At 36.4% G+C, this 72,089-nt stretch overlaps 1 protein-coding gene across 1 annotated transcript; it reads left to right on the forward strand.

The window, feature by feature from the left end:
* Nucleotides 1-20,648: 20,648 nt before the first annotated feature.
* LOC131054936 (spindle pole body component 110-like) lies at nt 20,649-47,400 on the forward strand. Its single transcript, XM_059211431.1, has 3 exons — nt 20,649-20,768; nt 43,674-43,730; nt 43,825-47,400. The coding sequence occupies exons 1-3, from the start codon at nt 20,649-20,651 to the stop codon at nt 47,398-47,400; spliced, it is 3,753 nt and encodes a 1,250-aa protein (XP_059067414.1).
* Nucleotides 47,401-72,089: the final 24,689 nt, after the last annotated feature.

The following is a 72,089-nucleotide window of genomic DNA, read 5'->3' on the forward strand; positions in this document are numbered from 1 at the left end:
TGTAGGATCATTGTGTGCCAAAACAAGCCCTTAAGTGGCAATGAAATTTTAAAAAAATCAGAGTTATGCAACTTGACATGAAAATTTGAATAAGTTTTGAACATTATTTTTAAAATATGTAAGAAGAGAATATATATAAAATTGAATGTAGTTTCTAAGCTACTAGTTGTTTTTTGGAAAAAAAAAACCCTATTTCATGAAAATTTCAAATTTCAATGCAGTGGTACTAAAATTTCAAGAAAAAAATAAGAAGTAGACGTATGTCTGACCACCCTAATCATAGTCAAATCTTAGTATTTTTTAAAAATATTTATAATATAAGTATTAGACTCATGTCTGGATGTGACACATATTTTTTTTCAATTTTTTATGAATTAAATAATTATTTATGATTTTTTTACTACAGCATTTCAGAAATTCGGAAACTCCTACGTCTGACCACCTTAACTTGGTCAGAACCTTATGAATTTTTTTTTTTAATTTTTTTTCCCTATAATAGATGAAGCATAGGATGTGACACATGTTTCTGTTTCAAAAAATGTTATAACGTTTGAAAGTTATGAGTGTTTTTCAATCAGTATATCAATTAGGACTATTGTCAGAATTCAATTAGAAAATAAATAATAATTAAATACTAAAGTCGAAATAAGACAAGCCTTATATTGTTGGAAAGCTAGGAATGTCCTTAAAAAACCCTTTTCGTTTTATCAATTTTGGCTACAAAAAAAGTCATCGGCCACTAGTGTAAAGTCTGGAAAATCAAGGAATACTGAAAAACACATTTTTTCAGTTGACTTTCCAGGCTTGTCACTTCCAAGCCTAATACCAAAGCATTCCCGAGCCGAAATTTGAAATTTGAAAATTTGAGTACAAAAATCGGATATTGGATAAAATCGGATATCAAATTTTATCCGATATCTGATTTTTGTACAAAAATCAGTGGTCCCCAAAGAATCCCTTTGCCACCATTTATGAAGTAAACTGCCACATGGCAGAAATCCGACATCTGATTAAATCAGATATTGGATTTTATTGGTCATATTTTAGAGAGAGAGATAAGGAGAGGGAGAGAGGGAGAAAGAGAGAGAGAGAGAGGAGGAGAGGGAGAGAGGGAGAGAGAGAGAGAGAGGAGGGGAGAGAGAGAGAGAGGGAGAGAGAGAGGGAGAGAGAGAGGGAGAGAGAGAGAGCATATGACCCCTAATGACACAATTTGGTGTCTTAAGGGGTCCTATGGTTTTGTTAGGGGTCATATGGTGTCTTGGGACACCATAAGACCCCTTAAGACACCAAATCATGTCGTTAGGGGTCATATTGTGTCTTACGACCCATAACTATGATCCCTAATGATAGCTATGTGATATGGTGTCCCATTAACCCTTATGACCTCTCAGGACACCATATGACCCCTAAAGACACCATATTGGGTCTCTTTGGGTCATATTGTGTCCTAAGGGGTCATATTGTGGTCTATGACCCCTTAGGACACCATATGACCCCTAATGACATGATTTGGTGTCTTAAGGGGTCTTATGGTGTCGTTAGGGGTCATATGGTGTCGTTAGAGGTCATATGGCGTCCGTAGGGGTCATATGGTGTCTTGGGACACCATAGGACCCCTTGGGAAACAATATGACCCCTTAGGACACAATATGACCCAAAGCGACCCAATATGGTGTCATTAGGGGTCATATGTTGTCCTAAGAGGTCATAAAGGTTCATGGGACACCATATGACCCCTATGGACACCATATGACCCCTACCGACACCATCAGACCCCTTAAGACACCAAATCATGTTGTTAGGGGTCATATGGTGTCTTGTGAAACCATAAGACCCCTTAAGATAGCAAATTCTATCATTACGGGTCATATTGTGTCCTACGACCCCGTAAGACACAATATGACCCCTAAAGACATGATTTGGTGTCTTAAGGGGTCCTATGGTGTCATATGGTGTCCCATGAACCCTTATGACCTCTTCGGACACCATATGACCCCTAGTGACACCATATTGGGTCGCTTTGGGTCATATTGTGTCCTAAGGGGTCATATTTTGTCTTAAGGGATCCTATGGTGTAAATATGACCCCTAACGATATGATTTGGTGTCTTAAGGGGTCATATGGTGTCTTGAGAGGTCATAAGAGTTCATGGGACACCATATCACATAACTATCATTAGGGGTCATAGTTATGGGTCGTAAGACATAATATGACCCCTAACGACATGATTTGGTGTCTTAAGGGGTCCTATGGTGTCCCAAGACACCATATGACCCCTAATGACACCATAAGTCCCCTTAAGACACCAAATTGTGTCATTAGGGGTCATATGCTCTCTCTCTCCTTCCTTCTCTCTCTCTCTCTCTCTCCCTCTCCTTCCTTCTCTCTCTCTCTCTCTCTCTCTCTCTCTCTCTCCCTCTCTCTCTCCCTCTCCTCCTCTCTCTCTCTCTCCTCCCTCTACCTCTCTCCCTCCCTCTCTCTCTCTCTCCCTCTCTCTCTCTCTCTCTCTCTCTCTCTCTCTCTCTCTCTCTCTCTCTCTCTCTCTCTCTCTCTCTCTCTCTCTCCTCTCCTTCCCTCTCTCTCTCTCTCTCTATCTCTCTCTCTCTCTAAAATATGACCAATAAAATCCGATATCCGATTTAATTGGATATCAGATTTCTACCATGTGGCAGTTTAGTTCATAAATGGTGGCAACGAGAATTTTTTTTGGGGACCACTTATTTTTGTACAAAAATCGGATATTGGATAAAATTTGATATCCGATTTTAGTACTAAAAACCAAGAAAAAAAGGGTTTGTGGGCCATTCTGTAGATTCCAATGGCTGATAGTCTGGGTCCTATGTTTTCTGTCGAGGATCATGGGGTTTTAGACAGCTAGAGAAAAATTTGTGCTTTTGGGAGATTCTTAAAGTGAAAACTTACATTTTCAATCAGGAAGGAGCATATGAGTGGAGGGAAATGGGGAGTAGTATTCATCGGAAGTCTAAATGCAAAAGAAAACATTCAAATGACCAAGTTGAAGTGTATAGAGAAAGAGATAGAGAATGTCATAGGAGGAGAAGACAAGGTATGTTAAATATTGCTAATGTTACTTCAAGTGAAGAGGAAATTGAAATTGAAAATGAAAATGTAAATTTTGAAAGTGAAAATATTGAAAATTTTGAAAATGTTGAAAGTGATAATGAAAATGCTCAACATGTGGAAAATTTTGACATAGGAGGTGAAAATGTGGAAAAATTTAACATTGAAGGTGGAATTGCCTCACCAAGTGAACCATATGTAACACCTAATTACTTTAGAAATGAAGACCCTCTCATGAATGAAAGAAAAATTCCAAATCCAAGACCTTCAAGAACCCCAAAATGGTTGTTTGAAATCGATGAGAATATTATTCGGAATCTTTAAGGCAAGAGGTCAACAAGAACCGTTTGGTTGTGGGCTACAAAACTTTTCAACCAAAATTTTAGCAATAAGACATGGATCGAGCAATGCCAACTCTTTGTTCAATCGCTAAAGATGATAATGACGAGACCATTGCTAAACTAAATTGAAGATTTTTATGAACAAGAAGATAGAGAGAAATTATATTATTGCAAAAAATCTATTCGACGCTCTCAATTCTATTGGAAAGAATACCAAAGAAAGAGATAAGAGAGCCGCCTGAAGAGTGATTACAACCTCCTTAGTAAGCCATCAATTGAGGAAGGCTCATCAAATGAGACAAACTTGTGTTGATTTTAACATAAACTGTAAAACTTTGGACAGAGCACTTGCACGAAGACAAAGACTTGACGATCCACTTCAACAAGATACATGGACATTTGGTGGGAGGCTTCCAGGTGTTGATAGAAAGTTGACTGACAATGTGAAGGAAGAGATTCAAAAATTTTGGCACTCTAATTATAGAGTGTCACCCAATGTAAAGGACGTTTTCAAATTAAGAATTGGCAACCAAGACCGCACACCACATCCCAAACATTTCTTGGAATCAAGCCAAACAATGTTGTACAAATTTTTTTGTGAATTACATCCAACTTTGCAAATATCACAAAGGGCCTTTTTATCTTTGAAACCATTTTATTGTGTTCCTCTTAAGATTCACAATACCCATTATTGCAAGTACCATGTGGAGTTTTCAATGTACCATGAACTTTTATGTCATATTTTTCTACGATGCATACTAATGAGATGTTGCAGGAGAGTGGTGCAGTGCTATTTCCGAGATCATCAAGAGACTTGCAAGATCTATTTTTATGCTTGTTTCATGTTTTCATGAGGGCAGCGAACATGAGTTTGGAAATAATTATGTTGAGAAAAAAAGATACGAGATAGTGAAATATAATTTGAAGAGTGGAGGTGAAGGTTCTAGATGCGAATTAGTCTCAAGAGAAGTGAGTATTGCTGATTTTATTTTGGATTTTAAGGAAAATATTTTCTACAAGTATGCAAGGCACACCCATAGCTCTTAGTGGTTGGATCAACAGTTTGGGATGTGTAAGAACTCTTTCCCGATTGGCACTATTGTATCGGTGGTTGATTTTGTAGAGAACTATACATTGCAACCACAAAATGAGGTACAGTCTCAATACTACAATTCAGTCCATATTGCTATTTTTGTTCACATTACATATAGACATGCTCTTGATAGTATAGAAGAGGATAGGAAGATAATCAGGGAGTATCATTTTTATATGAGTGATGATAGATCACACTCCTCCGAGTATGTGCAACATTCTTTCGAGAATTTTTTTGAGTTCTTGAATGAGAAAGCTATTGCAATTGACCGACATATAATATGGCTAGATATCTGTACGGGTCAATTCAAGAATGCCCATATGTTTTATTGGTTGAGTAGAATGCATGTGGAGAGGCGTATACCTCATATTTGGTGTTTTTTTTAGGCAGGGCATGGGAAGGGAGAGCATGATGGAGAAGGTGCATGTTTGAAGAGAGATCTAGTTAAAGAGAAATTGAGGATTTCAAGTGTAAATTTCTCTGATGCATGTTCTATTGTTGATTGGTGTATTTTAGCATTGTCACATGGAGGTACTCTTGATTCAACAGTGAGCAGATTCTTTTGGTTGGTTGAGGAGGGAACAGTGGGAGATAGATTGGATTGTCAAACAATTAAAGATTCTTCAAAGATGCATTCATTTCTCAGCTTAGATGCAAGTACATGGACCATTTGGACATGAGTGTTGGATTTTTTTTGTCAGAGTTGTCTTCGGTGTGATTGGGAGCAGTGCGAGTCAAGTGAGTGGGTTGATACGTGGGTTCCCCACTATCTAACTCCTTTATCTCAAACAATATCCTTGTCAAACAATAACATGGAAAGTTCACTTGAGTATGATCGTCTATCAGATCTTGTACAACTAGGACATGTTTTTGTAGTTGTTAAACTGTAAGGGAATGAGGAGAGATCAGAATATTGGTTGGTAGGATGTGTACAGGGAAAACAAAAGCTAACACAACCAGTGACAGATGATGATGGGTTCACATATCCTACAGGTTCAGTTGTTGTTGTGGGAACTTGGTTGCGAACATACATGATTAGAAAGAATGACATACCTGCATTTGAAGACTATGAGAGACACAAAACCATTATAATGTATTCACACCTTATTATAGCTACAAATGTCAAGTTGTTGAAGCTTCAAGCAAAACCGAAGACCAAAGAGTTATGGACAGTGACTACTGCTGATCATGAAGCAATACTGGATACTCTTAAATAAAGATATGACCCTTCAGGAACACTTGAGTAGTAGGTCTTTAATGGTGCCTTATTTTTTTATCATGCATTTCATTTCAAACAATGATCATTAAACCTTAATGTTCAAGTTTGTTACGTGTATATTAAGGATGTGTTCAAAATGTAGGTCTATTGATGAACATTTTTTTTGGGCAATATAGTTTTTGCATGCACATAGTGAGTACACTCGATATAATTGGAAGGGATGTATTTTTGCAACACCACTTATGTTCATCCATGCAATTTATGTGTAGACTAACAATTCTTAAAAATACAGGTTCATGCTAGCTCATTCATCATTGACAAGGCCCTCTCTTGGTGATGGTACATATTCATTTGTTCATTAATGAGATTAAATTGTGGGTCTTGTTGTGTTTATTATCATGAAGATGATTCAAATGCATGTGGCCAGGACACATCTGCAGTGGATCAAATTGTCATGAGAGATGATCTATTGAATCAAACATTTGACATTGACTAGTCAAGGTGGTCATCGAACTTTCACTCAGGTAACCTTGTCTATTTTTATTCATTAATGGTTTATAAAATAAAGTCACTTAGATTTTGGCAATTGAATAACATTCTTTCATTTTCAAACGCTGACATCAGATGCACCTAATATTCTCTCCACAATGGAGCATGGTGTTCTCTAGCAGTAGCATCTTTGATGCTTTTGATAGTAGTATGAGTCAGATTAGTAAATTTCTATTTTGATGCTTCCCACAAGGATTTGCAACTTCACATTGTGAGTGTGCCCCTGTTACAAATGAATTGTACTTTAATTGACATAGATGGTCTATGATGGCTTTTTTTGTAAGACTATATGGTTTTATAACATATATTATACTTTAATCGACATATAACAATATCCAAGTGGTGGCTAGCATGAGCTTGAATATGGTAAGTTGTAGGCATCTTGAAGTTGAATATCATATGTTGTATACATCTTGAAGTTGAACTTTGATTAGACTTTGTCAGCATTTGATGAATCATAAATGTCATTTCACTATTAATCTTGTGAATGTGAGGTGTAGGAATAATAATTAATTGAGAACATCAATTCAAATACATAATATAGAGGATACTAATTCATTTATTGTAGTTTAGTGCAGAAATTTTTTTGTTTTTTTTAATAATGAAATAGGTACAACTGTATTTAGATAAAATGAAGCTTTTATCTCACATGAAGATGTCACATTGGCAAATTGGTCTATATTATAATACACAAGATGTAAGTAAAATCAAAACGCTCTCATCAAATCCTTCCAAATTCTATGTTAACTTGTGACTCATTACTATGTGCTGGGAGAGGGTAGAGTGTGTGGCTTCAGGGTACAGTTTTGGACTTGAACCATACTGCATAAATATCAAGGCTTCAACTTGATTGTCATTAAAGGTTTCTGATTGTTTACAAAATATCCTTTCATATCCCTTCATGAATGTCACATGCGTAGGGTATGACCCTGAGCGTTCGATTGAGTGGGCGGGGGGGAATAGGAGCATGCGTAGGGTAATAATGCCTAACTGGACATGTCAGAGCCAATGGTTCATCATCACGATGACCAGAAAGAGAAATCGGCCACGCGACAACATTCCATTGAGTGAGACTAACGATTTGTTCACCAACCAAAAAATTGCTGCCCTAATAAAACCGTAGGGAAACTTGAAAAACTGAGATAGGATTTTGTAGGGACCCCTCTCATGGCCTTGTAGGTTCAAATGGATTGTTTGTAGGTGCCACAGATTCCAAGTTAGGGCCCATCAAAGTTTGATAATTTTGAGCACTTAGGGAGCTCAAGGGATGACGCCGGTAGGGTATGACCCCGAGCGTTTGATCGAGTGGGGGGGCAAAATAGGAGCATGCGTAGGGTAATAATTCCTAAATGGACATGTTGGAACCAACGATTCATCATCGCGATGAGCAAAATGAGAAATCGGCCACGCGACAACATTCCATTGAGTGACACTGATGATTTTTTCGCCAATGAAAAATTGCTGCCCTAATAAAACCATAGGGCAACATGAAAAACCAAGATAGGCTTTTGTAGGGACCCCTCTCATGGCCTCGTAGGTTTAAACGAAATGTTCATAGGTGCCACGGATCCTGAGTTATGGCCCGTCAAAGTTTGACAATTTTGAGCACTTAGGGCGCTCAAGGGACGACATTGGTAGGGTATGACCCTGAGCGTTTGATCGAGTGGGGGGGAAAAATAGGAGCATGCGTAGGGTAATAATGCCTAACTGGACATGTCATAGCCAACGGTTCATCATCGCGACGAGCAGAATGAGAAATCGACCACATGACAACATTCCATTGAGTGAGACTAACGATTTTTTTGCCAACCGAAAAATTGCTTCCCTAATAAAACCGTAGGGCAACTTGAAAAACTAAGATAGGCTTTTGTAGGGACCCCTCTCATGGCCCCATAGGTTTAAATAGAATGTTCATAGGTGCCATAGATTCTAAGTTAGGACCCGTCAAAGTTTGACAATTTTGAGCACTTAGGGTGCTCAAGGGATGACGTCGATAGGGTATGACCCCAAGTGTTCGATCAAGTGGGGGGCCAAAATAGGAGCATGTGTAGGGTAATAATGCCTAAATGGACATGTCGGAGCTGATGGTTCATCATCGCGATGAGCAGAACGAGAAGTCGGCCACGCGACAACATTCCATTGAGTGAGACTGACGATTTTTTCGCCAACCGAAAAATTGCTGCCCTAATAAAACTCCGAGCGTTCGACCGAGGTGGGGGGAAAAATAGGACCATGCATAGGGTAATAATGAATTGTATCAAGTATTGTTCATTAAATGAATTGTATTGTATTGTTCATTAAATGAATTGTATTGTTCTTGAAATGTATTGTTCATTGAATGAATTGTATTGTATTGTTGATTAAATGAATTGTATTGCTCATAAATTGTATTGTTCATTAAATGAATTGTATTGTATTGTTCATTAAATGAATTGTATTGTTCATTAAATAGCCATTATTAACCATTGTTAATTATTGGAATGAAGATTAAATATTTCCATGATAACACCATGCATAGATGAGCAACAATATATATGATCGAATATCAACTTCTGTATATATAAAAATGTCAAATGATTACAAATGTATGTCCATACACAAATATGGCATAAATGCCAACTGAAACAAAATGTATGTCTAAATACGTGAAAGTATGTCCATATACAAAATATACATGCCAACTAGACATGTAAGCATCCCAAAACTATCTATAACATCCTAAGTTGCTGATGGATCATCAAAATCGATCCTCTTCACCACACTGCTCAGCTCTGAAGGATCCTGCACAAGAAAAACAAACCATGATTAATATTAGTTATATTATATAATTCACATTTGAAAAGTTAACATAAAAATGAACTATAATTGAACTATTCATGTTTACCTCATCTCCATGTTTTCTCTTCAGCTTTGTAGGACTCTTGATGTATGTCTTCGGTAGAGGAGGTATGTTTTGAATATTTTCATACACAACGTACATATGTTCAGAAACATGACATTGATACAAGTTAGCATATAATTGTCACTGATAATAACAAATTATATCTACTAATCAAAAAATAAAATAAACACACATCTACTCGAGGCATCTCTTCTTCTTCTTCGGGTATATTGGGTGTAGTCGTCAAGGATGTGAAGCAAAGAATTCTCTGTATATATACACAACAAATATATGAAACTATCAATCTATGTCTAGACATGTATAATCACTATAAGTTATTTAAACTATTCATTCAATCATATTTGCATTCAATTACCTTTCCCTTGTCTCCAACTGCACTACCAGATCCTAAATCACATTGCCCTGCACTCATGCTGCTTGTGCCCTACAAGAGTAAAATAAGATATACATGGAAGTTACTACATAATCTAATTAATACCAATATAAATGATGAGCATGTATGTACAATAAAATACAAACGACTAGGTACAATAATATATGTACCGTCAAGCTATCAAGGCCAAATGAAATGGCCGACAAGGTGACCTCCTAAATTTGTCTCAACTCATCCTCAGTCATCAACTGTTAAATAGACCATGTAAATAAAAATTAGTACTTAATATTATCTAATTTATAAATATAACATGAATTGTGAAAATACAAATTTTACCACTACATCATCAATGTATGATGATGGTGCCTCCTCACCTCTAGCATGTGAGGACTCCCCAAGGTATCCTCCAGTCTGTGTAATAACATCTGGTGCATCATGCATCTCATGCACCTCATAATCTACACTGTCCACAGGATGATCGACGGGCTTTCCTACTGGACCCAAGCATACGCGCCCACACATGACACAACGATGGGGCACGCATATGTCTGGAGCCGAGGATGACGCTTCAACGCCACCGGATGCACCGCTACCATCAAGAGTAGGCTGAGCTACTGACACAGCCTGAGAAACCAAAAGGCTACTCAAAGAGTGAATAGCCGATATGGTCCATGAAGCAGCCTCATGAATGATATCAGGATGCTGCAATGGAGGTGGGGGATCAACAGGAGGAGGGGGGACATACGGTTCCTGGGCTACTCTGACTGCCCCAAGTCTATTTTGGGGCATACCTAAACCTACACCCTGGAAAGGTTGGATGTCAAAGTAGTTCACATGTTTGTGTAAAACAAACTCAGCATACAATTTTTTTATAAAATAGAAGGGGATATCAAGATTGTTGTTGGGTGGTTTGTCGAAAACCATCCACCAACGATCCCAAAAGTTTTTCACAATCCCATCATTTGCGCACCATTTAAAAGAAATTTTTGTTTTTTGGGGATCTACGGGCTGACTAGTATGGGAATTGACAAACAGTGAGGCGATTTCGGCTTTGGATATCTCAAGATCCTTGATATCCTTATATGACAAGCCATCTACATATTTTTCCCTTATAGAATCTCGCCACAAAAGGGCGGCATTGTGCTCCTCAGTCATGGTTTCCATACTTTTTATGATCGACGTGAGAGGATCAAACATTGGGTTTAGACGAGGGATCCTACGATATACTTTTGCAATCCCCCTCAATTCATTCAAATTTTGTGCAATCAAATCCTGAATTGAGGGGGGGTTTGGGAAATGAGGGTTTGGTAGTTGCAGTTGTGGTTCGTCAGTGTTTTCATTGTTATCCCCCATTTTTAACCTAATTGAATGTAAACAATTATATTTAGTTAACAAACTTAAACAATTAGGTATTTGATTTAAAAAATCCTAGTTTCCATAAAAAAAAACATATTTTCAATGAAAAATCAAATAAACATTAACAAAAAATACCAAAAATGAATGAAAATGATTCAAAACGATAAAATTCTTACCTCTGAATCTATCTTTTAGCAATTTTTTGTCAAAAAACCAGATATCAAATGGAGCGGATATTGGATTGTGATGAAATCGCACGACCCGTGAGTTAAAAATGACTCACGGGCTACCACTGTCAAAATATTAAAGTCTCAGAAAATTGGATATCCGATAACCTATTTTTATACTTAAATTATTTTTAAATAACATATATAATATAATAATATATTATATAATATATTATTATATTATATAATACGTATTGTATTATATTATATATATTATAATATAATATAATATAATATAATATTATAATACAATATAATATTAAAATAATATATTATATTATATTATATTATATAGAATATATTATTATAATATTATATTATATTATAATCTAATACTATATTATAATATAATATAACATTATATTATAATATAATATAACATTATATTATAATATAATATAACATTATATTATATTATAATATAATATTATATTATATTATAATATTATATTATATTATAATATATTATAATATTATAATAATATATTATAATATAATATAATATAATAATATATTATATTATATTATATTAATATATTATATTATATTATAAATAATATAATATTACATTATATTATATATAATATAATATTACATTATTATGATATATATAATATTATATTATATTATATTATATACAATATAATATTACATTATTATGTTATATATAATATATATAATATTATTATATTATATATAATATAATGTAATATTATATATATTATTATATAATATAATAATAGATTATATATTACATAATATGTAACATATAATATATTTTTTAAATTAAAATTACAAATAAAAATCAGATATCCAATTTTATCGGATATCCTATTTGCATAGGTAATTACCAGGTCAAGGTGTACTAACACCCAGGCCAAGAAAAAACTCAACACGGATTTTCGCGTTTTTAGGTGAGTGAAGAAGGCTATTTTTTTCACATCGCCACTTTTTGGGCCCCTTGATCTTGCACTAATCCATGAACTTTTATGTCATATTCCTTCTACGATGCATACTAATGAGATGTTGTAGGAGTGTGGTGCAATGCTATTTCTGAGATCATCATGAGACTTGCAAGATCTATTTTATGCCCTAGAGATGATGGTTGCTATTTTTATAGAAATGATTGTTTGAATGAGAAGTGCTCAGAATGTGGTGGGTTGTCAAAGTCTGTTTCATGTTTTCATGAGGGCAGCGAACACGAGCTTGGAAAGGATTATGTTGAGAAAAAAATATATGAGACAGTGAAATATACTTTGAAGAGTGGAGGTGAAGGTTCTAGATGCGAATTAGTCTCAAGAGAAGTGAGTATTGCTGATTTTATTTTGGATTTTAAGGAAAATATTTTCTACAAGTATGCAAGGCACACCCATAGCTCTTAGTGGTTGGATCAACAGTTCGGGATGTGTAAGAACTCTTTCCCGATTGGCACTATTGTATCGGTGGTTGATTTTGTAGAGAACTATACATTGCAACCATAGAATGAGGTACAGTCTCAATACTACAATTCAGTCCAGATTGCTATTTTTGTTCACATTACATATAGACATGCTCTTGATAGTATAGAAGAGGATAGGAAGATAATCAGGGAGTATCATTTTTATATGAGTGATGATAGATCACACTCCTCCGAGTATGTGCAACATTCTTTCAAGATTTTTTTTGAGTTCTTGCATGAGAAAGATATTGCAATTGACTGACATATAATATGGCCAGATAACTGTACGTGTCAATTCAAGAATGCCCGTATGTTTTATTTGTTGAGTAGAATGCATGTAGAGAGGCGTATACCTCATATTTGGTTTTTTTTTGAGGCAAGGCATGGAAAGGGAGAGAATGATGGAGCAGGTGCATGTTTGAAGAGAGATATAGTTAAGGAGTAATTGAGGATTTCAGTTGCAAATTTCTATGATGCACGTTCTATTGTTGATTGGTGTAGTTCAACATTGTCACATGGAGGTACTCTTGATTCAATAGTGACTAGATTCTTTTGGTTGGTTGAGGAGGGAATGACAGTAGGGTATGACCCCGAGCATTCGATCAAGGGGGGGGGGGGGGAATAGGAGCATGCATAGGGTAATAATGCCTAACTCGACATGTTAGAGGTGATGGTTCATCATCACGATGAGCTGAATGAGAAATTGGCCACATGAACAAATTTGATTGAATGAGACTGACGATTTTTTCGCCAACCGAAAAAATTGCTTCCCTAATAAAACCATAGGGCAACATGAAAAACCGAGATAGGATTTTGTAGGGACCCCTATCGTGGCCCCGTAGGTTTAAATAGATCATTCACAGGTACATAGGATTCTGAGTTATGGCCCATCAAAGTTTGACAATTTTTAGCACTTAGGGCATTCAAGGGACGACGCCGATAGGGTATGACCCCGAGTGTTCGATCGAGTGGGAGGGCAAAATAAGAGCATGCATAGGGTAATAATGCCTAATTGGACATGTCGGAGCTGACGGTTGGTCATCGTGATGAGAAGAATGAGAAATTGGCCACGAGACAACATTCAATTGAGTGAGACTGATGATTTTTTCACCAACCAAAAAATTGCCGCCCTAATAAACCCTGAGTGTTCGACCGAGGTGCGGGGGAAAATAGGACCATGCATAGGGTAATAATGAATTATATCAAGTATTGTTCATTAAATGAATTATATTGTACTATTGATTAAATGAATTGTATTGTTCATGAATTGTATTATTCATTAAATTAATTGTATTGTTCATGAATTATATTGTTTATTAAATGAATTGCATTGTATTGTTCATTAAATGAATTATATTGTTCATTATACAAACAACACTTATGATGAAATGAAATGAATTGCATTGTTCATTAAATAACCATTGTTAAAAATTGTTAATTATTGGAATGAAGGTTAAATATTTCCATGATAACACCACGTATAGATGAGCAACAATTTATATGATCGAATATCAACTTCTATATATATAAAAATGTCAAATGATTACAAATGTATGTCCATACACAAATATGGCATAAACGCCAACTGAAATAAAATGTATGTCTAAATACGTGAATGTATGTCTATATACAAAATATACATGCCAACTAAACATGTAAGCATCCCAAAACTATATATAACATCCTAAGCTGCTGATGGATCATCAAAATTGATCCTCTTCGCCGCACTGCTTGGCTCTAAAGGATCCTGTGCAAGAAAAACAAACCACGATTAATATTAGTTTTATTATATAATTCACATTCGAAAAGAACATAAAAATGAACTATATTCAACTATTCATGTTTACCTCATCTCCATGTTTTCTCTTCGGCTTTGCAGGAATCTTGATGTATGTCTTCGGTAGAGGAGGTATGTTTTGAATATTTTCGTACACAACCTACATATGTTTAGAAACATGACATTGATACAAGTTAGCATATAATTATCACTGATAATAACAAATTATATCTACTAATCAAAAAATAAAATAAACATACATCTACTTGAGCCATCTCTTCTTCTTCTTCAGGTATACTGGGTGTAGTCATCAAGGATGTGAAGCCAAGAATTATCTGTATATATACACAACAAGTATATGAAACTATCAATCTATGTCTAGACATTTATAATCACTATAAGTTATTTAAAGTATTCATTGAATTATATTTGCATTTAATTACCTTTCCCTTGTCTCCAACTGCACTACTAAATCCTAAATCACACTGCCTCCCACTCGTGCTGCTTGTGCCCTACAAGAGTAAAATAAGATATACATGCAAGTTACTACATAATCTAATTAATACCAATATAAATGATTAGCATGTATGTACAATAAAATACAAATGACTAGGTGCAATAATATATGTACCGTAAAGCTATCAAGGCCAAATGAAATGGCCGACAAGGTGACCTCCTGAATCCATCTCAACTCCTCCTCGAACATCAACTGTTAAATAGACCATGTAAATAAAAATTAGTACTTAATATTATCTAGATTATAAATATTCATTTAAAATATAACATGAACTATGAAAATACTAATCTTACCACTACATCATCAATGTATGATGACGGTGCCTCCTTGCCTCTAGCATCCAAGGAGTCCCCAGGGTATCCTCTAGTCTATGTAGTAATATCTGGTGCATCATGCATCTCATGCACCTCATAATCTGCACTGTCCGTAGGAGGATCAACGGGCAGTCCAACTGGACCCAAGCATATGTGCCCACACATGACACAACTATGGGGCACACATATGTGTGGAGTTGAGGATGACATGTCAGCGCCACCAGATGCACCACTACCATCATGAGTACGCTAAACTACTGACCCAACCTGAGAAACCAAAAGGCTACTCAAAGAGTGAATAGTCGATATGGTCCATGAAGCCGCCTCACAAATGATATCAGGATGCTGCACTGCAGGTGGGGGATCAACAGGAGGAGGGGGGACATATGGGCCCAGGACTACTATGTCTGCCCCAGGTCTATTTTGGGGCATACCTAAACCTACACCCTGGAAAGGTTGGATGTCAAAGTAGTTAACATGTTTACATAAAACAAACTCAGCCTACAATTTTTTTATGAAATAGAAGAGGACATCAAGATTGTTGTTGGGTGGTTTGTCGAAAACCATCCACCAACGATCCCAAAATTTTTTCACAATACCATCATTTGTGCACCATTTAATAGAAATTTTTTTGGGGGGGGGATATATAGGTTGACCAGTGTGGGGATTCACAAACAATGAGGCGATAGTGGCTCTTGATATCTTGAGATCCTTGATATCCTTATACGACAAGCCATCTGCATATTTTTCCCTCATAGAATCTTGCCACAAAAGGGCAGCATTGTGCTCCTCAGTCATGGTTTCCATACTCTTTATGATCGACGTGAGAGGATCAAACATTGGGTTTAGACAAGGGATCCTACGATATACTTCTGCAATCCCCCTCAATTCATTCAAATTTTGTGCAGTCAAATCCTGAATTGAGGGGGGGTTTGGCAAAGGAGGGTTTGGTTGTTGCAGTTGTGGTTGATCAATGTTTTCACTGTTATCCCCCATTTTTAACCTAATTGAATGTAAACAATTAAATTTAGTTAACAAATTTAAACAATTAGGTATTTGATTTTAAAAAACCTAGTTTTCAATGAAAAAAACCATATTTTCAATGAAAAATCAAATAAACATTAACAAAAAATTTAAATAATGAATGAAAATGATTGAAAACAATAAAATTCTTACCTTTCAATCTATTTTTTAGCAATTTTTTGCCAAAACACTAGATATCGGGTGTACCAGATATCAAATTTTTATAAAATTGCCCAACCCGTGAGTTAAAAATGACTCACGGGCTGTCACTGTTGAAATATATTTGTTTCAGAAAATCGGATATCTGATTTTTATACTTCAATTATTTTAAAATAACATATATAATATGATAATATATTATTATATTATATAATACGTATTGTATTATATATTATATAATATATAATATAATATAATAATATATTATATAATATGTATTATATAATATATATAATATAATAATATATTATATAATACGTATTATATAATATATTATTATATTATAATATAATATATAATATAATATATTATTATATTATATAATTATATATATATATATATATATATATATATATATAATTATATAATTATATAATATATTATTACATTATATATTATATAATATAATAATATATTATATATTATATAATATGTAATATATAATATATATTTTAATTTAAAATTACAAATAAAAATTGGATATCCGATTTGCATAGGTAATTACCATGCCAAGGTGTACTGACACCCAGGCCAAGCAAAATAGTCAACACAGATTTTTGCATTTTTAGGCGAGTGAAAAAGGATATTTTTTCCCATCACCACTTTTTGGCCCCCCATGATCCTGCACTAACCCATGTGCTAATTTCCCTAAAAGCAGCGCATACACGCTACCTTCTCTCGACTCAGGAACAACAAACCTAAGCATGTACGCAGTCATTTCAAATTTTAGAACCGCTTACGCACTACTTATTTTTCCATGTTTTTTCTGGTGGTGTCCACTTTCTTTACCACCAGTTTTGTGCACATACCTAGCTATACAAGATAACTCTCATATAAGAATGTGAGGAACAAAACCCCATGTAAGGAAAAAGTCCCCCCCCATATGAGAGAAGAAGAGAAGCTAGGAAGGCCCCCCTTAATGTAGAATCAACACCAATGATAAAAGCTCGATGATGTATGAATAAACTACTCCATGAACGTTGAACAACATTCCTTCCCTTAGGAAGAAACAAAACCAAAGGTGTATGCATGAAGTCTCCCCAATCATGAAGTGAAGATGTATGAAAAGAACTCATGATGAATGAAGTCTCTGAAAATTGCTCAAGTGTCCCCATGTTGATACTAAAAGATACCCCTCCGAATGTGGTAAACTGCTCCTCACTACTGAAAAAGGTACTCCAAGATCTAGTTGAGATGAATGTAGAACATATCCCAAAGACTCATATGTCTTCTCTAAACATAAGGATACCACCTCCAACCGATGTACATAAGTATCCACAATCATGTCAACCTCGAAAGAATGATCATGTAGACAATGAACAAGAGGGTCAGAATGTTCCCTCGCAACAATCGAAGTAGGATAATCTTTATCAAATAGAAGATGAATATCATTATTGATGTCTCCCAAATCTACAATGTAGGATTCCACAAACAAACTTGCAATGTCTATCAAGTACTCATCCCATGAACTTGAAGCTGGAAGACATGAAATAACCTGTTGCACTGAATCACAAGAAGGCAAAATTGTCGCACTATCCACATCATCAGGTGCAATAGCTGATGTGGTATCAATAGGAAGAAATGAAATGCAAGGCTCAAGAACGGGGTCACATCTGAGAATCCCCAAGTTCAAGTACCCAAATTTCTCCTCAAAATCTGAATCATCACAAGAAGTATGATCATCATGTGTAGAATCATCATATGTGAAATCATCATCATCAACAAAATATGAAAATGAGTATAACTGAGATGCATGATCAACTACCCCAGTTGCAATGATAGCTCTAGTCTCCAAGTCTCTAATGAAAACTGACTCAGGTGTGAACTCCACAATTCTCTTAGTTGTGCCATGTGTGATTTGATAGATGGAGAGGAGATTGTTTGTCAAATGGGATACACACAACACATCATTGAAGGATTTATCCCCAATGGCAATAGATCCTTTCCCAATCACATCCATGTATGTATGATTTCTCATCAAAATCTGTGGCATGGTGCAAGGCTCAAATGTAGAGAACATAGACTATGAAGATGCCACGTGATGAGAAGCTCCTGAATCTAGAAGCCATCTCCTTGAATCATGACTTGTAGTAGCAAAAAGAGCTTTTCCTTTTCTTGTCCCAAAAGAGTGAGTCTTCCCACTTGTAGAAGCCATGAATTATTTCCCTTTTCCTTTTGATTGTGAGGAAGTGGAAGTTGATGGATCATCCTTCTTGTACACACTAAGCAAATCAATGTTATGATTTTTGAGGATGTGTGTTAGCTCATAAATCTTCTTAGAATGGCAACGACACTCCTCATGACCAAATTTTTTACAGTAGGCACAAGTAGGTCTCTCCCTTCTTGGTGAATTGTCCCTCTTGGAAGAGGATGAATCTCCTTTTTGTGGAGAAGGTGATGCCTTGTCCTTAGGCTTTGATTTCAATTTCTTCTTGTTTGAGTTGTCCTTTCCTTGATTTCCTTTGTTCCCTTGATTTTCCATTAATGCTTGAGACTTAGAAGTCTTAACAATGCCCATGGTTATCAACTTAGTTTGTTCCATCATCAATATTTCAGCGAAAGAATAAAATGTTGGCATTGTGTAGCTTGAACCCATTGTCATCCTATGGGTTTGGAAACTAGAAACAAATGCTGCATATTCTAGTGAAAGTTTTCCCATCAAATTAAAGAGCAATTGAGTATCCTTCTTATCAATGCCATAATCCTTGAGTTGTGGCCACAACTCTTTTTCCTTAGTGACATAATCTTGTATAGTATCAAAGTTCTTGGGATCCAACATGGTGAGATCACTATCAATCTGATATCCCCTAATCTCATCAACTTGACCATACAAGTCCTAAAACTTTTGTCAAGCATCCTTGGTTAGAGTACATTTCTCAATATGAAAAATGAGATCCTTTGATACAACCTTTCTTAAGGTATCGATTTCCATGATATTTTTAGTGTGCCAATCCAAGTGACCAACAGGATCAGCCTTAGGATCAACGGGAGCAACAATAGTTTCATCAATATAATGAGTTACTCATTTTTTCATAAGTTTACTCCATGCATCAGTTTTCCAAGAAGCATAATTATGAGGAGTTAAGAGAGGAAACTTAGGAGAGCCCATAGAAGAAAAATGAAGGAAAACAAAAGCACAAAAGCACAAGAGATACCCCCCAAATTCAATCAATCAAAGTACCCCCCCCAAATGATGATTTTGGCACTTTATATGTAGTGCATGTACAATAGGCTTGCAAACAATGGCAAGCTGTACTTCTGATTTTGTTTTATAACTACCCCAATAGGCTGAGAACTATAATGCAAAAGACAAACAAGATAGATCCATGCAATACAAGTGCCAAATTGACCAAAAAAGACCATATACTGAAAGTAAATATTCTATGCAAAATCACTGCAAACTGATAGCATATTATGAGAGTATACAAAAAATTATTCATTTAAAAAAAAAACAGGACCTGAAAAGGAGTTTGTATGAGCCCAAATAGAGTCCTAGAAGGTGTAGAAATGGGGATTGGACAGGTACAGTAACCAAAAACTGCAATTTCTAAAAATTTTGTCCATCAAAATCATAATATAATGCCACCACAAGAAATTACACAAAATTCTGGACCATTTCAAAAAATATTGCACCAAAAAACCATTTGAAGTTGATCTGCATAATCAAAACGCTCAACAGAGGGGGCTTGCCAATTTTTCAAAAAAATGATAACGTCAACGATTCACAAGATTAAATTCTACAACCATTTGACCATCACGAAAACCTTACTTCTCTGCTGACTGGGCATCCGTACTGTACAGACTGCCAACGTGGTGCAATCAACAAATGAGACATGGTGTATGATAGATGACGTATCTATACAGTCATACTGAGGTGACATTGACGTGTGCTAGTCATTTGGCAGCCAAATGGGCTATTGATGTGGTAGGGTACCCATGTGGCATCTGATGTGGAAGCCTGTGTGGCATTGTTTGAGTTGTCAACATGGTTGCACGCATGGCGGTCTGGCTAGCGGAGGGGCCCACGTCGAAGGCTGATGTGGTGGATGATGTGGGGTTTGCCAGAGGGAAGCATTGTCGGTTGGTGGGGACAACTCCAACAGGGAGCAGGAAGGGCCAATATGGTAGAAGTGACCAGGTTAATGGTGGCGGTAGAGGTGGCAGCATTGTTGGAACAGTCTTTGGCAGCGTCGCCCAGAACGGTCGCCGGCAAGGATAGATGACGAGGGAGGGGCTGCGGGTCGGTCAGAAGGAAGGTCGATCAGACAGAATGTCGAGGTCGGAGCTTGGGTCACGGATGGAGAAGGAGATCATCGTTGGAGGAAAGGATTGTATAGTGGTGGGGGGTTGAAACCCTAAAACAATAAATTTGTAAGTGCCCAAATTGGGAAAAATTTTTCCTTCAACCCCAAAATTTGATTTTCACCAAAATAGGCCAAATTTATACTCAAAATTCATGGAATCGGCCACCCGGATGAAATAGCAAGGTCGGATCTGGTCTAGCACACCTCCAAAAGATGTTGCTCCTTAGATATGCCTCTTGATGTTGTAATAATGTCTCTCAAAGATGAATCAATGACACTCGAATGGCTCTAATACCATGTGAAATTTTGCCAAGATCAAGAGCTCGATGAAAAGTACAAAATAGAGAGACAAGATATGGGACAAGAATAAACTATTTTCTTATCAATAGAAAGATGATCAAAAGATCCATAATTGTTACATACAATGTAGATAGGCCTCCATATATAGGCAAGGCTATATGGATATGTGAGTACACAAATATGACATGTGGCTCAATAAGAAATAAGGGCAGATAGGAAATAGGTGTGGTAGGTGGAGAAACAATAAAATATTTCACGTGAGGTGGATCACACACTAAAGGTGGAATTATCACTCCTAAATAAGTGGATATGATAGATTAGTAACAAGGACAAACTATGACCCAGAGCGACCCAATATGGTGGCATTAGGGGTCATATGGTGTCCTAAGGGGTCATATGATATCTTAAAAGGAACATATGACACAATATGACCCATACCAACCAAATATGGTGTTTTAAGGGGTCATATGGTGTCCTAAGGGGTTTTAGGACACTATAGGACCCCTTATGATAGCATATGGTGTTGTTAGGGGTCATATGGTGTTCTAAGGGGTCGTAGGACATAATATGACCCTTTAGGATACCATAGGGCCCAAAACGACCCAATATGGTGTCCTAAGGGGTCATAAGAGTTAATGGGACACCATATGACCCCTAAGCACAATATAAAACCCCTTATGACACCATATAGTGTCGTTAGGTGTCATATGGTGTCCTAGGACACCACATGACCCCTTAAGACACCAAATTGTGTCAATATGGGTCATATGGTGTCCTAATAGGTCGTAGGACACAATATGACCCCTTAGGACACAATATGGCCCAAAGCAACCCAATATGGTCTCATTAGGGATCATATAGTCTCCTAAGGGGTCATAAGGGTTCATGGGACACCATATGACCCCTTAAGACACCAAATTGTGTCGTTCTGGGTCATATGGTGTCCTAAGGGGTCCTAGGACACAATATGACCCCTTAGGACATAATATGACCCAAAGCGACCTAATATGGTGTGATTATGGGTCCTATGGTGTCCTAAGGGGTCATATGATGTCTTAAAGGGGTTATATGACACAATATGACACATTAGGACATAAGATGACCCATAACGACCAAATATGGTGCCTTAAGGGGTCATATGGTGTCCCAAGGGGTCGTAGGACACCATAGGATGCATTATGACACCATATGGTGCCGTTAGGGGTCATATGGTGTCTTAAGAGTCATAGGATATAATATGACCCGTTAGGAAACAATAGGACCCAAAGCGGCCGAATATGGTGTCATAACGGGTAGTATGGTGTTTAAGGGGTCATAAGGGTTCATGGGACACCATATGACCCCTAAGGACAACATAAGACCCCTTATGACACCATATGGTGTCGTTAGGGGTCATATGGTGTCCATAGGAGTCATATGGTGTCCTGAGATACCATATCACCCCTTAAAACACCAAATTGTGTCGCCATGGGTCATATGGTGTGCTAAGGGGTCGTAGGACACAATATGACCCCTTATGATACAATATGGCCCAAAGAGAACCAATATGGTGTCATTAGGAGTCATATGGTGTCTTAAGGGGTCATATGATGTCTTAAAGGACCCATTAGGACACAATATGACCTATAACAACCAAATATAATGTGTTAAGGGGTCATATGGTGTCCTAAGGGGTCGTACGATACCATAGGACACCTTATGACACCATATGGTGTTGTTAGGGGTCACATGGTGTCCTAAGTCGTAGGACATAATTGGATCCCTTAAGACACCATAGGGCCCAAAGCGACTCAATATGGTGTCATAACGGGTCATATGGTATCCTAAGGGGTGATAAGGGTTCATGGGACACCATATGACCCCTAAGGATAACATAAGACCCCTTATGGTGTCGTTAGTGGTCATATGGTGTCCATAAGGGTTATATGGTGTCCTAGGACACCATATGACATCTTCAGACACCACATTGTGTCAGTATGGATCATATGGTGTCCTAATGGGTCATGGGACACAATCTGACCCCTTAGGACACAATATAACACAAAGCAACCCAATATGGTATCATTAGGGCTCATATGGTGTCTTAAGGGGTCATTAGGGTTCATGGGGCACCATATGAATCCTACGGACAACATACGACCCCTTATGACACCATATGGTGTCATTAGGGGGTTAGTGTAGGATCAAGGGGGGCCAAAAAGTGGCGATGTGAAAAAAATAGCCTTCCTCACTCGCCTAAAAATGCGAAAATCCATGTTGACTTTTTGCTTGGCCTAGGTGTCAGTACGCCTTGGCCTGGTAATTACCTATGCAAATCGGATATTGGATAAAATCGGATATCCGATTTTTATTTGTAATTTTAGTTTAAAAAATATATTATATGTTACGTATTATATAATACGTATTATATTATATAATATAATATTATATTATATTATATATTATATAATATTGTATTATATTATATATAATATTGTGTTATATTATATATTATATAATATAATAATATATTATATATAATGTAATATAGTATTATATTATATATAATATAATACAATATTATATAATATATAATATAATATAATATAATATAATATAATATTATATTATATTATATTATAATATATATAATATAATACAATACGTATTATATAATATAATAATATATTATATAATATATTATTATATTATATATGTTATTTAAAAATAATTTAAGTGTTGAAATCAGATATCTGATTTTCTGAGACTTTTATATTTAGACAGCGACAGTCCCATGAGTCATTTATAACTCACGGGTCACGCGAATTTGTCAAAATCCGATATCCGCTCCGTCCGATATCCGGTTTTTTGACAAAAAATTGCTAAAAAATAGATTTAGAGGTAAGAATTTTGTCGTTTTGAATCATTTTCATTCATTTTTTGTATTTTTTGTGAATGTTTATTTGATTTTTCATTGAAAAAATGGTTTCTTTCCATGAAAAATAGGTTTTTTTAAAATCAAATACCTAATTGTTTAAATTTGTTAACTAAATTTAATTGTTTACATTCAATTAGGTTAAAAATGGGAGATAACAATGAAAACACTAACCAACCACAACTGCAACAACCAAACCCTCATTTGCCAAACCGCCCCTCAATTCAAGATTTGATTGCACAAAATTTGAATGAATTGAGGGGGATTGCAGAAGTCTATCGTAGGATCCCTCATCTAAACCCATTGTTTGATCCTCTCACGTCGATCGTAAAAAGTATGGAAAACATGACTAAGGAGCACGATGCCGCCCTTTTGTGGCGAGATTCTATGAAGGAAAAATATGCAAATGGCTTGTCAAATAAGGATATCAAGGATCTTGAGATATCCAAAGCCGAAATCGCCTCATTGTTTATCAATCCCCGTACTGGTCAACCTGTAGATCCCAAAAAAACAAAACTTTCTATCAAATGGTGCACAAATGATGGGATTGTGAAAAACATTTGGGATCGTTGGTGGATGGTTTCTGACAAACCACCCAGCAACAATCTTGATATCCCCTTCTATTTCATAAAAAAATTGTATGCTGAGTTTGTTTTACAGAAACATGTGAACTACTTTGACATCCAACCTTTCCAGGGTGTAGGTTTAGGTATGCCCCAAAATAGACATGGGGCAGTTAGAGTAGTCCAGGGCCCATATGTCCCCCCTCCTCCTGTTGATCCCCCACCTGCAGTTCAGCATCCTGATATCATTTGTGAGGCGGCTTCAAGGACCATATCGGCTATTCACTCTTTGAGTAGCCTTTTGGTTTCTCAGGCTGCGTCAGTAGCTCAGCCTACTTTTGATGGTAGCGGTGCATTGGGTGGTGCTAACACATCATCCTCAGCTCCACACATATGTGTGCCCCATAGTTGTGTCATGTGTGGGCACGTATGCTTGGGTCTAGTTGGACAGCCTGTTGATCCTGCTATGGACAGTGCAGATTATGAGGTGCATGAGATGCATGATGCACCCAAGGTTATTACACAGACTAGAGGATACCCTGGGGAGTCCTCACATGCTAGAGGCGAGGAGGCATCGTCATCATACATTGATGATGTATTGGTAAGATTTGTGTTTTCAGAGTTCATGTTATATTTTAATTAAATATTTATAAATTAGATAATATTAAGTACTAATTTTTATTTACATGGTCTATTTAACAGTTGATGACCGAGGATGAGTTGAGATAGATTTAGGAGGGCACCTTTTCAGCCATTTCATTTGGCCTCGATAGCTTGACGGTACATATATTATTGCACCTAGTCGTTTGTATTTTATTGTACATACATGCTCATCATTTATATTTGTATTAATTAGATTATGTAGTAACTTGCATGTATATCTTATTTTACTCTTGTAGGGCACAAGCAGCACGAGTGCGATGCAGTGTGATCTAGGATCTGGTAGTGCAATTGGAGAGAAGGGAAAGGTAATTGAATGCAAATATGATTGAATGAATAATTTAAATAACTTATAGTGATTATACATGTCTAGACATAGATTGATAGTTTCATATACTTGTTGTGTATATATACATAGAATCCTTGGCTTCACATCCTTGATGACTACACCCAGTATACCTAAAGAAGAAGAAGAGATGCCTCAAGTAGATATGTGTTTATTTTATTTTTTGATTAGTAGATATAATTTGTTATTATCAGTGACAATTATATGCTAACTTGTATCAATGTCATGTTTCTAAACATATGTAGGTTGTTTATGAAAATATTCAAAACATACCTCCTCTACCGAAGACATACATCAAGAGTCCTGCAAAGCTAAAGAGAAAACATGGAGATGAGGTAAACATGAATAGTTCAATTAAATAGTTCATTTTTATGTTAACTTTTCGAATGTGAATTATATAATATAACTAATATTAATCGTGGTTTGTTTTTCTTGTGCAGGATCCTTCGGAGCTGAGCAGTGCGGCGAAGAGGATCGATTTTGATGATCCATCAGCAGCTTAGGATGTTATAGATAATTTTGGGATGCTTACATGTCTAGTTGGCATGTATATTTTGTATATGGACATACATTCACATATTTAGACATACATTTTGTTTCAATTGGTGTTTATGCCATATTTGTGTATGGACATACATTTGTAATCATTTGACATTTTTCTATATACAGAAGTTGATATTCGATCATATAAATTGTTGCTCATCTGTGTGTGGTGTTATCATGGAAATCTTTAATCTTCATTCCAATAATTAACAATGGTTAATAATGGCTATTTAATGAACAATACAGTTCATTTCATTTCATCGTAAGTGTTGTTTTTATAATGAACAATATAATTCATTTAATGAACAATACAATACAATTTATTTAATGAATAATACAATTAATTTAATCAACAATACAATAAAATTCATTCAATGAACAATAAAATTCATAAACAATACAATTCATTTAATGAACAATACCCTACGCATGCTCCTCTTTTGGCCCCCCACTCGATCGAACGCTCGGGTCATACCCTACCGGCGTCGTCCCTTGAGTGCCCGTGCTCAAAATTATCAAACTTTGACGGGCCCTAACTCAGAATCTATGGCACCTGTGAATGATCTATTTGAACCTACGGGGCCACAAGAGGGGTCCCTACAAAATCTTATCTCGGTATTTCAAGTTGCCCTAAGGTTTTATTAGGGCAGCAATTTTTCGGTTGGCAAAAAAATCGTCAGTCTCACTCAATGGAATGTTGTACCCTAGTCGATTTCTCGTTTAGCTCATCACGATGACGAACCGTCAGCTCTGACATGTCCATTTAGGCATAATTACCCTACACATGCTCCTCCTTTTCCCCCCCACTCGATTGAACGCTCAGGGTCATACCCTACTGGTGTCGTCCCTTGAACGCCCTAAGTGCTCAAAATTGTCAAACTTTGATGGGCCCTATCTCAGAAGATGTGGCACCTACGAATGATCCATTTGAACCTACGGGGCCATGAGAGGGGTCCCTACAAAATCCTATCTTGGTATTTCAAGTTGCCCTACGGTTTTATTAGGGCAGCAATTTTTCGGTTGGCAAAAAAATCATCAGTCTCACTCAATGGAATGTTGTCGCCTGGTCTATTTCTCGTTCATCTTGTCGCGATGACAAACCATCAACTCTGACATGTCCAATTAGACATAATTACCCTATGCATGCTCCTATTTTGCCCCCCCACTCGATTGAACGCTCGGGGTCATACCCTACCGGTGTCATCCCTTGAGCGCCCTAAGTGCTCAAAATTGTCAAACTTTGACGAGCCCTAACTTGGAATTTGTGGCACCTACGAATGATCCATTTGAACCTACGGGGCCATGAGAGGGGTCCCTAAAAAATCCTATCTCGGTATTTCAAGTTGCCCTATGGTTTTATTAGGGCAGCAATTTTTTGGTTGGTGAAAAAATCATCAGTCTCACTCAATGGAATGTTGTCGCCTGGTCGATTTCTCGTTCAACTCATCACGATGATGAACCGTCAGCTCCGACATGTCCATTTAGGCATAATTACCCTACGCATGCTCCTCTTTTGCCCCCCCACTTGATTGAACGCTCGGGGTCATACCCTACTGGTGTCATCCCTTGAGCGCCCTAAGTGCTCAAAATTGTCAAACTTTGACGGGCCCTAACTCGGAATCTGTGGCACCTGCGAATGATCCATTTGAACCTACGGGGCCACAAGAGGGGTCCCTAAAAAATCCTATCTCGGTATTTCATGTTGCCCTACGGTTTTATTTGGGCAGTAGTTTTTTGGTTGGCGAAAAAATCGTCAGTCTCACTCAATGGAATGTTGTCGCTTGGTTGATTTCTCGTTCAGCTTATCGCGATGACAAATCGTCAGCTCCGACATGTCCAGTTAGGCATAATTACTCTACGCATGCTCCTATTTTGCCCCCCCACTTGATCGAATGCTCGGGGTCATACCCTACCGACGTCGTCCCTTGAGCACCCTAAGCGCTCAAAATTGTCAAACTTTGATAGGCCCTAACTTGGAATTTGTGGCACCTATGAATGATCCATTTGAACCTACGGTGCCACGAGAGGGGTCCCTACAAAATCCTATCTCGGTATTTCAATTTTCCCTACAGTTTTGTTAGGGCAGCAATTTTTCAGTTGGCGAAAAAATTGTCAGTCTCACTCAATGGAATGTTGTCGCCTGGTTGATTTCTCGTTTAGCTCATCGTGATGACAAAACATTGGCTCCAACATGTCCATTTAGGCATAATTACCCTATGCATGCTCCTCTTTTGCCCCCCCACTTGATCGAACACTCAGGGTCATACCCTACCGGCATCGTCCCTTGAGTGCCCTAAGTGCTCAAAATTGTCAAACTTTGATGGGCCCTAACTTAGAATCTGTGGCACCTGCAAATGATCCATTTGAACCTACGGGGCCATGAGAGGGGTCCCTACAAAAGCCTATCTCGGTATTTCAAGTTGCCCTACGCTTTTATTAGGGCAGCAATTTTTCGGTTGGCAAACAAATCGTCAGTCTCACTCAATGGAATGTTGTCGCTTGGTTGATTTCTCGTTCAGCTCATCACGATGACAAATCATCAGCTCTGACATGTCCATTTAGGCATAATTACCCTACGCATGCTCCTCTTTTTCCCCCCCACTCGATCGAACGCTCGGGGTCATACCCTATCGGTGTCGTCCCTTGAGCGCCCTAAGTGCTCAAAATTGTCAAACTTTGACGGGCCCTAACTTAGAATCTATGGCACCTATGAATGATCTGTTTGAACCTATGGGGCCACGAGAGGGGTCCCTACAAAAGCCTATCTAGGTATTTCAAGTTGCCCTATGGTTTTATTAGGGCAGCAATTTTTTGGTTGGCAAAAAAATCATCAGTCTCACTCAATGGAATGTTGTCGCTTGGTCGATTTCTCATTCAGCTCATTGCGATGATGAACCGTCAGCTCCGACATGTCCAGTTAGGCATTATTACCCTATGTATGCTCCTGCTTTGCCCCCCCCCCACTCAATCCGACGCTCAGGGTCATACCCTACGCATGTGACATCCATGAAGGGATATGAAGGGATATTTTGTAAACAATCAGAAACCTTTAATGATAATCAAGTTGAAGCCTTGAGATTTATGCAATATGGTTCAAGTCCAAAACTGTACCCTGAGAGCATTTTGATTTTACTTATGTCTTGTGTATTATAATAAAGACCAATTTGCCAACGTGACATCTTCATATGAGAGAAAAGCTTCATTTTATCTCAATATAGTTGTACCTGTTTCATTATTAGAAAAAATAAATATACAAAGATCTGTTATTAGTATCCTCTAGATTATGGATTTGAATTGATGTTCTCAATTAGTTATTATCTGTTCAACTTTTCTTCATAAGGCACAACCATCTAGTGGTTATCATATGAGGACAACCATCCATGACTTTCAAAGTAATTGATATTTATTCCTACACCTCACACTGACAAGATTAATAATAAAATGACATTTATGATTCATCAAATGCTGACAAAGTCTAATCAAAGTTCAACTTCAAGATGTATACAACATATCATATTCAACTTCAAGATGCATACAACTTACCATATTCAATCTCATGCCAACCACCACTTGGATATTGTTATATGTCGATTAAAGTACAATATATGTAATAAAACCATATAGTCTTACAAAAAAGCCATCATAGACCATCTATGTCGATTAAAGTACAATTCATTTGTAACAGGGGCACACTCACAATCTGAAGTTGCAAAGCCCTATGGGAAGCATCAAATTAGAAATTTATTAATCTGACTCATACTACTGTCAAAAGCATCAAAGATGCTACTACTAGAGAACACCATGCTCCATTGTAGAGAGAATATTATGTGCATTTGATGTCAGCATCTAAAAATGAAACAATGTTATTCAATTGCCAAAATCTAACTGACTTTATTTTATAAACCATTAATGAATAAAAATAGACAAGGTTACCTGAGTGAAAGTTCGATGACCACTTTGACTAGTAGGTGTTGATGTTGAAGGCCCAACATTAACCTATTTACCTGACTATCAATGTCAAATGTTTGATTCAATAGATCATCTGTCATGATAATTTGATCCACTACAGATGTGTCCTGGCCACATGCATTTGAATCATCTTCATGATAATAAATACAACAAGACCCACAATTTAATCTAATTAATGCACAAAGGAATATGTACCATCACCAAGAGAGGGCCTCGTCAACGACGAATGATCTAGCATGAACCTGTATTTTTAAGAATTGTTAGTCTACACATAAAATGCTTGGATGAACATAACGGATTTATGATAATCACTTCAACTAAAATGCATGATAATAAATGAAAAGGTGGGATCATATACCATAAAAATACGTCCCTTCGAATTATATCAACAGAACCCACTATGTTGACGCAAAAATCGTAATGTGATACTGTTTTATATCATTAAAAAATACCTTCATGAACAAAAAGGTTATGCGATAATTATATCATAAAAAATTATCAAATAGTGTAACAAAAATTGTAAAGCCCGTCAAATGCATGATAATAAGTCATGTTGCAAAAATACGTCCCTTCCAATTATATCGAGTGTACTTGCTATGTGCATGCAAAAACCGTGTTGCCAAAAAAAAAACGTTCATCAATAGACCTGCATTTTGAACACATCCTTAATATACACGTAACAAACTTGAACATTAAGGTTTAATGATCATTGTTTGAAATGAAATGCATGATAAAAAAATAAGGCACCATTAAAGACCTAGTACTCAAGTGTGCCTGAAGGGTCATCTCTTTCTTTAAGAGTATCTAGTATTGCTTCATGATCAGTAGTAGTCACTGTCCATAGCTCTATGGACTTCGATTTTGCTTGATGCTTCAACAACTTGACATTTGTAGCTATAATAAGGTGTGAATACATTATAATGGTTTTGTGTCTCTCATAGTCTTCAAATGCAGGTATGCCATTCTTTCTAATCATGTATGTTCGCAACCAAGTTCCCACAACAACAACTGAACCTGTAGGATATGTGAACCCATCATCATCTATCACTGGTTGTGTTATCTTTTGTTTTCCTTGTACACATCGTGCCAACCAATATTCTGATCTCTCTTCATTCCCTTGCAGTGCAACAACTGCAAAAACATGTCCTGGTTGTAAAAGATCTGATAGATGATCATCCTCAAGTGAACTTTCCATGTCATCATTTGACAAGGATATTGTTTGAGATAAAGGAGTTAGATAGTGGGGAACCCACGTATCAACCCACTCACTTGACTCGCACTGATCCCAATCACACCGAAGACAACTCTGACAAAAACAAGCCAACGCTCGTGTCCAAATGGTCCATGTACTTGCATCTGAGCTGAGAAATGAATGCATCTTTGAAGAATCTTTAATTGTTTGACAATCCAATCTATCTCCCACTGTTCCCTCCTCAACCAACCAAAAGAATCTGCTCACTGCTGAATCAAGAGTACCTCCATGTGACAATGCTGAACTACACCAATCAACAATAGAATGTGCATCAGAGAAATTTGCACATGAAATCCTCAATTGCTCCTTAACTAGAGCTCTCTTCAAACATGCACCTGCTCCATCATGCTCTCCCTTCCCATGCCCCGCCTCAAAAAAACACCAAATATGAGGTATACACCTCTCCACATGCTTTCTACTCAACCAATAAAACATACGCGCATTCTTGAATTGACCCATACAATTATCTGACCATATTATATGTCGGTCAATTGCAATATCTTTCTCATGCAAGAACTCAAAAAAATTCTTGAAAGAATGTTGCACATACTCGGAGGAGTGTGATCTATCATCGCTCATATAAAAATGATACACCTTGATTATCTTCCTGTCCTCTTCTGTACTATCAGGAGCATGTCTATATGTAATGTGAACAAAAATAGCAATCTGGACTGAATTGTAGTACTGAGACTGTACCTCGTTTTGTGGTTGCAATGTATAGTTCTCTGCAAAATCAACCACCGATACAATAGTGCCAATCGGGAAAGAGTTCTTACACATCCTGAATAGTTGATCCAACCACTGAGACCTATGGGTGTGCCTTGCATACTTGTAGAGAATATTTTCCTTAAAATCCAAAATAAAATCAGCAATACTCACTTCTCTTGAGACTAATTCGCATCTAGAACCTTCACCTCCACTGTTCAAATTATATTTCACTGTCTCATATCTTTTTTACTCAACATAATTATTTCCAAACTCGTGTTCACTGCCGTCATGAAAACATGACACAAACTTTGACAACCCACCGCATTCTGAGCACTTCTCATTCAAACAATCATTTCTATAGAAATAGCAGCCGTCATCTCTAGGGCATAAAAATAGATCTTGCAAGTCTCTTGATGATCTCGGAAATAGCATTGAACCACACTCCTGCAACATCTCATTAGTATGCATCGTAGAACGAATATGACATAAAAGTTCATGGTACATTGAAAACTCCACATGGTACTTGCAACAACAGGTATTGCGAATCTTAAGAGGAACACAATAAAATGGTTTCAAAAATTCAAAGGCCCTTTGTGATATTTGCAAAGTTGGATGTAATTCACAAAATTTTTTGTACAACATTGTTTGGCTTGATTCCAAGAAATGTTTGGGATGAGGTGTGTGGTCTCGGTTGCCGATTCTTAATTTCAAAATGTCCTTTACATTGGGTGACACTCTAGAATTAGAGTGCCAAAATTGTTGAATCTCTTCCTTCACATTTTCAGTCAACTTTCTATCAACACATGGAAGCCTCCCACCAAATGCCCATGTATCTTGTTGAAGTGGATCATCAAGTCTTTGTCTTCGTGCAAGTGCTCTATCCAAAGTTTTACGGTTTATGTTAAAATCAACACAAGCTTGTCTCATTTGATGAGCCTTCCTCAATTGAAGGCTTACTAAGGAGGTTGTAATCACTCTTCGAGTGGCTCTCTTATCTCTTTCTTTGGTATTCTTTCCAATAGAATTGAGAGCATCAAATAGATTTTTCGCAATAATAGAATTTATCTCCGTTTTCTTGTTCATACCAATCTTGAATTTGTTTAGCAATGGTCTCATCTTTATCATCTTTAGCAATTGAACAAAGAGTTGGCATTGCTTGGTCAATGTCTTATTGCTAAAATTTTGGTTGAAAATTTTTGTAGCCCACAACCGAACGGTTCTTGTTGACCTCTTGCCTTCAAGATTTGCAATAATGTTCTCATCGATTTCAAATAACCATTTTGGGGTTCTTGAAGGTCTTGGATTTGGAATTTGTCTTTCATCCATGAGAGGGTCTTCATTTCTAAAGAAATTAGGTGTTACATATGGTTCACTTGGTGAGGCAATTCCACCTTCAATGTTAAAGTTTTCCACATTTTGACCTCCTATGTAAAAATTTTCCAGATGTTGAGCATTTTCATTATCACTTTCAACATTTTCAAAATTTTCAATATTTTCACTTTCAAAATCTACATTTTCATTTTCAATAACTTGTGGCACATTTTCAATTTCAATTTCCTCTTCAGTTGAAGTAACATTAGCAATATTTAACATACCTTGTCTTCTCCTCCTATGACATTCTCTATCTCTTTCTCTATACACTTCAACTTGGTCATTTGAAAGTTTTCTTTTGCATTTAGACTTCCGACGACTACTACTCCCCATTTCCCTCCTCACATATGCTCCTTCGTGATTGACAATGTAAGTTTTCACTTTAAGAATCTCCCAAAAGCACTAATTTGTCTCTAGCTGTCTGCAACCCCGTGATCATTGATAGAAAACATAGGACCCGGACTGTCGACCCTTGGAATCAATAGAATGGCCCACAAACCCTTTTTTTTTTGGTTTTTAGTACCAAAATCGGATATCCGATAAAATCCGATATCCGATTTTATCGGATATCCGAATTTAGTACAAAAATATGTGGTCCCCCAAAAAAATTCCCATTGCCGCCATTTATGAACTAAACTGCCACATGGCAGAAATCCGATATCTGATTAAATCGGGTATCGGATTTTATTGGTCATATTTTAGAGAGAGAGAGAGAGGAGGAAAGGGAGAGAGAGAGAGAGAGAGAGAGAGAGAGAGAGAGAGAGAGAGGAGGAGAGGGAGAGAGGGAGAGAGAGAGAGAGAGAGAGAGAGAGGAGGAGAGGGCGAGAGGGAGAGAGAGAGAGATAGAGATAGATAGAGAGAGAGAGAGAGGAGGAGAGGGATAGAGGAAGAGGGAGAGAGAGAGAGAGAGAGAGAGAGAGAGAGAGAGAGAGGAGAGAGAGAGAGAGAGAGAGAGAGAGAGGGAGAGAGAGAGACAGGGACAAAGAGAGGAGGAGAGGGAGAGAGGGAGAGAGAGAGAGAGAGAGAGAGAGAGAGAGAGAGAGAGAGAGGGAGGAGAGGGAGAGAGGGAGAGAGAGAGAGAGGAGGAGGAGGAGGAGGAGAGGGAGAGAGAGAGAGAGAGAGAGAGAGAGAGAGAGAAGAGAGAGGGAGAGGGAGAGAGGGAGAGAGAGAGACCCTTTAAGACACCAAATCACGTTGTTAGGGGTCATATTGTGTCCTAAGAGGTCATAAGGGTTCATGGGACACCATATGACCCCTATGGACACCAATATGGTGTCATTAGGGGTCATATGGTGTCCATAGGGCTCATATGGTGTCTTGGGACACCATAGGACCCCTTAAGACACAATATGACCCCTAACGACACAATATGACCCAATGCGACCCAATATGGTGTCATTAGGGGTCATATGGTGTCTTAAGGGGTCCTATGGTGTCCCAAGACACCATATGACCCCTATGGACACCATATGACCCCTAACGACACCATAGGACCCCTTAAGACACCAAATCATGTCGTTAGGGATCATATTGTGTCATACAGGGTTGTAGGACACAATATGACCCCTAATGACATGATTTGGTGTCTTAAGGGGTCCTATGGTGTCGTTAGGGGTCATATGGTGTCCATAGGGGTCATATGGTGTCTTGGGACACCATAGGACCCCTTAAGACACCATATGACCCCTAATGGCACCATATTGGGTCACTTTGGGTCATATTGTGTCGTTAGGGGTCATATTGTGTCTTAAGGGGTCCTATGGTGTCGTTAGGGGTCATATGGTGTCCATAGGGGTCATATGGTGTCTTGGGACACCATAGGACCCCTTAAGACACAATATGACCCCTAACGACATAATATGACCCAAAGCGACCCCAATATGGTGTCATTAGGGGTCATATGGTGTCCATAGGGGTCCTATGGTGTCCCAAGACACTATATGACCCCTATGGACATCATATGACCCCTAACGACACCATAGTACCCCTTAAGACACCAAATCATGTCCTTAGGGGTCATATTGTGTCCTATGACCCTGTACGACACAATATGAGCCCTAATGTTATGATTTGGTGTCTTAAGGGGTCCTATGGTGTCGTTAGGGATCATATGGTGTCTTGTGACACCATAAGACACCTTAAGACACCAAATTGTGTCGTTAGGGGTCATATTGTTTCCTATGACCCTATAAGACACAATATGACCCCTAACGACATGATTTGGTGTCTTAAGGGGTCCTATGGTGTCATTAGGGGTCCTATGGTGTCCATAGGGGTCATATGGTGTCTTGGGACACCATAGGACCCCTTAGGACACAATATGACCCCTAATGACATGATTTGGTGTCTTAAGGGGTCCGATGGTGTCGTTAGGGGTCATATTGTGTCCATAGGGGTCATATGGTGTCCCATGAACCCTTATGACCTCTTAGGACACCATATGACCCCTAATGACACCATATTGGGTTGCTTTGGGTCATATTGTGTCCTAAGGGGTCATATGGTGTCCAAGACACCGTATGACCCCTACAGACACCATATGACCCCTAACAACACCATAGGACCCCTTAAGACACCAAATCACATCGTTAGGGGTCATATGGTGTCCTAAGGGGTCATGGACCACAAAATGACCCCTTAGGACATAATATGACCCAGAGCGACCCAATATGGTGTCATTAGGGGGTCATATGGTGTCCTGAGAGGTCATAAGGGTTCATGGGATATCATATCACATAACTATCATTAGGGGTCATAGTTATGGGTCGTAAGACACAATATGACCCCTAACAACATGATTTGGTGCCTTAAGGGGTCCTATGGTGTCCCAAGACACCATATGACCCTTGACAACACCATAGGTCCCCTTAAGACACCAAATTGTGTCGTTAGGGGTCATATGCTCTCTCTGTCTCTGTCTCCTTCCTTCTCTCTCTCTCTCTCTCTCTCTCTCTCCTTCTCTCTCTCTCTCTCCCACTCTCCTTCCTTCTCTCTCTCCTTCCTTCTCTCTCTCTCTCTCTCTCTCTCCCTCTCTCTCTCTCCCTCTCCTCCTCTCTCTCTCTCTCTCCCTCTCTCCCTCTCCTCCCTCTACCTCTCTCCCTCCCTCTCTCTCTCCTCCTCTCTCTCTCTCCCTCTCCCTCTCTTTGCCCTCTCTCTCTCTCTCTCCCTCTCTCCTTCTCCTTCTCCTTCTCTCTCTCTCTCTCACCATCCCTCTCCTCCTCTCTCTCTCTCTCTCTCCCTCTCCTTATCTCCCTCTTTAAAATATGACTAATAAAATCCGATATCCGATTTAATCGAATATCGGATTTCTGCCATGTGGCAGTTTACTTCACAAATGGCGGCAAAGGGAAATTCATCAGGGATCACAAATTTTTCTACAAAAATTGGATATCAGATAAAATCCGATGTCCGATTTTATCCGATATCCGATTTTTGTACTCAAATTTTCAAATTTCAAATTTCGGCTCGGGAATGCTTTGGTATTAGGCTTGGAAGTTACAAGCCTGTAAAGTCAACTGAAAAAACGTGTTTTTCAGTATTCCCTAGTTTTCTAAACTTTACACTGGTGGCTAACGACTTTTTTTGTAGCCAAAATTGATAAAACGAAAAGGGTTTTTTAAGGACATTCCCAGCTTTCCAACAATATAAGGCTTGTCTTATTTCGACTTTAGTAAATAATTATTATTTATTTTCTAAATGAAATATGACAATAGTCCTGATTGATATACTGATTGAAAAACACTCATAACTTTAAAATGGTATAACATTTTTTGAAACCGAAACATGCGTCACATCCTATGCTTCGTCTACTATAGGGAAAAATTAAAAAAAATTAAATTTCATAAGGTTTTGACCAGGTTAAGGTGGTCAGACGTAGGAGTTTCTGAATTTCTGAAAAGCTGTAGTAAAAAAATCATAAATAATTATTTAATTCATAAAAAATTAAAAAAAAATATGTGTCACATCCGGACATGAGTCTAATACTTTATTATAAATATTATAAAATAAATTTAAGATTTGATTGTGATTAGGGTGGTCAGACATACGTCTACTTCTTATTTTTTTCCTGAAATTTTAGTACCACTACATTGAAATTTGAAATTTTCATCAAATAGGATTTTTTTTTTCCAAAAAAAAACTAGTAGCTTAGAAACTACATTCAATTTTATATATATTCTCTTCTTACATATTTTAAAAATAATGTTCACAACTTATTCTAATTTTCATGTCAAGTTGCATAACTCTGATTTTTCTGAAATTTCATTGCCACTTAAGGGCCTGTTTTGGCACACCATGGTTCTGCACATACCTTAGGGGTTATATGGTGTTCATAGGGGTCATATGGTGTCCTAGGACAACATAGGAACCTTGAAGACACCAAATTGCGTCGTTGTGGGTCATATGGTGTCCTAAGGTGTCGTAGGACACAATATGACCCCTTAGGACACAATATGACCCAAAGCAACCCAATATGGTGTCATAAGGGGTCATATAGTGTCCTAAGGGGTCATATGATATCTTAAAGGGGTCATATGACACAATATGACCCATTAGGACATAATATGACCCATAATGACCAAATATGGTGTCTTAAGGGGTCATATGGTGTCCTAAGGGGTTGTAGGACACCATATGGTGTCATTAGGGGTCATATGGTGTCCTAAGGGGTTGTACGACATAATATGACCCCTTAGCACACAATAGGGCCCAAAGTGACCCAATATGGTGTCATAAAGGGTAGTATGGTGTCCTAAGGGGTCATAAGGGTTCATGGGACACCATATGACCCCTAAGGACAACATAAGACCCTTTATGACACCATATGGTGTTGTTAGGGGTCATATAGTGTCCATAGGGGTCATATGGTGTCCTGGGACACCATATCACCCCTTAAGACACCAAATTGTGTCGCTATGGGTCATATGGTGTCCTAAGGGGTCATCGGACACAATATGACCCAAAGAGATCCAATATGGTGTCATTAGGGGTCATATGGTGTCCTAAGGGGTCATATGATGTCTTAAAGGGGTCATATGACACAATATGACCCATAACAACCAAATATGGTGTGTTAAGGGGTCATATGGTGTCCTAAGGGGTCGTAGGACACCATAGGACCCCTTATGACACCATATGGTGTTGTTAGGGGTCATATGGTGTCCTAATGGGTAGTAGGACATAATATGATCCCTTAAGACACCATATGGCCTAAAGCAACTCAATATGGTGTCATAACAGGTTGTATGGTGTCCTAAGGGGTGATAAGGGTTCATGGGACACCATATGACCCCTAAGGACAATATAAGACCCCTTATGACACCATATCTTGTCGTTAGTTGTCATATGGTGTCCATAAGGGTGATATGGTGTCCTAGGACAACATATGACCTCTTAAGACACCAAATTGTGTTGGTATGAGTCATATGGTGTCCTAACGGGTCATAGGACATAATATGACACCCATAGGACACAATATGACCCAAAGCGACCCAATATGGTGCAATTAGGGGTCATATGGTGTCCTAAGGGGTCATTAGGGTTCATGGGACACCCTATGACTCTTAAGGACAACATACAACCCCTTATGACACCATATGGTGTCGTTAGGGGTCATATGGTGTCTATAGGGGTCATATGGTGTCCTAGGACACCATATGACCCTTTAAGACACCAAATTGTGTTGTTATGGGTTATATGGTGTCCTAGGACACCATATGAGCCCTTAAGACACCAAATTATGTTGTTACGGGTCATATGGTGTCCTAAGGGGCCGTAGGACACAATATGACCCCTTACGAAACAATCTGACCCCTTAGGACACAATATGACCCAAAGCGACCCAATATGGTGTCATAAGGGGTCATATGGTGTCCTAAGGTTTCATATGATGTCTTAAAGGGGTCATATGACACAATATGACCCATTAGGACATAATATGACCCATAATGACCAAATATGGTGTCTTAAGGGGTGATATGGTGTCCTAAGGGGTCATAGGACACGATAGGACCCCTTATGACACCATATAGTGTCATTAGGGGTCATATGGTGTCCTAAGGGGTCGTAGGACATAATATGACCCCTTAGCACATACTAGGGCCCAAAGCGACCCAATATGGTGTCATAATGGGTCGTATGGTGTCCTAAGGAGTGATAAGGGTTCATGGGACACCATTTGACCCCTAAGGACAACATAAGACCCGTTATGACACCATATGGTGTCGTTAGGGGTCATTTGATGTCCATAGGGGTTATATGGTGTCCTAGGACACCATATGACCCCTTAAGACACCAAATTGTTTCATTATGGGTTATATGGTGTTCTAATAGGTCGTAAGACATAATATGACCCCTTAAGATACAATATGACCCAAAGCGACCCAATATGATGTCATTAGGGGTCACATGGTATCTTAAGGGGTGATAAGGGTTCATGGGACACCATATGACCCCTAAGGACAACATATGACCCCTTATGACACCATATGGTGTTGTTAGGGGTCATATGGTGTCCTAGGACACCATATGACCCCTTCAAACACCAAACTTTGTCGTTATGCATCATATGGTGTCCTAAGGGGTCGTAGGACACAATATGATCCCTTAGGACACCATATGACCTAAAGGAAGCCAATATGGTGTCATTAGGGGTCATATGGTGTCTTAAGTGGTCATATGATGTCTTAAAGGGTTCATATGACACAATATGACCCACTAGGACACAATATGATCCATAACAACCAAATATGGTGTCTTAAGGGGTCATATGGGTTAATGGGACACCATATGACCCCTAAGGACAATGTACGACCCCTTATGACACCATATGGTGTTGTTAGGGGTCATATGGTGTCCATAGGTGTCATATGGGACACCATATGACCCCTTAAGACACCAAATTGTGTCGTTATGGGTCATATGGTGTCCTAAGGAGTCATAGAACACAATATAACCCAAATCTCTCTCTCCCTCTCCTCCTCCTCTCTGTCTCTGTCTCTCTGTCTCTATCTCTGTGTGTCTCTCTCTCTCTCTTTCTTGCCTAATCTCTCTTTCTCTCTCTCTCCTCCTCTCTCTCTCTCTCCCCTAATATCTCTCTCTCCTCTCTCTCTCTCCCTCTCCTCCTCTCTCTTTCTCTCTCTCTCTCATTCTCTCTCTCTATCTCTCTCTATAAAATATGACTAATAAAATCTGATATTGGATTTAATCAGATATCTGATTTCTGCCATTGCCATTAATGTGGTAGTTAAGTAAAAAAAGGGCAGCAATGGGAAAATTTTTGTGGATCACAACTTTATACATTAAAATCAGATATCCGATTTTTGTACATAAAAAAGAGCCTTGTGGGCCATTTTGTGGATTCCAACGGCCCACAGTCTGCATATTCAATTTTCTGTTGATGATCACGGGTGTTCAGACAGGTTGAGACAAATTTGTGCTTTTGGGAGATTCTTAAAGTCAAATCTTACATTGTCAATCATGTAGGAGCATCTATGTGGAGGGAAATGGGGAGTAGTCATCGGAAGTCAAAACGCAAAATAAAAATTTTAAATGACCAAATTGAAGTGTATAGAGAAAGAGATAGAGAATTTCATAGGAGGAGAAGACAAGGTATGTTATCAACGTGGCTTCACGCGTGGCAGTTTGGCTGGCAAAGGGGCTCGGGTTGATGACTCATGTGGCAGATGATGTGGGGTCCGCCAGAGGGAAGCGTTGTCGGTTGGTGGGGACAACTCTGGTAGGGATCACGATGGGTTGATGTGGTAGAAGTGACCGGGTTAACGGTGGCGGTAGAGGTGGTAGCATTGCCAGAACAGTCTTCGATAGCATCGCCCAGAACGGTTGCTGGTAGGGACGAACGACGATGGAGGGGATGTGGGCTGGTATGTAGGAAGGTAGAGCAAACAAAATGCAGGGGCTGGAGCTTAGGTCGTGGATGGAGAAGGAGATCGTCATTGGAGGCAAGGAACACGACACATGACACACGACGCGACACAAAGGAGATCGTTGGTGGAGGCCTGGGGATGGGGCCGACCAGAGTGTACAAGGCCTGCAACCTACAAAATCTATATGATTGTACGGTGGTGGGGGGTTGAAACACCAAAACAATAAATTTGTAAGTGCCCAAATTGGAAAAAAAATTTCCTTCAACCCTGAAATTTGATTTTCACCAAAATAGGCCGAATTTATACTCAAAATTCATGGAATCGGCCACCCGGACGTAATGGCAAGGTTGGATCTGGTCCAGGACACCTCCAAAAGATGCTACTCCTCAAATATGCCTCTTGACGTTGAAATAATGTCTCTCAAACATGAATCAATGACACTCTAATGGCTCTAATACCATGTGAGAAATTACCAAGATCAAGAGCTCGATGAAAAGTACAAAATAGAGAGACAAGATATGGGACAAGAATAAACTATTTTCTTACCAATAGAAAGATGATCAAAAGATCCATAGTTGTTACATAAAATGTAGATAGGCCTCCATATATAGGCAAGGCTATATGGATATGTGAGTACACAAATATGACATGTGGCTCAATAAGAAACAAGGGCAGATAGGAAATAGGTGTGGTAGGTGGAGAAACAATAAAATATTTCACGTGAGGTGGATCACCCACTAAAGGTGGAATTATCACTCCTAAAGAAGTGGATATGATAGATTAGTAACAAGATCAAAACCATAAAAGGTGAAAATTCTCCTACACTCACTATCCCAATTTGGTACAAACATCCAAGTGTCTCATACCCAAACTACTATGAAATGCATTTCTTAAGTAAACTTAAGTAAAGTGTAATAATATCCAAGATGAATAATTAATTATACCAACACTTATAACTGCTTATACCTCCCTTACAAATGCCTATATCAATATTTTGTGTAAACCAATATGATATATACCTTTAAATGTTTTGAGGATTCTATGTTTAAACTAAAATGGAGCGACTTCTCTTATTTTCCAATAAATATACTTGAAATCTCATGACACTCGTACAAATTTGGTAAATGACTCAAGGCTTCATAATAATACTGACAACAATTAGAAATCACCTTGTATTAGGGCCCTCCATTACACAATATAAAATGCATCCCATTTATTATTTATAAAAATGAATATAGAATATGATCTTATAACTTTGAGATATTAAAATAATCAAAATTTTGAAAAATATTGTGAATTAAATTTCATTTTCAAAAGACTTGAAATTTAATATGTTGGGGATGGAGTTTCTCATCTGCCCTAAAATTCACGCCTCTTCTCATACCTTGTCAGGTGTTTTCATCACTCAACACAATAATCACCCACTCTCTTCTGCATTATATTATGGCATTCAACTATTTTAAACAACGTTGCAACACATCTCCATGCCATCTATAAAATCTAATTTTTCAAACTGGCTTCTTGATGTTGTTACGTTAACTTTATCCTACTGCACGTATTCATCATACAATTGTGCAATTTTTAATAAAAACTATAATTTTTTAAATGTTGATAAATTTAAACCCACGCAAAAATTTATATATTTTTATAAATTGTGCCAGTTTGTATAAACCAACAATAATTGTATTTTCTTTCTCTCTAATATATTTCTCAAAACATATCTTCCTATCTACATTACTATTACAACTTATTTGATACAAATGCTTTTAAAGATTTTTCCATGACCATCTTCCCTCCCTAACTACCCCTAATTCTACCTAATTCATACCGCAAGCTAATAAAAGATGCCATAACATTATAGCCTCTTTCCTCTTGCCATTTCAAGATATGTTTCTTTCTATTATTGAGAAGCAGTTTTCTAATGTGCTATTCACAATTACAAACAAAAAATTAATTGCTTGTCTTATAATTTAAAATTGCTTTATAGAATTTTAAGTTTTATAATAGCTTGCGTGAACGAATCAGTTTTCAATCGAAGCGATGCAACCCTTCTCTAACGAGACCTGCAATTTCTCACTATATATCATCCTCAATTTCTTTGTTGAAAATCATCCATCGATCTAACTTTTTGGTGAAGCGATTATAATTTGCATACTTCCATTCTTTGCAGAACTCTTTTTGTCAAAGAAAGTTGGTGCACAGTATCACATTTAGGTATGTGTTTTAAAATTCCATCAATTGCGGCTTCATATATACAGTCAAAATTATAAAATTATATAGAGAACATTTTACTACATGTTAAATGTAACATATAAACAATTCCTTGACAACTGTTTAAAGTTTGCGCAATATCTAAAATTGATTGTCTACAAAGTTTATTAATTGATATCTTTTGTCTTGAAAATTACAAGTGCTCTGATTGGGTTTGTAGGAGTCGAGAAATATGACAAGAGGAAAGGGAATGAAGTCAAAGGGCAGTAACAAGCAGGTAAAATGAAAATCTCAACCTTTGAACAAATCAAGGAAGTTCAAATAGTAGTAACATGGTAACTAATCAAGGTGACTGTACAAAAAAATTGCAGGGCCTTAGTCAACAAACATCAATAAAAGCAAATGCAAAAGATGACAGGAAAGAGAGCAAAAGTGATGAGGTGACAAATTTGAAAAGCCTGAATGATAGAAAAGAAATAGATGGGTTGAAAGATAAATTGAGAATGTGTGATGATGCCAATAACAAATTGCAAGAAAGCAGTGATGTAATGAAGGAATTACAAGGGCTTAAAAGTGAGCTTGATCAAACAAAACAATTGAGTGAGAATCTTGGAAAATTGTGTGATCAATTAGGGAAGGAAAAAAATGAGCTGGAAAATAATTTGAAAAAATCAAATGATGTGATTAAGGGATTACAAGATAAAATGACTGAAGATAGAAGCTTGTGGGATGCTTCCAAGACAAAACTGGAAGCAACAATTGTGGAGGTACAAACTAAGCTTGACACTGTAGAGAAGGAAAGAAATGTATTGAGCCAGAAACATGAGGACTTGTACACTAGCTACAGAAATGACAAAAATGAGTGGAAAAAATGCAATGATGGTGCTATGAAATTAAAAACAAAGATGGCTGCAGATCAGGGATTGTGGGATTCATGTAGGGTGAATTTAGAAGGAAAAGTTGCAGAGCTGCAGATTGCAATTCTTGAAGAAAGAAAATATAGCCAGAAACAACAAGAATTGTCGACTAAATTGAGGCAAGAAAAAATTCAGATGGAAAATAAACTCAAAAAAATCAATGATACTAGTAAGAAATTGAATACAAAGATGAGTGAGGATAAGCGGTCATGGGATTCCTGTAAGGAGAAGTTGGAAAACCAGGTTTCAGAGCTACAAAATGAGCTTAATGAAGCGAAAGTATTCAGCCAAGGACATGAACAACTGTGCAGTAAGCTGAGACAAGAAAAAACTGATTTGCAAGAAAGAGTTTTACAGCTGGATGGTGATCTTAATGAAGCAAGAATTTTGATTAACAAACATGAAGAATTGCGCTCTGAATTACTGAAAGAAAATAATCAATTGGAAAGTAAGGTAAGAAAATACAGTGATGAGACTGAAGAATTGAAAGCAAAATTGTCTGAAGCTGGGTGCTTGTGGGAATCTTCTAAGACACAGTTGGAAGCCACTGTTACAGGGCTGCAAAATGAGCTCAATGAAACAAAAGTGTTGAGCCTGAAGGATGAAGAAGCATGCATTCAATTAAGGCATGAAAAAATAAAATTGGAAGAGGAGTTGAGAGAGTTGAATAATAGGAATGAGGAATTACATGAAAAAATGACTGAAAAAGGTTACCTTTGGGATACTTGTAAGGTGAATTTAGAAGGTACGATTGTAAAGCTGCAGAAAAAGCTTAATGAAACAAAGATTCTGGCCCACCATAATCAAGTCTTATGCAATGAAATAAGTAGAGAAAAAGCTGAGTTAGAAAATAATTTTAATCAATCCATTAATGAAACTCAACAATTAAAGGAAAAATTGGCTGAAGATAGGCACATGTGGGACGCTTCCAGGGGAGAATTTGAAGTTAGAATTGCAAAACTGCAAAATGATCTCAATGAAGCGAGAATGCTAAGTCAAATGTATGAAGATTTGCTCTCTCAATCAGGACAAGAAAAAAATGAGTTGGAAAAGACTCTTAGACGACTACAAAATGAAGTCGATGAAACAAAGATTTTGAGAGTAAAAGACCAAGAGCAGTGTAATGTGCTAAGGGAAGAAAACAATCGGTTAGGACATAAGTTGAAACAGTGCAATGAAAGGATTGCAAAATTAAATACAAAAATTAAAGAAGAGGAGCTATTGTGGGTTTGTAATAAGGAGGGTTTGGAAAGCAGACTCGCAGATGCGCAGTATGAGAAAGAGACATTGATCCAGGATTATAGAGCTCTGTGGGCCCATTTAAGAGATGAAAAATATGAGCTGGAAGACAAACTGAGAGAATGCAACGATAGGAATAAGGAATTGCATGCACAGATGAGAGAATATTGCCGCTTGTGGGAGGCTCGCAAGGCGAAATTTGAAGACTCTATTGCAGGGCTGCAAAATAATTTTAATCAATCCATTAATCAAACTAAACAATTAAAGGAAAAATTGGCTACTTGTAAGGGGGAATTTCAAGTTACAATCGTAAAACTGCAAAATGAGCTTAATGAAGTGACAATGTTAAGCCATAAACATGAGGATTGGTGCTCTCAATCAGAACATAAAAAATATGAGCTGGAAAAGGCTTTTATACGGCTACAAAATAAGCTTGATGAAACAAATATTTTGAGAGAAAAAGACCAAGAAGTATGTAATGTGCTAAGAGAAGAGAATAATCAGTTAGAAAATAAGTTGAAAGAATGCAATGATAGGATTGGGGATTTAAATAGAAAAATTGAAGAAAACGAGTGGTTATGGGTTAGTAGTAAGGCTGATTTGGAAAACAAAGTTGCAGATCTGCAGTCTGAGAAATGGATATTGAGCAAGGAATATAAACTTCTGTGGGCCCATTTAACAGATGAAAAGGATGAGTTGGAAAACAAATTGAGAGAATGCAACGATAGGAATAAGGAATTGCATGCGCAGATGAGAGAAGATACCCGCTTGTGGGAAACTTGTAAGGCAAATTTTGAAGGCTCTGTTGCAGGGCTGCAAAATAACCTTGATTTGATGACTAATGAAGGGAGAATTTTGAGCCAGGAATATGTAGAATTGTGCATTGAATGTGAGTTTTTGAAGGCACAGCTGGGAGATTATAATGATATACTAAGCTCTATGGAAGATGAAACATGTAGCCTAATGTCTCTCTCAGAGAGCAATGCAAAGACAGTGGAGGCCTTGCAAACTCAAGTGCAATTGATCACCCATGAACAAAAAAAATTGAGCAAGACAAATGAAGAACTGACTACAGAAAATGAATCTCTGAAATTGAAATTGGAAGAACTGACTACTGAAAATGAGAGGAACTCACTTAGATCTACGCCAGCAAGCAGGGAGGTGCCATTGATTCAAGAAAATGGTTTATTGAAACAAGTTCATGAGCTTCAAAACAGGTTTCCACTGATGAAAGATTATAGACGGGTTTCCACTGATGATAAGCTCGATTCGGCATCATGGGAGAGGCAATTACTCACATCTCTATCAGAAAACAGTGATAAAATTAAGGAAGATCTAGTTATCGAGAATAGAACAGTGAAACAGGAAGCCCTTCAACTTGATCGAGAAAACCAACTCTTACAAAAGGACATATCGATAAAACAGTCATTACTTCACACAAAAGATGGCAAAATTACAGAATTGAATGCAAAAATGAGTGATCTTAAGAATGCGATCCAAGTGTTGGAAGAGATTGGAAGAAAAAATACTGAAGTACTGGAAGAATATGGAGGTGTAAGGGAAGAGCAAGAGAAGGAAAAGGAAAGTGAGGAGAAAAGGGAGGAGTCTATGGGGAGGGTTTCACATCGGAACCAAACAGCCTTTATTGGTAATTTGATGTCTTGCATTCTTCTAGACATTGAGAAGTCTAATGTAGGGAGACGCTCTTCTACTGCCACAAAAAGTATCAGTCTTCCTTCTCATACACTACTTTGTGGATGTCCTTATGGTTGGTTCGGTGGGATAGTATAAGTAACGACCCATTTCCCCAGTTCTGTAAGAAATGTAATACTGTGGACGGGCAATGACTCCAATTATTCAATTCATCCATACGTTTTATCAATTCTTATTGAAGTATACTCGAACAATTCCTTCAATGCGATAAATTGTACTACTCTAAAATTCATTTTATAAATCATTTTTGAGATATCGTATTTATAATTGAGAATTCTGATTGATGTATGCTCCAACAGATGTTCTTATAGTGTGCAAGAAACATGAAACCACTTTCAGGCAACTTAAAGTTCTTGATCTAGTATAGAATTTAACATATGTTCATTTTACTTAGTCAACTCTATTTGATCTTACAATTTGTTAGAGCTCAAATTCTGTCTAACCTAATCTAGTTACAATTATCCATGACGAACTAAGTTAATTAAGAAAATATTAAAATTATATGGTAGAGTTTTGAATAATAAGATTGAATAATAAGACAATCTCTAATTCATTATTATTATAGTTATGGCATTGACAAACTAGTATGAGAGCTATCTTATCAGCATAATTAAATAGAATCAACTTGTATAATTGTTTGATATATTTCTAATATATTTTTTAAAATAATTAAATTAAAATCTATAAGTTTAATCAAAAGTCAAAACTACTAGCTTGTAATGTTTCAAGGTGCCTCCAAATAAAGTAGATATTGTGGATCTTTTGATGAAGGCAAACAGGTTGCAAATTTGTTGGTTTATGTACATGTATACAATCTTAAAGTGAGGTTAAATTTTTGTATAGTTAATCTTTTAATATTTGGTAGGATCTAATATTGAATAATTTGACGTATCATATATTTCTTGAACACTTTCTACTTTTCTTACCTTCCTTTATTTTTGAATCTTTAATTTTGCAACAATTTAATTTCGACCATCCATCCAAATCAATTCATCGCATAATTAATACCATTTAACTATCATGATTGGAAAGTCAAAGTGCAACTTGTGCTAAAGAATAAAGTGTTGTATAGGGTAACGACGAGCATGGAGAAAGAATCTACTAGTGGGGAAGCTAAAGAAGAGTGGTTTAACAAATGTGATTAATCCATTAGATTCATGTATCTTATTGTGTCTCCTAAACTCCTTTTTTATGTAGAATCCTTGGTTACACCCAATGAAGTACATATTGTGCAATAAAGAAATTCTTTGAGAAAGAATGAAATAAAACATTATGAGTTAGAGAATAAGATCATAGGCTCAATCTCTAGTTCATTTGACACCATAGAGGAATCCTTCATCATCTTTAAATATCCAAGATTACAATTAAAAGGATATGGAATAGAGAAAAGGGGGGGATTAGTTCACTCTTTCTATACTCTCAAAACTAGTTCCTAACTATATTGTGTTTGTGTTTGTCTTGTACTTCATCAAAAAGGCTCTTGGGAAAGTTTAGAAGTTGCATTATCTAGATAAACTAATTTTCAACTCAAATAGAGAGAAGTATAAGTTAATTAAGATACCCACACTAGTAATTGAAAATTGCAAGCACTTATTGTTGGGTGTGAGAAATAACAAGTTTTGAATAATAGAGAATTGTTTTTAAAAGGATGAGTGGAGCAAGAAGGGGTAGAACTAATAATCTTACAAGCAAAATAGAAACTTATATGGCCAAAGGAAACCAAAGGAAGAAAAATTTAAGTGTTTCCATTTTAAGAAACTTGGGAATGATAAGCACAAATATATCTGGAAGCATATTTAACACCTCAAGCATCTTCTTTTGAAGAATGTTATAGGGGTCCCTAAATATACCAAAGAATCATCACCAACTTAAGAGTATACCAAGAGAAAAGAAATAAGTAAATATATAACTTATAGAAAGGATCTTTTTTCTATTAAATCATCATCAAATTAATCTTTGGATCATTGAATTAGGTTCCTATTAACATGAGATATTAGAACAGATAATAAATTAAAAATAATTTTAAAAATCTAAAATGAAATGACTTGCATATTCCATCAAAACAATACATAAAAAGGGTTGTACAAAATATGATATTGTATAGCCTTGTAGGCCAAAATCGATCACTGAGAGCGTGATTTCATCAATCTGGGATATTTGGTCCCATGTCAGTACCTACAAACCAAAAATTGGACCAAGCATTAAAGATAGTTAGTATTTCTTGTATTTTTTTGAATTCAAAGTGTACTATTCTATTTTAACATGTTATAAAAATTATACCCTAGGCATCGAAGTTACAGCTGTAGTAACTGGGGGAGGAGTATGGGATACTCCTACTGCATCTTGAAATGCATATTATTTGTCTCAATTTAAATTGATGTATAAATAAAAATTAATTTATGTAATTACAAATTATAAGTGACTGATAAATAAAATTCTATGTATTCAAATCAACACACAGGTCTGTCGCTCATGGGCAAACACCATGTCCATCAACTCATTTGTCAGCGCGAAATCCTTAGCCATGTAGGCCTGACATCTACTCCCACAAATCGTGCATAGATGAGATGTGGATCCATCTACACCAACTGCATCATCTATCCCCAAGTATATCCTTGATCGAGTGACACACATATGTTGGATGGGCTCTTTGTCGCCGCTAGGAGCAACTAATGGCTCACCATCCAATACAATAGGGCATTCTAACAACATCCCATGCTGGATGATGGCACTAGTAAACATTGTGGCCGCCTGAAGATTTTGTAGCTCCATAGACTCTTTCACCTCTACTGGGACAACCTTTCTTTAAATATCCAAGATTACAATTAAAAGGATATGGAATAGAGAAAAGGGGGGGATTAGTTCACTCTTTCTATACTCTCAAAACTAGGTCCTAACTATATTATGTTTGTGTTTGTCTTGTACTTCATCAAAAAGGCTCTTGGGAAAGTTTAGAATTTGCATTATCTAGATAAACTAAATTTCAACTCAAATAGAGAGAAGGATAAGTTAATTAAGATACCCACATTGGTAATTGAAAATTGCAAGCACTTATTGTTGAGTGCGAGAAATAACAAGTTTCGAATAATAGAGAATATTTTTTAAAAGGATGAGTGGAGCAATAAGGGGTAGAACTAATAATCTTACAACCAAAATAGAAACTTATATGGCCAAAGGAAACCAAAGGAAGAAAAATTTAGTGTTTCCATTTTAAGAAACTTGGGAATGATAAGCACAAATATATCTAGAATCATATTTAACACCTCAAACATCTTCTTTAGAAGAATGTTATAGGGGTCCCTAAATATACCAAAGAATCATAATCAACTTAAGAGTATACCAAGAGAAAAGAAATAAGTAAATATATAACTTAGAGAAAGGATATTTTTTCTATTAAATCATCATCAAATTCATCTTTGGATCATTGAATTAGGTTCTTAACACTAGATGGGATTTTTACATGTTGACTTTTCTTTCTTACAACTATGTAGGATGAACATTTCCAATTTGGTAATGAAAATCTAATATTAGCTATAGGAAGAGGGTGTTAAAGATTAAGGTACAATATTTTAAAAAAAATCAAGTGTACTATCTCTTTCAACTAATGAAAAAGTTTAGGAAGATGGGAGATGAAAAGTGGTCAGACTGCATTTTCCTCCCATATAATACATAACATGAGGGCATTATAAAATATTCACATTATGGGTTAGCAATGAGCTATAGGTGATTGAAGTTGGAATGGACATTGGGTTAGGTTGGTTCAATGCCTGTGGAAATCTTTGTGATAGATGATGGACCCATGGAATAGTATGGGATGCATTGAAACCTCTTCCCAATTGTCTAATGGTATACTTGACCCTATTGCATTGAAGGTGGATCCCCACTATAGTATGGGATACACCAAATCATCTTTCGAATTATATAATAGTGTAGAAGACTAAGGAAAGCAATGGGACCCACGGTGTAGTATGTAGTGCATTGACATTTCTTTTTGTATCTAGATTTCATTATGGGCATATGTTAGTTAGCCATTGTATATATGATCTAGTCAATATTATCATTGTGATGCATGCATGAGCTAGTCATTATTATCCTTGTGATGCTTTTGTGTGAGTTGGTGACTATAATCTTTGCAATGCCTCTATGAGCTAGTAACTATGATTATTTTACGCATGTTGGAGTTGCTCACTATGTATGTGTTGTATGTTGGAGCTAGTTAGCAAGTGTACTTGGGATGTGTATGAGCTATTCCTTTGTGTATCTGTGACATACGTTTGAGACAAGGAATATGTGTTTGATCCATGATATGACCCATATGCATAGGTGTATGGTTTTACACTAATGATGGGTATGGAACCAACACATGAAGATAAGTGGTTATCTATTTATTATAATCGATACTAAGTTGATAAATTTAATGACTTAATAGCAAACATTTAAGAACTCCCTATAACATTTGAGTGCAAACTATAAAACCTCTAATTTTCCATGAGAGGATATGTAGGTACGGTTATCATGAGTGAACCCTCAAGGCTTCGACTTGGGTTGACCCCAACATTTGGTAGTTTCTTAGTTAATTAAGGCTGTAATTGTTGTGAACTAAAAAAAAAGTAGCATCCAAAGGATATATTTTACAATATAGCCACGATAGCAAATGAAGGAAATTGCAATTTTTTAAAAAATTGTTAATTTCTAATAATAGGGAATTGTTGAAAAAGGAAGTTTGTATATTTTTAAAGGTTGAACATTCCAGTTGAAAATTTTTATAACATTTGTTGGAAAAAAAATTGTAGAAGAGTAATTTGCATGTAAGAAAGAGACAAATTGAAACAAGGAAGTTGTGAGACAAAGAAATCACCTATTTTGAATGTGAAGGGTTGCTGGATGTGGAAAGCACCATAAATATGTGTAGAAATTGTAATAAAAACTCCCCAAAAATTGAAATCTTACAAATATTTGCTACATGTAGAAGCTACCACCAAGTTGTGGAATCATGGAATATTGTTAAGATAGAAAGACAAGCCATTCTAAACAAAGAATACACAACCTAGTCTAGAAAAGGAGACTAATTTGTAGTAGTCCAATAGTCACTGCGATCTAATGGAAATCAAAGGCCTTGCCAATTTTAGATTATTATGCCGGGTGCTAGTTTGCAGAAAATGGTCATTGAAAAGGCTAAGTAGAAGGAGATATGTGAAGATTATCAATAGTGAAAAAAAGCCACCTTTTTCATCATGCATATTGTTAGTGTAGAATATATTTTATTTATTATTTAATGAGTAATTATTCCCATATAATTCTACACATGGCTTTCAATCAACTTATCTAGGCTATGTGACAACTTGAAGAGTTGGTCAAACTCATCCAAAACACATGTCACCACTTCTTCTTCACTTTGGTGGAGCTTAATTGCCACTAATTATTAAGTGTTGGGATTTACTTCTGATTCAACCCAATCACTCTACCTATTTGTACACACATTATTATCAATTTACACTACATTTAATTCTATAAAAAATGATTGATAGATCCTAATTTTCTAACACGGTCCATGAAGTAGGTGCATACATAAAGAAGCTCATAGGAATTTGCTACACTAACTAAAGGAAAACCCAACAAGTGAATTCATGTGTAAATGAAGCATGAAGAAATCCCTAGTTTGTAGAAGGAAAGTTGTTCAGAGTAAAAGGGAAAAGTACTTTCAAAGGCAATGTAGTCAAACTTTTTGTCAATGTAGAAGCCACCTCAAAAAAAAGATCAAGCTGGCCCTCGAAGGATGTGATGAAATATTCTAAAAGGAATGAGTCATAAATTTTGAAGCCATCACTAGAAAAGGTAAAGTCGATTTTCATAGAAGGAGATCAAAGTTAAAGGGATTCATAGTTGAGTAAGAGGAATCCGGGTTTTTGTATAACCTAATGATTAATAAAAACAATGTCCAAACAAGGTGGAGTCCAACCATTGAGAATAGAGATTGATGTGTTAGAGTTTTACATTAATCTAGATTATTTTAATAATTTAGATTGATAAATAATAAATTAGTCTAAAGTTAGTTTTAGTGGTTTTAAGAAGTTTTGCATGAGAAAATAAGATTTGTTTGTTTGTTTGTTTGTTTTTGTTTTTTTTTAATTATTATCAAAAAGACATATAGCCTGAATATATATTAATAAAAAGCATAGAAATAGAGTTCCAGAATATCCAAAAACATTACAAAAGGCTTTAATATAAAGTTGCATGAATGAATCAATCTATCAAATTTGCTTTCTGCTTTTCTTGCTCTCATTTGGTATCAAAGCAGTATTTGTTCCCAAGTGCTTGTGAATATGATATGCACCTATGGATGAGATGTGAGCAACATTTGCTAATGATGATAAGAATGAGGTCTTAAAGAAGTGTGTAGGCATGAGAAGCCAGAGCGAACTCTTCACTCATACGCTACCTAGAAAAAATGATGTTTGGCTGCGCTTAACCAGCACACTCTAAGCTGGGACTTTCTACATGGTCAAAGTCTTGTTTCCGTTTCCCGTTCCTCGTTTTGTCCCGTCAGTCAACGCTATCACTGTCAGATTAAGTTTTAACTTGTCACAGTTAAGTTTTAATTTTTTTCAAAAGTATTTCTCTCGCTCAACCAAGAGTCACAATCATAATCTCCCGCCTAGTTTCTACTGTCCAACTCATTTTCAAAGTGGACAGAGAGAGGCCTAGAAATTGCAGAGATGAGTTGGTAATTACGAGTTCAGCACCAACTCTTTCCGCGATTTCATTTCAGAGAGCGTGCAGGGCGAGATCAGCCATCACAGACCAAATAAAGGGAATGCCGATTCTTTGTCATGTAGAAGCCACACTTCCTACAATACAACACACACCTCTTGTAGTGTAAATGTATACAACTTATTTCTCTATAGTAAGAAAGTGAAAATAAATAATAAAACCAATATGTTTAAAAAAAAATGGAATCAATATCAAATAAATGAAAAGATAAATACATATGTATTTGAGGCATATGAGTACATCAGTACAAATAAATAAATAGTATTAGCTTACAATATTTAAATTTTATAAAAAATTATATGATTAAAAAGTAAGAAATATAATATGGATTGTGGAAATCTAGTAGCATTAAGAAATATGTTGACATTATGATGAGATTTCATGAAATTTTATTCTAAAGATATCAACCTAAGAAGAAGGTATGGTTTGTGTAAAACTAGATTTGGGTGCCCATAATGCAAATCTAACCCTTAGGCCTAAAACTTATGCGAAGCCTAAGAGTGAGATTTTGGTTAGTTTAAAATATAAAGTTTGTACATGTATTAGAACTTGATTGGAATAATAAAATCTTAAACACATAATTCTCGTATATTATGGATTGGTTATGCTTTTAGTGACAAAATTGTGTTAATCCATAAAACCCAATTTTCCCCACTTTTTTGGCTCCCCATCTCCATGTATGTATTTTAATATAAACTTTAGATAAGGTATTAAGTTTTGTGTTTGACACTGAGATACTAGTAGCTACTACTATCAATACATTGGACTTATTATATTTCATCTCATTAATCTTAAGTATTTTAAAAATCCATCTATAACGCCCATTTTCTTTATATGAAGATTCAAATAAGATATATAAAGAAATCATGGGCATTGTAGATATTTTAAAAATGGTTAAGGTTAATAAGATGAAATATAATAAACATGGCAAATATACTGATGTTAGTAGCTACTTGTATCTCAATATGAAATAGAAAACCTAATGCAAAGATATTAAACCCACAACCCAATACTAAATACAAAAATTGCTTAATTTACCTACTATAAGTGCACATTAATCTTGTGATACTACAATTTCACAATATTCTCAAATCCATTTCTGATATAATACCTGTGTGTGATGAAATTTGTGCTCAATATGTGAATGATTTAGCAATAAACCTAATCCAAACGCAAAAGTCAAGAAGGCACTCAAGATAAGGAAAAAAGAGGTCAAAAAAACATTTAATTTAACAAAATAAAACTATATCAAACCCCTTCCAAGTAGATTTTCCCATGATGGTTGATTGGATGTGCACTCAGTCAAGATTTTGACAACATAATGGTGCTAAAATGCAAAAGGATTGAGACAGTTGAGTAACGGCTAAGTTTACGATATATAAGATTCTGGATGATAATGGGGTCGAGGATGATGGAGAGGAATTAAATTTATTAAAAATTATTTTGGATACCTTAAGGGACAAGACCATGTGATTGTGTAAGAAGCCCATGTGCTTGATGTGATGGGATGAATTGACTTCACTTAATCAAAGATTAAGTGCGTGTACTTTCTTAGTGGAGTTGGTTAGGAGGAGATTAAGGTTAGGTAGGCAAGTGGGAAATTTTGAAGCATGCAAGTGGATGAGGAAAAATAGGATTTTTGAATTAAATTTAACTCAAAATTAGAGGAAAAGGGAGATGGGGTGTTAATTAAATAAACATGAATTTTTTATTTAATTAAATAAATTACTAAGTAAAGATATAAATGGTATAGGTAAATTATATAAATTAATTCATCTAAAAGGATATAGGAATAAAGAGATAAATTTGATCAAATGGTAATGATCAAGTTTACATGTCTATGATACTCTTACATATTTAATGTATTTATAGAGGATCATATAACCTATTGAAGTTGTGAACCATGGTCTATAACAATTTTAATAAGGTTACCTAGCAATGAGATAAAAGGAAATTATTAATTGACCAATTTGAGTACTATATCAAATAATTATTCTAGCATTGTATAATACTTTATATATTAAAAAATCATACATAACCCAATAGAAAGAAAATATCTATTCATATCAATTGAAATAAAACACCTATTTTATTATATTTTTTAGGGTCTAAATTTGGTAGTCATAATAATAGGGCCTAAATTTGACAATCAATGGGTTGTCTATAAATTAATTTTATTTGTGAAGGTTATTCATTTTAAATTTCCTTTCAAATTCCATAGATAGATCTTGTGATATTTAATCTCGTTATTGTATCATAGATACTGATATAAAAATAACCTTTTTCTTTCCTCATCAAATGTTGTATTCTAAAATACACATATCATATACCATTATTCCATTTTCATGATGTTCATACTCACTTGATCTAAAGTTGAGTGATTCATCCTTACATATTTCTAGTTGTATGGGGACATGCCCTTATCAAAAATAAAAGTAAAAATATCCTTAAATAAAACATGTAAGTTTAAATATATTACCACATTCAACAAACCAAAAGAAAATCATAAATAAAATACGCAAGTTTAAATATATTAATCTCATCCAACAAACCAAAATAAATTTAGAAAAAAATAATATTCTCTATATTTGATTAATATTTCTTACTCCTTTTCCCTTTCTAGTGATTAACCCTATAGGCCCATCTAGGTTCAAACTCTTGATCTCGAGTTCCTTCCATCCTTTCTTCTAGTCTACATGGCCTTTTATCGGATCAATATCTTGGAATAACCCTTTGATCCTCCATTTTGTTTAATTCCATATATACTTATCTTTTTACTTACTCTCAAAATTTAAAATTGAATAATAACTAACTTATTCAAGCATTCATGTTAAGACTTTCACTCCTTATCCTTCAACATTGTGACAAGAACAAACTGTATTTTGATCAATGATGCAATAAGATGAATTATGATCACTTAGATTGAATTGGATTGGATTACATACAATGTAAATGAGCTTGCTTATAAAGGCAAGGCTATGAGTGCATACAATCATGACATGTGACTCAATGAGAAACAAGGGTAGGTGAGGGTAGGTATGAGAAATAATAAAATATTCCACAAGAGCTGGATCACCTATCGAAGGTGGAATGTGACAAAAAGATAAGGCCATAAAAGGTGTAATTTTTTGTACAACCATGTTCCCTAGATGCACACTTCCCTAAATGTCTCATATGAGAACTATAATGAATGCATAATTCTAAGTCAACTTAAGTAAAGTGTAATTATGAGACACAATTTACTCCAACACGTAGTAATATTTTACTCACCATAGTAACTATATTCCTTTGAACTCATCAAATCTTTTTCTTTGAATTCCTAGTTACAATATAGTGTAGACATTGAATATGGTCAAAAAAGGTTCCTTAGACATAACACCACTATGAAACCCACTTATATAGTGTGTTGTTACCATATAATTTTACCTAGTGAACCCCTAGATTCAAATCCAAGATTCTTATCATGTGGATAAACTTAACTTCTTCATGTTTAAATTTTTGAAATGTACAAGTAATTGCTTATTTATTTTTATTTTAATTATAAATGTAGGTAGTTTGCATTATATTTCTATAGACCACATACTTGAGTATGAATTTATATTACAAACGTTTTTACAAAATATTTGACACTTACTTGAAGCACAAGTACATGTACTAATCATTAAAGATTATCTATTCTTGGTATCTAGATCTCTTGCAAAGTTTCTAATCCATATGGATTATTAGAGAATAAATAACTATACATATCCATTAGTTGTTGAGGAATTTATGCACTACCAAAAGTAGTGAACTCATTTGTAAACTCTTTGGTGTTCACTAGAGCATAATGTTTATAATATTCATCATTCTTATTATGAGAGTTAGAATAAAATTATTTTCTCTTGATGTGGCATTAGCCACATGGGATCAAAGTCTAATTTAATTAGAAATAAAATTAATATATCTATAATGGTGGAAAAGTAAATGATGGAGAGATCAAGATGAAAGATTTTCTTCCCTCCAAGAAGAGATGAAATTTTCATTGCGGATTTATCTTCAAATAATTTATCACCATTACATTTAAAAGAGCAGGGGAAATTCACTAGATCCAATCTTTTAGGAAAGAGATCAAATAACCAAAAGCTAACCCCTCTTATAGAATGGAAAATGATTGAATTATGTGTTTTGAGACTAAGTGTAAAAGTAGCAAAGAACTGATTATAACTTAAGATAGAAGTGTAGGATGAATCTGTGCACCTAGATCTAGCTATAATATGTTGAGATGAAGGTGTCCTATGAATTTGAGGAAAATTCGTTGGGACCATGTTGAAAGTGCATATGGTCCTCCAAAAAATCTGCAAAATGAAAAGGGTTTTTCGCCTCTCCAAATGGAGTCTAAATATGCAAGGACAGATGCACACCTACAACCTACACATAGACAAGAGAGGAAAAGGGCTTGGGATTAGGGGTTTGCCTTCAGGTCAAACCCTATTTTTGGAATTAATCAAATGATGAAAGAAAGTTCTTGCAAGTAAATGTAAATGAAAGATTGAAATGTAAATCACCTCAAGAGAGGATGCAATAGGAATGTAGGTAGAATTGCTTGTGTGAAATTGAATGTTGAAAGGGATCCCCTCTTCAATGGTTGAATCCTTGACTTGAATGCAACATCTAGCCTTGAAGGGAGACTTGAGATGCTCAATGCTTGAAAGGGACACTTGAATGCTTGAACTTGAAAATTATGAAGACTTATTGTTATGCAAATGGGAAAGTAAATACAACTCTTATACTCATAAATTAGGGTTATTGATATGATTTTTCATCATAGGCCAACATAGGGAGAGATTTCCCACTCAAATCACAAAGACCAGTGCAAAGTTTTAAGGGTCCTGCCCCAAAATAGGGCAGGGATAGGGGTGCCACGCCCCTATCCTACCATTTTTTTCAAGACAAGCAGCAATTTATGCAATACGAAGGGAAAAAAGGATGCAGTTTTCAAGGGCCCAACAAGCCTGTTGTCTCCTATCAGGCTTGGGGATTCAGTTCACTTGCATGAGGACCCTAATATCGTAAAAAAATGCTAGGGTTGCAATTTTAAAACACTACATTTAGCCCCCTATAAGTGTACGCCAATACTGTCGGTAAAGTACAAGGAAACAAGATTGAAAGACTTCTAGCACGTCAAGGAGGCAAGATACACCATGCCCCCAGTGGACTTAGGATCTTACGACATCGATTGAAAAAGTAAAAGAGAAGATCAAGAGAGAGAACCATGACTACAAGTAGCAAGGTTCCCCTCACTATGGGTCATGAAAATTAAAGATACCAAAAATTACAAAGCAAAGCCAAGCTCAGTAAGTAACTTTGAGTATGAAGAAGGAAAATGTGAGCAGAGTGTTTGCCACTACATTAAAGTGATTGTACAAGCCTTATAGGGAGGGATTGCTTTAAGGTAGGATACACCCAATATAGAGAAAAGAGTGGGAGCATGTTATCGCAACGATTTAGCCCCCAGTTGAGGAATAAACCAAAGGATAATGAACACAAAACACAAAAGACAAGGTAGTTTCTCTTTCCTCAGGGTCAGTATGCTATATAATAACTCATGTATATCATATATGTATATGTGCATATATTAATTGTCATTCCCCAAAGAAAGGAAACTACCTTGGCAGAAAGGGAATAGAAGATGTCTTTTGAGTCAACATGAAAGAGACCAAAAGAGATCTCAATGCTTCGCATCATCCTCAAGTAGACATAAAGGGAAAAATAGAAGAACGAGGATACACATAAAAGAATGATCACAAAAGAGAAAGAAGGGAGAGAGAGAGAGAGAGAGAGAAGGTCTATGGTGATAATGTTTCTAATCTATCACATCCTCCTCTCGATCTTGCTGATCACTATTTTGGGAAGGTAGGAAACATGCCAAAGAAGCAACATTGAGAAAAAATGATGGAGCTATAACAAGATCCAAACAAGGACTATTCTCATGTGGTAAGTCACTTTGTTCGTTTCTAGGAGCTAGGATTAAGGATTTTGAAAATTTAGCTGATAAATGGTTGTCAACATCAACATATTTATAGTCACTATCAGAAGCATTAGGAGTTGTATTGTCATCATGAATAAAATTTTCACCCATTTATTCATCAAGATTTATAGAAAGAGGAGCTTTCACATGAATAGAAGTAAAACCATCACATGTTTTTTGAAACTTACGATTTGGAGATTTAGGTTCAACATCTTGCTAAGGAGAAAATAGAATCATGTCAATAGTTGGAGTCTTCAGAGATTGAATGTTTTGAGTAACAACTTCACGAGCTCAAGCACGACGTCTTCTTCGATAGTCTCTCGCACAATGATTTCATCGAGTATTAGCTGAAGGATGAGAAGAAGGAGGAATATTTGTTGAAAGAGGAATATTATCCTTTTTGATAATTGAAGGTTTAGGTTAAGGTCTTTTATGTTGGACAAGAGGAGAGGTGGGTCACTTCTCTCTATAAGAGGAAGAAGGTAGAACTGTGTCATATAATGGAGGAATATTAGGTGTAGAAAGGAGACCGGGTCCATCATGAGGAGAAGGTATGGATCTAACCTTAGGAGGAATATTGTTGTTCTTAGGAGAAGGCATAGTGACATCCATAGGAATAGGTTGAGAATCTTCCTTAGGAGGAAGATTAGTTCTATCCGTTAGGAGAAGAAATTCATCTTCAATAATCATAGGAATTTCAATTGTTGGGGATCTAGGTTGACTTAAGGATAAGATCATATCTTTCTTTCACTTTTGATAAGATTGGAAAAGAGCATCGCTCCTTTGTGGAAGAGATTGAAATTAATTAGGCAAAAGGAAATCAATAGGAACACCTGGGATTCTTTTCAAATGGTAAAAATAAGCTATGGTTATCAGTTATGATTTATTCATTGTGGGGAAATTTTAAACATTTGTGAATGGGAGAAGTAATAACCTTCATGGAAGATAGACAAGGGTAGCCCAACTTCACACTTAATTTCTCGGAAGAAGGAATAATAAAAAAGTTGGCATCCATAGATTTATTGTGAACTTCAATAGGAAGGGTGATAGAAACAATGGTAGGACAAGGGAATTCATCAAATAACTTCACAAACACAATAGTATCATCATAATCTGGTTTATGTAATCGTAAAATGAAAAGATACTCCTCAGTGATAATATTAACCATGAAAGATAGAGGAAGAAGAGCACCATGACAAGGTATTTCCTTAACCTTTGCAACTATGTATAAAGAGCCATCGAGTGCCCTAATGGTCTCACTAGGGTCAAATGTAATACAAAAATCCTTAGGCGTCCCTTGTTTCTCTATCATGTTCACTAAATTCGGAAGGAGAGAAAGAGGTATGTTCAATCTCAATCACTTTAGAGGTATGAGAAGGAAAAGGATCAGTAAAAATCTTAATATTTTGATTAGGAGGAGCTGCTGATTTTTTTGCCTTATCATTCACACCTGCCACAAATATAGTATTATTATCAATCAAATCTTGAATCTTATGTTTCAATGCAAAACATTTCCCAATATCATGACCAGGCTAATGATGAAATTGATAAAAATAATTGTTATCAAAATAAGGGGATGCTAGCTTAGATGGATCAAGTGGTTTTGTAGGAGGAAGTTTGATAACATTTCCTTGTAACAATTGAGACATAATACTATTTAAAGATTCATTTAAAGGAGTAAATTGTCTTTCTCTTTTGAAATTTTTTGAAATAAGAGGCACACCTGTTGTAGCATTCACATTGTTGTTGTTGATTGTATCATTGAAATTGATGAAGTCTTTTGTTGGTTTGAACTTATCAAACAATTGTTGAACACTCTCCCCCTTATCACTTGGAGCCACGGGAGTGGATTGCTCCATTTGACTCACAGCCAGTTGATAATTGTGGAGTGTTCTACACAACTACGGAAAAGAAGTAAACTCAAACAAAAGAAGCTTTTCGCTAATATCATTTTACAAATTAGAAATGAAAATTCTTTGAATATCATTTGTGTGTGTGAAAAGTGGACTTGTATCTGTATCTGGAATAAACAACACTTCAATTAAGTCATTAGATGCATGGTTAGTAAATCAATAATCAATGAATAATAAACCATTACAAAGCGACCCATTGCCTTCTAGTAGATGCGAGTTTAGATTGCTCTCAAATTGCTAAGCTATCCAGTGACTAGACAACACCTAAACGAAGGATTTTTAAATTTATATGAGCATGAATATGAGCTAAATGGATGCAAGATTTAAGGTAGATATGCAAGATTAATCTAACATGATTTAAGTAATATATGAATATTTAAGCTAAATTATTTAAGCAATATGAAATAACTAATATGCAATATCACAATGCAAATTCTCAATGAACCTAGAACAAAAACAACATACTAACAATATATTCTCCTGGATCCTTGAATGCGAGATGAGAGCCTGAATTTATAGAAAATTTAGAAAGAAGCCAAAGGCTGAGATCAAATGATGATGAGTGGTCAAGATTTTTCAAGAGGAAGCACAATCCAGGTGAATTGATGTGATTAGATGCTTTTCTTAGTTTTAAAGGAAATTAAACTAAAATTAAGATAAAATCAGGAAAAAACTGATTTATTCTCTATTTCATTCAATTTTAATATTTAATTGTTTTAATTGCTTTGTTTGTGATTATTTATCAATTTTTAGTTTGTTTATAAGATTATCTCCAATTGATTTATTTTCTCAAATTTTAATCCTTTTTTGGTCAATTAATTTCTTTTTTGATTTGTTTCCTTTTTTGAAGATTTGTGCTCATAATTTCCAATTCCGCTTTCTTGATTTTATTGCAAATTGATTTATTTAATTAAATATGCAAAAGATAATTAATTAAAATAAATAAGATAATTATTTAAAATAATTTCCTTGGAATAATTTAATCAATTAAATAAACATTTAATTAATATTAAGTGATTAATTTTGCCATGTGACATTGATGATTTTAGAAATTAAATGTTTGCTCAGGATTTATTTAATTGCCTTTGGTTAGGAGCTTGGTGACATTGTCGAGATTAGGGGCTCATGGTTTAGATGACCATTTTTAGGGTATTACATTTGCCCCTCTTTGAATTAATGTGCGAGCAACACGTTGGTTCAAAGAAAATTTGATGTCTAGGAGATACCAGTTCTGAACTTGATTGATCATGAGCCAGATGAAGAGCGAGGTATTTAGCTTGTTTTGAAGTGATGCAACTGAACAAAGTTGATTAAAGAAAAACCGATCCCAAACTTGATTGAACTAGGACCGATGAAGAGCAAAGATACCTAACTTGAACCTGATTGATCAAGAAGCGGATATTACTGATCTAGAACTTGATTGAACTAGACTCAGTGAGCGAAGAGAAAACTGATCTTAAACTTGATTGATCAAGATACAATGAGAGAAAATAAATTGTTTAGCTTGATTCGATGCGATGAAACTGAACACCTTCTTAGATTGAGTGTGTGATCAAAGAAACTCTTTAAACCCTTGATTGAGTTTAAATGAATAATTAGCTTGATGAAAAGTGATGAAATTGATTAACGTTAAGAGACTGATTCAGACAAAGACAATGTCAGCTTGATGTGAAGCGATAAAACTGATATGCCCCTAGAGATTGATTTGATGAAGCTTAGCTGCTTGACTAGTAACAAAGATTTTTGAAAGAAATTATCGACTTTGAGGTCATGAGTATGCCCCCTCGAGAGTGAAATCAAAAGATAGCTGGGTTGGGTAGTGATTGTAGGCAATGTTTTTTTTGTAGCGATGATAAGTTATTTAAGCACAAAGATTAATTTTGAAGATTAAAATCAGAGTTAATATGAGATTTCAATTGATATTTAGCATTGATTAACGAGAAATTGAGCGCAAAGTGATTTGAAAAATTGACTTGAGGATGAACTTGCTAAGTGGTCAACGTTGTGAAATTTTGATGGGAGAATTGACATCAGATTTTGATTTTGATCCTGAAAATGGAACCAAGACAGGCAAATCAGCTAAGGGTACAATTTTCATGTCCATTGGAGAAAGTTGAAAAATTAGGGTTTTGGCTATATAAGGGATAAAAGTGTCATTTTCAATTCTTTTTAACTCTCCAAGTTTGAAAACTCAAAAAGCCTTCTGTGAAGAAAAATGGTGGTTCCTACACATGAGCATCAATTCGAGCGCCAAAGATGATATAATCGACCTCGAAACTATGAACCAACGGTAAGAAATCAATCTTATGCCAGTTAATCATTTCAAAATTGAATTTTTTTGTTGATTTTTTCATGTTTTTGCCATGTTTAAGTTGAGCAATCTCATTTTGTCGTGCGAGACAGGATCTTGTCTCATACGAAAAAAATGATCAATTTTCTTTTATCGTTTAAGGTCATTAGTTTTGTTGTTCTAGACCTACCCTTCTGTCATACGAGAACCTTTAAAAGAGCCCGTTTTGTCATCCTAGGGCTAGTCCTGTGTCGTATTAGACCATTTTGTCGTATGAGACCAATTCCTGACTCGTATGAGTTGCTGCCTCTATGATGTTTTATCGTTTGGAAAACAGTGAGAATTTTTGAAGGTGTAAACTTGAAAATTTGATTTTGTAGTTGATGGCTTTGGATTTGCATGTTGTTTCGCTTCCTTTATAGGCTAATTTGGAATGTTTTCTCATGATCTTTTATTTGATTTTTGTAGGTTTGATTGCCCCATATATTATTCAGATATGTATATCCACTGACTATGACATTAATCTGTTAGTTATCAGATATAGACCATGCCCATATTGATGCATGCAGATTGACTCATCTTCTCAGGTTGCCCGATATCCGCATGAATCATGATATGCTCACTCCATTGGTGGAGAGGTTCCATTCAAAGCATAATACATTTCATTTTCCAATTGGGGAGATGACCGTCACTCCCAAGGATGTATACAGGATTCTCCATATCCCTTTTGTTGGGGATAAGGTAGATTATGATTCAGCACAGCGTCTTGGCCTTCTAGCCTTGAGGTAGGTATTTCATGATGCAGACATTCTGACATGGTCGATTAGTTGGCATGAGATGATGACCAGATACAGTGAGGAATTTCCACTGGCTTGCATCTTGGTAGGTTTCATCGGTTGTTTTCTTATGCCAGATTGGGGATAGTAAGGGTTTTTATATGGATGGGGCAGGATGTTGGAGAGACTTGTTGAGAACCCCCAAAGATTAGGATGGGGTCCATGTATACTAGCACACATGTATCATGAGATGCATGAGATCGTCTACCGGGAGGGGAAGAGTATGGCTGCTGGGGTATTGAATTTACAAGTGTGGGCCTGGGAGCATCTCCTTGTACGCAAGCCAATTGTCAATGAGGCCAAAGATCCACAATAGCCCATAGTTTATAGATATGTTGGATATGTGACGCAGCCCCATCTGGGCAAGACCAATAATTGGAGATGATAGCTGGATGATCTTATAGCTGTCACATGGAGACTTTACAAGGGTCTGGAGCCGTGGGATGATTGGAGAGTTGTGTGCAGAGACCTATTCATGACCTGACCTCTTATTGGTAGATCAACGCCAATAGTCGAGCATTTTGTTGTTACTCGAGTGATGAGGCAGTATGGCAGACCTTAAGGGATCCTACAAGAGTTTACTGCATATGCGTGTTATACAGATGAGGAGAGGTGGGGATGGGGATCGAGGCTATCATACGCCTTGGGCATGTAGGAGCTGACTGGGTTACAACAACTCAGGTGGGATTACCTGGATGATATTGCAGATGTAGGGGTATTTCTCGTGTATAGGGATTGGTTTTAGCAACATCCCTTCCCAAGATTTATGGATCTAGTAGAGTAGGCACCTTGAATAGAGGAGGTAGAGGATGATGCCCTCACATAAGGACGACGACATGGATAGAGGTAGGGATAGAGAGTTGAGGCTCTGAGGCAGACGATTGGTTATCCTAGTGCTAGCAATAGCAGGGTACCAGCTAGTGGTAGGTAGCAGCAAAGAGAAGAGGGTGAATCCCTAGGGTCTATTGGAGTGAGGTTGAGCGGAGTGAGGGTAGCAGAGGGTGGTGGAGAGAAGGAGAGAGTAGCTCTGAGACATGTTCGATAGAGGAGAGAGGAGCAGGGGGAGCCATAGGCAGAGATGGAGGTGTAAAGCCTACAAGGGATCAGGGGGCCAACGTAGTGTGGTCAATGAGAGAACGCCTAGCGGGTTTGCAGTCATAGCTGACAGTGGCACAGACACAGCTAGTGAAGCGAGACCCACAACTAGTAGAGCTTAGATCAGAGAGGGATCATTAGCTAGTTGAGCTTAGAGAAGAGCATGATCGTCAGGTAGTTGAGCTCAGAGATGAGCGAGATTGTCAGCTGGTGGAGCTCAGGGTAGAACACAATCTTCAGGTTGTAGCAATGAGGGTAGAGAAAGATGCTCTTCAGTAGGAGGTTCTCCTTAAGATGAGTCGAGCAACCTATTATTTCATGGCTTACAATGTAGTAGTTCCAGTAGCGCGACATGCTGTACCATATTCGCAGTATATGGCTCGATCGGAGGGAGCTTGAGCACCTAGGCAGGATCCGGGTCAACAGGCTCCACCTCCTCCACCACTTGGTGATGAGGGAGAGGCAACGAGCTAGATTTTTCTTTTGTAGCTCTGAGATTTTTTTTTTAGACACACCCATTTTATGTAGCCCTTACGATTCTTGCTTCGATGGGAGTTTGTATATGTTAGTTGACAATATTTTGTACCCTGAGACTTGATCATTATATATATACGAGATCTTGATTTGACTTCATTGTACTTGTGTCAATCGATTTAGGAAATGATTTTCTATATGCTTTATTCTATATATATACATATCTTTTAAGTATAGATGAATGAATGCAAATGAATATGGATGTTTGTTTTTGTTTCTTTTCATATGAAAATAAAATGGATGAAAATGAGTAATGAGTAGTGCAAATTTTTATTTAATTTTTTAATGCAATAAGATAAATGTAAATGAGTGATAATGAATGTATGAATCTATATAAAATGCTCATGTATGCATCTAACATCTCAATACACAAGTACTCGATTAGAGAAACAATGAAGAAAAGACCTCTTAGCTAAGAAATGATGAAGCTTCAAACTCTCATTCAAAAGATAAAGAGATCATTATTACCACACCGAAATCACTCTAAATTCAAAAAATGCAGAATGAAATGCAAAATGAGATGCAACCTAAACCTAGTCACTGGATGTGAAATGCTTAAGTTTCATCACTGAACATTTTACAACCATAGCAGGAAGATTAGAGTTCCTTGTTGTTCATGTGCAATATTAATTATATCGTTCGCAATGACCCTTTTTTCATTCATATCCTTGGACAAATTTCCCAAGGACCTGGATTGCATGATAAAGAAATTCCCTCAAAACAGACAAAGAAATGATGGGATCCTCCCTGTAGCATTCAAATAAGCGGACTCAAGGTATGTGTGGCGATTTCACCTTGATGTGAAGGCTCTTATCATAGACAACCAACTAATTTAGATGTTTATAGATCATCGGAATCATTCCTACAAGTAGAAAACAAAGAAAATATTCTGTCCCCAATCCTTGCTCCTCTTAGTCAAGATAGGCTTCCTCGAGTTACCCAAAGGGATAATAATTGAAAACCAATATAAAAGATAGCACACAAAGAAAATTTCATTCAAATCTCAAACTATTTAGTGATTTTTTTTAGTAATGTTGTTTTCTTGTGTATTCAGTGATAAAACTCTTAAGTAGATAGGAGACAAATGGATGACTCAGAGTGGATGACTAGGTTTCACTGACATAAAGATGACTTGGTTGAGACTACTTACAACATGTAAATTTCTCTGTCAATTATCCTAAGACTAGAACATTGATCAGTTTCAATCCATGAGAGTTCCAATGAACCGGGATGTCATAAAAGTGACTGAAATATGTACAAGCGAAAGGAAAGATGCATGAAAGTGGGAATGCCAATGTTGTGTTGATAGATGGAGTGCTTGAGTACAAGAGGCACCCGTTTTCTAGGTTCTCACCTGCTTGGCAGAGATTCATTTTTTTTACCAAGGTGCCTGTTTACCAAGTTTTCACCTAGGTATTTTTTCTCTTTTTCCTTTTTTTCTTTTTCTCTTTGTTTGGATTTCTTCAAGACTTTTTAGTCGTATAGGCTACTAGAGCAGAGAATATTTAGGTGAAGAATTTCTTCAGGTGGATGGTTTTATTGGTTCATGGAGCTTCTCTCCTTCTGATGTTAGGAGTTGATAGGTACCAGAGCCAAAGGCCATAGTAATGATGTAGGGAGCCAACTAGTTGGGTTCAAACTTCCCTTTGTTTTCTCAAAACTGTTGATTCGGAGGAGTTTCTCTCAGAACAAGGTCACCAACCTAAAATTATCATTGTCAAACCTTTTTGTTATAACCTCTAGACATTCTCTTTTGATATGCTCTTAGATGATCAAACACCACTTGCTAACATTTATCCAGCAATTCGAGTTCTTGCAATCTAGCTATTCTGTAGTCTTCATTAGTAACAAGACCTTGCAAAGAAACTCTTAGATAGGGTATTTCAACTTCAATAGGTAATACTGCTTCAGACCCATACACCAAAGAAAAAGGTGTAGCCCCAGTAGGTGTTCTGATACTTGTTCTATAAGCCCACATGACAGGATTGAGCTGCAGATGCCAATCCTTTCCAGATTTATTTACTGTTCTATGTAAGGTAGTTAGTAGGTTCTTGTTAGATGCTTCAACTTATCCATTACCTTGAGGGTAGTACATAGATGACTAGTGTTGTTTTATTTTGAATTTTTCACAGAGATCATTTAGATCTTTGTTGTTGAACTATCCTCCATTGTCAGTTATAATGGATGAAGGTATACCATACTTGCAGATGATATAATTAAGGATGAATAGATCTACTTGTTTACCAGTTGCTTTGATGAGCGGAACCGCTTCTACCCACTTAGTAAGTACTCAGTGGTAGTTATAATAAAATTGTGTTCGTTAGATTATGCAAGATATATTTGGCCAATTAGATCAAATGCCCATTGTTGAAAGGGCCAATGTGTAACAAAGGGTATGAGATCCCTTGCTGGAGCGTGTATAGGGTTCCCATGTAGCTAACACTTTTCACAGATTTTAGCTAATTTTATAGCTTCTTTGTCCATTTCTGGCCAGTAGTAGCCAACCCTTAGTAGCTTTCATGATAAAGTTAGATCGTTCGAATACGATCCACAAACACCTTCATGAACCTCGGATAATGCACATTGGGACTCCTCAGTTTCTAGGCATCTAAGAAAAGTACTATCTAAACCTCACCTAAATAGGTTGTTAGAAATGATGACGTATCGTGAGGCATTTCAGATTAGGTTTCTTTTTTTCATTTTGAGAAAGATTAGCAAGGACAACTTGGTCACGGAGGTAAGAGTAAATGTGGCTATAGCAAGATGAGTCATGTACAATAATAGAACAAACCATTTGGGACTCAGAAAAATCAAAGGAAGGATAATGTAACTCTTCCACCAAGAATTCAAAGCAAAAATTAGATTCCTGCAGCTGTGGTATAGATGCCAAGGTGGCCATTACATCCACTACTCTATTTGTTGATCTGGGGATCTACTTAAATGAGACAAAAGTAAAGTATTTCTTAAGATCATCCACCATTCTCTTATAAGGCATCATTTTCTCATCTCTTATCTGATATAGATCACTGATTTGGTTGATAATGAGTTGAGAATCCCCATAGATGTGTAATTCAACAATATTCCACTCGATGGCCAACTTGATCCCATTTACCAAAGCTTCATATTCTGCAATGTTGTTTATGCAAGGGAGGAGAATCTTGTAAGCTTTTGGGATTGAATATTTTTGAGGAGTAATAAAAAGTATTCCGGCACTAGAGCCATGTTGAGTGAAAGACCCATCAAAGAACATCTTCCATGATTGTTGAGTAAGGTGTATGATTGATTCATCCAAAAAATTTATATGCAGAGGTTGACTGTCTTCAAGTGGAGCATCAACAAGTTGGTCTGCAATAACTTGTCCTTTGATGGCTTTATGTTCCACATATTCAATATCAAATTCTGTAAGAACCATGACCCATTTAGCTGGTCTTCCTATGAGAGTTGCTTTATTGAGAAGATATTTGAGTGGGTCCATCTTAGCTACTAGCTTAATAGAGTATGCTAGCATGTAGTTTCTTAGTTTATGTGATGCAAAGTCTAATGCCAGGCAAGACTTTTGTATGTTGTATAGTTCATTTCATAAGACACCAATGTTCTACTGATATAATATATGGCTCTTTCCTTTTTATTCTCATCCTATTGTGCCAGAAGTGCTCCTAGTGAAGTATCTATAGCTGATATGTATAGAATCAACGACTTACCCTAAATCAGTGGCATCAATATGGGTGGATTAGAAAGATAATTTTGATTTTTTTTAGATGTTGTTCACAATCTTTATCCCAGTTGTATTGAACTCCTTTCCTTGATGCCTTTGTGAAGGGTTGATCTTTTTCTACTAGTTGAGATATAAAGTACTTGATTGATTGAAGACATCCTTGTAAACTTCTCATTTGACTGATATTCTTGGGCGGAGGCATTTCCATTATAGCTTGGACCCTTTCAATGTCAACCTCAATTCCTTTCTTTGAATTTTTGTAACGAAGCAATTTCCTCAATGTTACTCCGAATGCACACTTTTTAGGATTTAACCGGAGCTTGAATCTTTCCATTCTATCTAGTATGAGGCCTAGTTATTGAATATGCATAGATCTCTTCATGGTTTCTACTAGGGTGTCATCAACATAATCTTCCATGTTTTTATGCATCATATCGTGGAAGATAGTGGTTACTTCTCTTTGGTAAGTTGCTCCTCCATTACTTATCCCAAATGGCAACATTCCAGCAAAAGGTGCCCCATGCACATGTGAAGGTTGTCTTTTCTTGATCCTCTAGAGCTATCTTGATCTGATTGTAACCAGAGAATCCATCCATTAATGAATACATCTCATATCCTGCAGTCATATCTACTATCATATCAATGTTGGGCAATGGGAAATCATCTTTCGGACATGCTTTGTTTAGATCCCTAAAGTTTGTGCAAACTCTAATACATTTGTCTGCTTTTGATATAGGTACTATGTTTGGTATCCATTATGCATAGTCTATAGCTCTGATAAATCCAGCTTTTAGCAATTTTTCTAGCTCATCCTTGACTAGCAGTTCCACATGAGGATGCATCTTACAAATTTTTTGCTTGACTGATTTAACCCTTGGTATAATAGAGAGATGATGTATGATGAGATCAAGATCTAGTCCTGGCATATTGTAGTATGTCCATACAAAGTTGATCTTCTTTTCTGAAAAGAGGTTGTGGAAATGTTTCTATTCTTTAGCTGATAGTGATTTATCTAAATGAATGATATGTGGTGTTTCTTCACTTCCAATATTGACTGGTTGAGTTGGTTCAATCAACATCGAAGACCTTTCTTGGAAGTGACTTGGCAACATATCAAGTATCTCACCTTCAGGTGCCTCAGAGAGGTTTTCACCTTTAGGTATGTCCTTTATTTTCACTATTTTTTATTTTGACACCACCACAATGTGGATTTCACCATCAAATCACTTATTTTTCTTTTTTTGATTTTTGTGACTAAGATACTTGATGTTTGTTTCAGTCATTTTCTCGCTTTTCTCACTGGTGGAAGAGTTCATTGGTTCTACTCCATTAAGATGATAGGATAGTGTTTAGTCATTGGCGAAGGTGGGTATATTCAAAGGTTGGTTATAAAGAGTACAATCAATCAGTTTAGGATGTAACAAAGAGAAAGTTTGAACAAGTTCAAGGGAATTCACGGTACTATCATCATGACTTTGGACCGACCAGTCGAATTCTAGAAGACTACCTTGTGTATGTTTCTCGAGACCTGGAAGAGTTACAACATGATCATTGAAATTCATGTTAGTATTTATTGGACCTAACCCAACTGACCTAGTTCTAGCAT

The sequence above is a fragment of the Cryptomeria japonica genome, chromosome 9 (assembly GCF_030272615.1).
Source record: "Cryptomeria japonica chromosome 9, Sugi_1.0, whole genome shotgun sequence".
NCBI lineage: Eukaryota > Viridiplantae > Streptophyta > Pinopsida > Cupressales > Cupressaceae > Cryptomeria > Cryptomeria japonica.

Coding starts and splice junctions, on each gene's coding strand:
- LOC131054936 (XM_059211431.1), top strand. CDS start 20,649: ATGACGAGGGAGGGGCTGCGGGTCGGTCAGAAGGAAGGTCGATCAGAC. Junction 20,769..43,673: donor GAGGAAAGGATTGTATAGTG/GTGGGGGGTTGA, acceptor TTGGGTTTGTAG/GAGTCGAGAAATATGACAAG. Junction 43,731..43,824: donor CAAAGGGCAGTAACAAGCAG/GTAAAATGAAAA, acceptor AAAAAATTGCAG/GGCCTTAGTCAACAAACATC.